The 72,089-nt window shown below is 37.4% G+C and overlaps 4 protein-coding genes across 7 annotated transcripts in view; 2 read left to right on the top strand and 2 right to left on the bottom strand.

The window, feature by feature from the left end:
* The window catches only part of hlcs (holocarboxylase synthetase (biotin-(proprionyl-CoA-carboxylase (ATP-hydrolysing)) ligase)), a 246,349-nt gene extending 220,164 nt beyond the window's left edge, over positions 1-26,185 (bottom strand). The window contains exons 1-4 of one of the 2 annotated variants that reach the window (XM_028800229.2): positions 25,851-26,185; positions 24,283-24,429; positions 11,960-12,122; positions 9,371-10,335 (exon numbers count right to left, since the gene is read on the bottom strand). In XM_028800229.2, the coding sequence (XP_028656062.1) occupies positions 9,371-10,335; positions 11,960-12,122; positions 24,283-24,429; positions 25,851-26,072 (1,497 nt within the window). In that variant the 5' untranslated portion in view covers positions 26,073-26,185. The remainder of the gene's footprint in view (positions 1-9,370; positions 10,336-11,959; positions 12,123-24,282; positions 24,430-25,850) is intronic. The other variant, XM_051926839.1, reaches the window with a different exon arrangement.
* Positions 26,186-30,329: 4,144 nt separating this feature from the next.
* On the top strand, positions 30,330-35,218 carry ripply3 (ripply transcriptional repressor 3). Its single transcript, XM_028801311.2, has 4 exons — positions 30,330-30,453; positions 31,199-31,262; positions 31,951-32,021; positions 34,002-35,218. The coding sequence occupies exons 1-4, from the start codon at positions 30,365-30,367 to the stop codon at positions 34,312-34,314; spliced, it is 537 nt and encodes a 178-aa protein (XP_028657144.1). The 5' UTR covers positions 30,330-30,364; the 3' UTR covers positions 34,315-35,218.
* A 12,187-nt stretch (positions 35,219-47,405) lies between these two features.
* Positions 47,406-58,031, bottom strand: pigp (phosphatidylinositol glycan anchor biosynthesis, class P). 3 transcript variants are annotated; one of them, XM_051926861.1, is made up of 7 exons: positions 57,896-58,031; positions 57,648-57,740; positions 56,638-56,760; positions 50,968-51,053; positions 50,040-50,112; positions 49,512-49,630; positions 47,406-49,059 (listed from the first exon to the last, which is right to left on the bottom strand). In XM_051926861.1, exons 4-7 carry the CDS (start codon positions 51,047-51,049, stop codon positions 48,905-48,907), a joined length of 429 nt encoding a protein of 142 aa, XP_051782821.1. In that variant the 5' UTR covers positions 51,050-51,053; positions 56,638-56,760; positions 57,648-57,740; positions 57,896-58,031; the 3' UTR covers positions 47,406-48,904. The 3 variants fall into 3 exon arrangements, with proteins under 3 accessions (XP_051782821.1, XP_028656058.1, XP_028656060.1); XM_028800225.2 differs by lacking the exon at positions 56,638-56,760; XM_028800227.2 differs by lacking the exons at positions 56,638-56,760; positions 57,648-57,740.
* A 9,752-nt stretch (positions 58,032-67,783) lies between these two features.
* ttc3 (tetratricopeptide repeat domain 3) overlaps positions 67,784-72,089 on the top strand; it is a 199,310-nt gene continuing 195,004 nt past the window's right edge. Inside the window, exons 1-2 of the mRNA XM_028800224.2 lie at positions 67,784-68,110; positions 71,703-71,769. Of these exons, the coding sequence (XP_028656057.1) occupies positions 71,713-71,769 (57 nt within the window). The 5' untranslated portion in view covers positions 67,784-68,110; positions 71,703-71,712. The remainder of the gene's footprint in view (positions 68,111-71,702; positions 71,770-72,089) is intronic.

Genomic DNA, 72,089 nt, shown 5'->3' with positions numbered 1-72,089 from the left:
TATCGCAAATGCTTGATTGCAGTTATTGCTGCTAAGGGTGGCCCAACCAGTTATTAGGTTCAGGGGGCAATTACTTTTTCACACAGGGCCATGTAGGTTTGGATTTTTTTTCTCCCTAAATAATAAAAACCACCATTTACAAACTGCATTTTGTGTTTACTTGTGTTATATTTGACTAATGGTTAAATGTGTTTGATGATCAGAAACATTTTGTGTGACAAACATGCAAAAGAATAAGAAATCAGGAAGGGGGCAAATAGTTTTTCACACCACTGTATATATATATATATATATATATATATATATATATATATATATATATATATATATATATATATATATATATACATATCTACATATATATATACATATATATACATATATAGTTTCTTTTCAATAAAGTCAGGCGTTAGGCAAGTGTCATTGAATAGCGGCGCGTCATTGAATAGCGGCACTGCAAGTTTAGTTTGTTTTCAATAAAGTCAGGTGCGCTTTGCAGCGGCAAAGTTCTGCTTTTAAATTTTTATTAAGAAGAAAAGAAAACCTTTTTAAACTGAGGGAAAATATACCAATAACAATTTGTTAAGGATCTGTTTTTTTGTGAAGCTGTCTTTACACAGCTTCTCCGCTGTTTCTCAATTGTGTAATGAATGTTTTCTTCAGCGCTCTTTGTGGCTGTTCCTTGTTTTTCACGCGATTACGTAGGAGGCGTGATGACGCGATACGCGACTCCGCCTCTGCACTCCATTACAGTATATGGACAAAAAAAGAGGCTCTAGTTATGACCATTACGTGTACAATTTCGAAATGAAACCTGCCTAACTTTTGTAAGTAAGCTATAAGGAATGAGCCTGCCAAATTTCAGCCTTCTACCTACACGGGAAGTTGGAGAATTAGTGATGAGTGAGTCAGTCAGTGAGGGCTTTGCCTTTTATTAGTATAGATTCTGCCTCTTCTTCACAAGAATGTAAGAATATTATACACCTGGATTGTACTTTCTATGCCAGCTACAGTACACCTGAAAGTGAGAGGGTAATACAAATGCACTTGTTTTCAATTGCACCTTTTAAAGAGCTTCATTTTCAATGTAAAGAGGATCTTTTACTTACCTCTCTATTGACATGGAAATGCATCAAGCTGTGGCCTTTATTAATAACTAGCAAAATACCCGCGCTTCGCAGCGGCGAAATACTGCCTGAATATTTTTATTAAGAAAAAGGTAAACATTTTTAAACTGAGGGAAAATATACAAAAAATTATTTGTTAAGGATCTCTTTGTATACAATGTTGTCAGTTCGTCCCTCCGGTTGTAATATGACCAAGCTGTGCGCTGAGCTTACTCTTGAGCATGCAACATACAGTTGGCCATGTGAAAAGCAATCCTGCCTCAAATCAATGCCAACCTTTTGTAGTGTTTGTCCTTGAGACTTATTGTCATTGCGAAGCAGAGCCTTACTGGAAATTGAATGCGTTTGAATTGAAATGGGAGATTAGATGGTATAACGGGGATGCGAGGAATAAAAACTGTTTTAAAAATAGTTGCTTCAATTAGGTTGTTTTGTAGAGATGTGACCTGAAGTCTCGTGCCGTTACAAAGTTTCAGTGGCTGTAAGTTTCTCAGTAACATTATTGGTGCCCCAACCTTCAAAATGAGATTATGCTCAGGAGTGCCTGGAGGATTTAGAGTGTTGAGAAACTCTATCGGATAATGTACCGCGTCTTCTACTTCTACAACTGAATCAACAGATTGATATGTTTTTGGTTCTGAAGGTAGTTCTTGAAGTAAAATGTGGTTTATAGTCGTAGTCATGTCATTTTTTGATGTCAGGATAGCTCTCTCTCTTAACCATGACACGTCATTTTGGTGGAGATTTCGTAGATCGGGGTAAACATTTTGATGAAGGCTTTGTAAGGTATTCACGATGAGACAGAGATTTGTAGGAATATTTATTTTACGATTTTCTTGTATGAAGGTGCCATCACCTATACTCATCAGAAGAGCAGAGAACTCCTCGGCTTTTTTGTCGCCTTTCAAATGAACTCCCATGTTTATTTTTAAAGTAACAACATTGATTTGTGGCCATAGGTATGAAGATTTCAGAGATGCTTTAACTTCATCAGCGCGTGTTCCTCTGGGCACGACTGGTAGGGTTTGGTGGAAGTCTCCAGCCAGTAACACTGTCAAGCCTCCCATAAGTTTGTTGGTGTTTCGGATGTCTTGGAGGGTCCTGTCTAAAGCCTCAATACCTGCTCTGTGTGCCATAGTGCATTCATCCCAGACAATAGGCTGACAATGTCGCAGCACTTTAGCCATGTTGCTTTGCTTTGATATGTTACACATGGGGGATTCAGTATGGTTGAGGTTCAGAGGCAGATTGAAAGCTGCATGAGCAGTTCTGCCACCCTCTAGAAGAGTTGCAGCAATGCCAGAAGAAGCCACAGCTATGGCAATGTTACGTTTTGCTCGGATTTTTGCAAGGAGAAGGTTTATTAGGAATGTCTTACCAGTTCCTCCTGGAGCATCAAGGAAAAACACTGTGCCAGTGGCTGACGTAACACTGCTCACGATTTGCTCATAAACTGACTTTTGGTCACTATTTAGCAACCGCTCGTTATTTGTGACTATATTGGCCAATTGCGAGGTGTTGTAAGATGTCTCTTTCAAGTACTCGGTATTTGACGTAAGTTGTGCCAGTTCTGTTAAAGGTGAAGGCAAACCGTAATGATGAAGAGATTGACCTCCAATACCAATTACGTAGTTTTCAAGCAACTGTAGACAGTTGTTATAGATCAAATTTAACCACTGGTGGACTTCCGCTCGTATATGATCTCTTTCAGTCTGTCTCCTAATATCTTCTGCTATGCTGTGTTTATGTTTTCCATTTGGCAGAACACCAACATGACAGCAAACAGTTCATGGATCTTTTGAGGTGAGCGAGATAGAGCAGCTTCCTGTAGAGTCTCGTACCAGTTCGGCATGTAATCGGCATGTAATAAACCGAGTGCCCTGCAGGCTGACTTATAGGTCGGATGTAGGACACAATCAACTGTTCTGAGAGATTTGAAAGATGTGGGACCTGTGATTTTGTTGAGCAGCAGTCGAAGATGGTAGCATTCAGAGTTATTTGGGTGTACAGTGTAGACCCGTCCCAGTACATTATCCTTTTTCATTCCCGAATGTCCTGGTACAGGGTTGCCCTGTTTCCTTCGACGAAACATGTTGTTTGCCCACACATAATATGATGGAATTTCATTATAATGAAGTTGTTTTGCAAAATCATCGTGTTTGCAAAGGTCAAAGAACGCTAAAAGGGTGGTTTGTGGTGGATTGTGTACTTTATCGGCAACGTTGCCTTCTGTGAAATAAATTCTTTGTCCATTCTCAAGATGTACAGCAAGATGAACGACCGGAGGGAAACGTTCGTGAATGGGAAAACAGAAAATGCCCCAGGCTGCTTCAGAGCTACTAATGTAACGACCAGCTTCGTATCAAGATACAGTAATCCCTCACCTATCGCGGGGGTTACGTTCCAGAGCACCCCGCGATAGGTGAAAATCCGCGAAGTAGTGACCTATATTTATTTTATTATTTATACATATTTTAAGGCTTTATAAACCCTTCCCACACTCTTATAAACCTTTCTCACTCTCTTGTTAACCTTTCCCACGCTCTTATAAACACTTCCTATGCTCTTAAACACTTTCTACATTCTTAAACACCTCAGACCAACACTGCACACTGCACGCAGCGATCAGACGTCAATGTGTCTGCACTTGCTTTGTGAAGGGGGGCAGCTGAACTCGCGCTGAGCAGAAATGGACTTTGTGCTGCTTCTGCCAAAATGCCTGCTTGTTGCTCTACGCATTCGGAAGGAGGAGTGTGTGTGTGTGTGTGTGTCAGAGCTGAACGCACCTTCGCTCAAACCCCCCCTCCCCGGAAGCGCAGTACGCTCCTGCCACTTCGCATTGTCAAGGGGGTGGGGAGCTGAATGAACGCTAAGGAGAAGTGGACTTTGTGCTGGCTTTGTGCTGCTTGTCGCTCTGCGTGTCAATAATTTAAAAGCCTGTACATCACCAATTTTCCTGTCTCACTGTCTTGTCTTGCGTGAAGTTAAAATGTTTTATAATAGTGAGATGTTACTCATATCCTTAGCCCGACATACACATATCATATGTGTTAACTAAGTGTGTTTTATAAGTTTACATGTGTTTAAAGCATGTGGGATGGGTATTTTAAGGCTTAAACTATAAAAATGTTTATTTATATGGTCTTTCTATATCGCGGATTTTCTCCTGTTGCTGATGGGTCTGGAACATAACTTCCACGATAGGTGGGCAATCACTTGTATTTAAAAACCCACGAAGTGGTGAATCCGCGAAAAGTGAACCGCGAAGTAGCGAGGGATTACTGTACTTTGTCATTTTGATTTTGTATTGTAAATACTGCCTGGTCACTTCCCTTGTTAACATACTTGCAAATGTATTTGATTGATTTTACTGAACTGCAAAATTTGACATTGATGTGAGCATTGAAGAAGCGGGACAGCAGAGGACTACAATGGACCACCCATCTGTTGTCGATATCTACTCTTTTGATGTTAATTGTATGACCTCCCTCAGCAGGTGCGCGCCAGCGGTACTGAGGGTAACCATCTTCTCCAGTCTGAGTTTCTGAGATGAACGGACGCGGTTACTTCTTAGTGCATACTCTGTAGATCATGCACGGTGAGTTGATATTATGAGGTCCACATGGGCCGTGAATCATGGTGGATTTTACTATTTTGTGTAGGGCAGGGTCAGTCTGTGGATCAGGAATTTCCGCACGGATGACTTGATCGATGAGAGCTGGTTGAATCCTATCCTTTAGCCACAATAGAATGTGTGCATGTGGAATACCTCGCTTTTGCCACTCTATGGTGTACATGTAGCAATTTGTACAGCCGAAAATGTTACTCTTCGTGAGCAAGTCTATCATTTTGCGAATCTTGAGATGAAATACACGACTGATAAGGTCGTGGTGATCGTGAGGTTTTTGACGTGGAAGGAGAATTTCAGTGATGTCAGGCCATTTAGGATTGCAAGTAAATGTGATGAATAAGTCAGGGCGGCCATAATGACGTACGTATGTCATTGCGTCTTGTGTACGCTCGTGCATATAGCAAGGTCCTCCAGTGAAGGAAGATGGTAATATCACAGCTTGACCAAGTTCTATTAAATCAGTGTCGTTTTTGTCAATAGCATCTTTTAAGTGAACGTAATTTTCAGCTCGTAGTTTTTTCTGATTTAGTCTGATATAATTTAGTCTTTTGGATTCAATTTTTGCGTACATATCAACTAAAAACTGATTTAATAAAGTTCGGAAGAAAAAGGATAGTATTATCATGATGTTGTCTGATCATAAGCCGATATGAATAGAAGTTTGCTGAAGAGACGGTTTTGTTCATAGGTAACTTACTGGTAGCATGAACTTGAGGTATAGACACAGAATAGCCGTCTTCACCATAGCAGAACATGAGAGGATATTGAAGTGCATCATAGGATCTGTGGGTTTCCTTAATGCGTTGTAGTTTATTGTCTCTGGTTTTCAAGACAATATCTCTATTGTTGAACGTTTGCCCAACGATGACAACACCAACTTGATGAACTGTGGGTTTATTAAATCTGCCTTTGTGTGCATGTAATGGTTTTTTGTCTGCATGAATGACAACTTTGAAGTGTTTATCATCATCTGAAATACTGTCCATTGTTGAGTGGAAGTCCTGGATGCAAGTGTTACAGTCATGGAGCATTTTTTGTAATTGCTTGACCAGGGGTATGTTAAGTCCAGAAAAATTAGCGCAGCGGATTTGTGCTTCCTTTTCATCGTCCCCGACGAAATAAATTTGCAAAAATTTGTGTTCCTCACTCGGCATAGGTAAAAGACTGCCAATCAAGTGATACACTTGTCCCTGAACTTTAAATGAAGGCATAAAATTTCTCTCAACGATTTGGTTAGCACCAAATGACGTCATTTGAAATGCGCTGTTGTACTTTCGAATATTGTTCAAGAAATGCTCACTTTGAGGATGTTCGCCATTTAACAGGCCCTCAAGAAGGTCAGGAAGCTTACGTAAAGGAGTGAGAGAGACTTTACCACCGTTACAGCACAAACCAGGAGACTCGCATTTCCACTTCTGAGCTTGACAATAGTCACGGTGAACATCCATGGATCCAATGTGTACTGTTTTGTCAGACTCATAATGTATGTTTGGGTCATACGCAAATCCACAATTGGCTTTTTTGAGCCAAACCTGTCGTTTTCATATGAGCCGCTTTTCATTATTAAGATCGTATCTAGAAACAGAAGCTCTATTAACTTGTGGATTCGCCTCCGTGTATTTAGCGACCGCGTCCCTATGAACTTGTGGATTCGCTTGTGAGTATTTAGCGACAGCGTCCCTATGAACTTGTGCTTTCGCTTGCGAGTATTTAGCGACAGCGTCCCTATGAAGTTGTGGATGTGCTTGCGAGTATTTAGCGACAGCGTCCCTATGAACTTGTGGATGTGCTTGCGAGTATTTAGCGACAGCATCCCTATGAACTTGTGGATGTGCTTGCGAGTATTTAGCCACAGCGTCCCTATTAACTTGTGGATGTGCTTGCGAGTATTTAGCCACAGCATCCCTATTAACTTGTGGATGTGCTTGCGAGTATTTAGCCACAGCGTCCCTATTAACTTGTGGATGTGCTTCTGAGTATTTAGGCACAGCGTGTTTATTAACTTGTGGATTTTTCTGCGAGTATTTGGTGGCAGCTGCACGAAGTTGCTTCCATCTAGCTGCATCAGAAAATCTACCATGACGTCTGATACGCCTCCTTTTTACTGTGTTCACACAGCTTGGATTGCTGCTGTCATAATCGGCTCGTGCTGGATTTGTGTTGAACTGACATTCGGTATGTGTCAATCGATATAAGCATACAACTGGCTTCATCAATAACTTCGCATCCATCTTTTGAGAGTTGAAATATTCATAAACATCAAAGTGTCCACTACTCAAATCGTCACCTGTGAATCTAAGATGTTTAAGAGGCACTGACGGTTCTCCAAAGGTGTAAAATATTTGGCCATTTCGGTACACTTGAAAGCGACAACCAAACAATTCAGCGACAGCCATCAACTCACATGCAGAACCATAGGTGAAGGGCTTAAGCATTTCAGTCTTATAGTGCTCCTGTGTAGTATAATTATCTCCTGTACCATCATCAGTCCACACTTTGAACCTGTCCCTGTCATTTAATACATAAGACACAATGTCCCTGCGGATATCAAAAGTGAGCCTGATATGTCCGTGCAATATGTAACACAGAGAATGGAAAAGGCAGGCGCCATCTCTGGGCATAGACACCACTCGGTAAGTGATAGTTCTTTGATTGATGGTGATCACCTTGATAGACATTTTAATAGGGGTAGAGTTGGAAGAATAAAGGGAATAGGTACTTGATCAACAGCAGAGAAGTCGCGGATTAAATAAAGGAAATGGGTACGTGAACAGTAAAGTAAGTGTAAAATATCTACACAATAACTATAACAATCTTAACAAATGAACAATAAAACAGCGGAGAACCCGTGGATTAAATGTGCCTTATAAACTGCGGAGCGCCTTATATGGGCAGGCAGTCAGGCAAAGAAAGGGATTCAAATATATAAACGAAGAAAACAACAGCAGAGAAGCCGCGGATTAAATAAAGGAAATGGGTACGTGAACAATAAACTAAGAGTAACATATCTACACAATAACTATAACAATCTTAACAAATGAACAATAAAACAGCGGAGAACCCGTGGATGAAATGTGCCTTATATGGCGTTCGTTTATAACACAGCGAAAAAGATGTGTAAAGACCGCTTCACAAAAAAAAACTGCGGAGCGCCTTAGCTTCCTTGGCGAAGCAAGTAAAAAGGACGGCCTTATATCTCGTTCGTTTATAAAACTGTGGATAAGCTTTGAAAAGAATGCCTCGTTTATAAAACTGTGGATAAGCTTTGAAAAGAATGCCTCCTTCGCGAAGCAAGGAAAGGAATTCACACACCGCAGCGAACAACAGCTTTATATGGGCAGGCAGTCAATTACGTGGGAGGCGTGGTGATTTCCGCAGCAGCCACAGGGAGGCGTGATGATGCAAGACGCAAGACGCAACCGCGTCACACGGCGACCGAGCTGCCTGCTATGGCCGTATACAGTATACGAAAGTAGGCTCCAGTTATGACCGTTACGCGTAGAATTTCGAAATGAAACCTGCCTAACTTTTGTAAGTAAGCTGTAAGGAATGAGCCTGCCAAATTTCAGCCTTCCACCTACACGGGAAGTTGGAGAATTAGTGATGAGTGAGTGAGTGAGTGAGTGAGTCAGTCAGTCAGTCAGGGCTTTGCCTTTTATTAGTATAGATGACTATAATCACTTTATTATTTATAATAATAACTTTATTAATGACAATTTAATAGTCACACCTGCATTCTTGCTAAAACTCAAAAGACAATTCTGAACTTGAATTAAGTGACAGCACACACAGTGCTTTTGGGGGAAAAACATGTTATGTACTAAACTACAAAACTAAAAAAATAAAACATTTCTTGAACAACTCAACCTGTACCAGTAATCCATATAAAAAATAAAATTCAAATTCCCCATCTAATGGCCCTGCAATTGCTTAGTTCTTATTAGCTGTTGTCATTTGATATTTATTTAAAACATTTTCTATAATTTGTTATAGAAAAGAACATGTTGTGTAAGAATGATGAATATGAATATGTAACAGCTGTTTCTCCACGTTAACAACAAGAAACAGTTTCAAAACCAGGCATTTGTTCATGGCTGATACACCACTATAAGACTGGCCAGTTGAGTATTTTATATTACTTCTGTCTACATTACTCAATTACATTTATTTCACAGTCTCTTGAAACAGCCTATTATCCTGCAATTTCAAATAGATGAATATGTACAAGAAAACCATAATTATCCTCTTTCTGCTTTTGTGTAGTTCTAAATGATCTCCATGATTCACATGGAAACAAAGCATTTGTTCAGTTAATCGACAAAAATAAAAAAAAACTATGTGGCTGCTATGAAGAGAGGTTTGTACTACAGAACATGATATTTATGAATGTAACAGCCTGACATTGCTTTTAATTTGCAGCATGTTTTAAGGTCTTTGCTATAAATATCTAGTGAATGTTGACATTTCAAGAACATCTAAAACCAACTGCCCACTGTTAATCACAAATTGCATTTAGTATGGAAAACAATTTTTCTTAAAAATCGTATTAAATTGTAGTCAGCTTTTTTAAAAGAGTACTACTAAAGCTAAACAAATTGCAAAGTCACTTTACCTGGCACAAGATAGATTCTCCACCTTCACTCCCATAAGGCATGCGAACAATCATCATGTCTTTATCCTTGTTCAACAAATGTCCCCATAATTCAACATCATATAATTTGTCAGCATCGGTCTCCTTTTCAAAGGTTTTTCCACTCGTCAATACATTTAATTCCACATCTGACTCATCAGCTTTGGTATAACACATCTTAGAAATTTTAGAATTTAGGGAGTCTTTAAGATTAATGTGCACTGCACCAAAGCAGAATAATGATGACAGACCTAGTATCTTTCCTCCCTTGGAGAGGTAGGTCAAGAATTTTTTGTGCAGATCCTCAGGAATTGGTTGCTCAGTGGCGAGAACAACAAGCAAAGCATTTTCAATCCATGGATCTTTCAATATTTGTTCTTCTTGCAATTGATATATTATGTAATTGTCCATGCTGATGCACTCACCAATGACATTCTTCACTTGCAGGTATTTTTTTAATGCCTCATTTTTGTGTGAGCCTGTGAATATCAGAATGTTGGGTGGCTTCCCACTAATATTAACTCGCTTGGACTGGACAGTGTAGCTCACTGCTTCAGTGTCAAAACCTGCATAATCATCTGGTAAATCAGGAATGTTCTCTGCAGAAGCAAACTTTACTGACTCAATGGTGCTGTTTTCAAGTTCAAGGCATTCATGGCAGCTGGACAGATGCAGATGATGCCCTTCTGAATGATGGTCCTCTTTGGATTCAAATTCATTTACTTGCAGTTCATTTTGGTCCTTTTCAAAGTGTTCCACAAGCTGAACATTTCTTTGTGGATAAGTACTTTGCTGCTCAGAGCATTCCTCAAGTAATTCTGATGAAATCTGTTTATGCTCTGATGTTTCAATATCAGTTCCCTCCACAGAATTCACATTATTTTTCTTAGCAATTACATGATCATTTTCTTCAAGTTCTGTCAAAGCAGACTGTTCAAGCTGCACAGCTTAAGAAAAAAGACAATTAAAGAAAAATAATAAAAACATGACAAAAAATAAAGAATTTCAATAATAAAACATGTTTAACATATTATGCTTGCATTGTCTGTGGTTTTTTCCCTTCTGGGCAATCTGGTTTTCACCCTCACCATAAATGTATGCATTTTAGGTTACTTCAATTAAGTTTTTCCCCAGTAAAAGTGAGTGTGGGACTTGTGCATGATTTTGCACTGAAATTGACAGGCATCTCATGCAGACTGTCTGCACTGGCACCAGCTAACTGTGAGCTTGAAATGAACAAACAGATTAGAAGATGGATGCATGGAATGACAGAGGGCTGGAAAAAATGACGTTTCATACTTCCATAACTAAAAAGGTACTGTATGATCACATGACCTATGTATAATTCTGGCTACAATCCCTAAATTTCAATGCAATGTAAAGGCATTTGACCCTTCTTGATATCCTCTATTTTTATAAATTTGTCACAATGAGTGGCTTCATTAGATAAAGGGAACCAGAGTAAACATATCAAGTATAACACAATTTCTTTGTTCAGATAGATTTACAGACAGAACTTTGTTTTTAGTTAATATATTTAAGTTGCATTGCCCATGATGAAAAGATAATTCCCCCTTTAGTTACTCAGTAAAACAGCACCTCACAGTAAGCAGATCATACCTACTGTACAAAAAAAAAAATAAAAAAAAATAAAATAAACCACATGGGTGTGGTACTGCGGTGAGGCAAAGATGTTTTGCTACCACAGGACTGGAAGATTTTGCCGTTATTGAAACTTTATAAATAAGGAAAATGTCCAATCAGCTACCTGAAGTCAGTTACCTGAAGGTGAAGCATAATTGGGTTATGGAGCAGGATAATGACTCAAAACAAAAATCTAGGTCTACAACTGAACGACTCAGAAAAAAAAATTAAAGATTTGCAGCAAACCAGTTAAAGTCCTGACTTAAACCCAATAGAAATGCTGCGTGAAACAAGATTTTCATGCTTACAAACCTACAAGTGTGTCTGCCCCAGCCATCCCCTTACCCTAGCACCAAGGAGGACAGTTTGGATTACTGAGGCATTTAGTTAGAAAGCAAAATGAGTCCAAAGTACACTTCCACTAAGGGCTTAAATGTCAATAAGGAAACAACTTACAGAACAGGAGTAAGGACTGATGATAATCAGAGAAAAAGAGAAGAGAAACTCTCACACTTATCGTAGGTGTTGCTGTGAGGATGCCAGTACCGTAGATACACATAGCATCTCAAAATAATTTCTCAGAATCAATGAGTGAGTACAGAAATAGACAAAAGGTAAAAGTTCAGAAAAATCTCTCCAAATCAATAGGCGATGTTTTGCTGATCATGAAAGAGGAAAGAAAAGTTCCAGGCTACCTGGTCTATCTTTTCCTCTTTCTCATTCTCTCTTTCTGTCTCAGGGAAGGTGATATCACACCTGTAATATTACAGTTAAAGTAGTATAATCTACCTGTAGGCACAATCAAGAAGAAATGAATCAGCACATTTCATTCTTCTCCAAGTGAAAGCTTAGTAAAGACATTTTTTTTTTTTCTAAAGAAGAGTAGATAACTTGTTTTGATTTTTAAAACTATCAGATCATACTTACACACTATTTTATCAGGAACCATTCCATCATCCATTTGTAATCTATCTTCCATAAAGGCAGCTCCAAGCTTACTGAAATTATCCACACTTGCCTGTGCAATTAACTTGAATGGATCTCCAGGACTACAAGCTAAAGGTGAACAGTAGTCTGAGAACTTGAGAATCTTAGAAAGAAGAGAAATAAATAAATTATATATACAAATTCAAGGTACAAGTGATACCTTAATTGTCTAAATATTTACATAATAAAAAATAACTAAAAATTAAATACAAATCAACAATAGTCAAAAGAGTGCAATTGCAGTCTGCAATACACTCAATGGCATAATTATTGACACACATATTCCAAGGCATTTGTTTCATATAGCCATTGTGTGTTTCACTCCAACAACTGGCAAATATAAGTAAAACATTAAACTGTTAAACAAAATTTTAAATAAAAAAAAGGAAACAAAAAGTCTGATATAGAAAGTACTTAACTGGAGGCCACTGACTGTCACACAGAGAGAAACAGGTGACTGTATGACCATGGTTGGTCTCAAACTAGGTGCTAGCAGGCCAGCATGTCCTCTATAGAGCTGTTAATAGAATCTGTTATTTATATTTATGCAATTAGGTTAGGTTGACTGTTATCCCAGAGGTACATTTATTTGCAGCAAAAAAGTACAAAAACATAAAACATAATTACACAAATGTAAGAAAATACACAAACACACAACTGAAAACCAGTACTATTGTACATATCCATCCATTATCCAACCCGCTATATCCTAACTACAGGGTCATGGGGGTCCACAGGAGCCAATCCCAGCCAACACAGGGCACCAGCCCACCACAGGACGTATTGTACATATCCACACTCAATATTAGTACAAGAAGAATAATTACCTTCAACAGTACACAAAGTAATAATTCAGAATTAACCATTTAGTAACATTCCTTCCAAAAACATAATTTAAAATGCTTATACCTCTAGCAATACCAGAGATCTTAAATCTGTTGCTGTTTATCCTTAGAAACCTAAATCTGCACAATAATGGCAACAGAGAAAACAGGATTGCTATTGTCTAGCAATAGAATAGATAGAATTCACTTGGTCTTCTTTCTATCCTGTTTGTATTATAGTTCAGTGACATATGTCTGCTGCTAATCAATAATTTTACTACTAATTATAGCAATGTTGTTAAGATGGCTTATGTTGTTAATGCTGAGGTTGCCAAACCAACATATAGAAGCAAATGTGACAACAGATTCAGTCAGTCATTTTCCAACCCGTTATATCCTAACACAGGGTCACGGGGGTCTGCTGGAGCCAATCCCAACCAGCACAGGGCGCAAGGCAGGAACAACTCCTGGGCAGGGCACCAGCCCACTGCAGGGTGTGTGCACACACACACACACCAAGCACACACTAGGGACAATTTAGGATCACCAATGCACCTAATATGCATGTCTTTGGATTGTGGGAGGAAACCGGAGCACCCAGAGGAAACCCACGCTGACATGCAAACTCCACGCAGGGAGGACCCAGGAAGCGAACCCAGGTCTCCATACTGCGAGGCAGCAGCGCTACCACTGTGCCACCGTGCCACATACAACAGATTCGATTAAGGAATAATAAATAAAGTGTCATTATTTTTTGACCACTTTAAAACTATTGAGTTTCCCCAAGAAAGAAAAATCATGTCTGTCCTGTCCAAAAATTTGTTCTGTTTTAAGTTCAAAGTTTAGTCTGCTATCAATGATTGTTCCTACCATGTTTCCCCGAAAAAAAGCCCTACCCAAAAAATAAGCCCTAGTCTAGATCGTCAGCTGAAAAGCAAGGCGCCTAAGGCTGGGTTGAAACTTCACGCAATGCAACATGTGTGCCTGAAACATCCATTAAATTCCAGACACCTTGCCACAATATCTCTGAAAAGGATGTTTAATGATTACATCCATCAATCCAGGGATGCACCCATTCCAGCAAGCATTGGGAGCGAGGCAGAAACAATCCCTGGACGGGGCATCAGCCCATCACAAGGTGAACACAAGCACTCACATACACTAACGTCATTTTAGCATCACCAAATCCCCAAACCTTCATGTCTTTGGATGGAAAACGGAGCACACTGTGGAAACCCACCAGGGAAACATGCAAACTCCATAAGGATGTGACTCCCTGCGAGACGGCAGCACTACCGCTCTGCCACTGTGTCACCCCCACATGTGTAACTATTAAACAGTATTCATTATTTAAACAAAGTTAACGATTTATCTGTAAAATATAACATATATAAGTTTAATGCATTTCATCATGAAAGTGATATCAAGTATAAATCTAAGGATTCTAAATGTGCAGAGAGCTGGAATATCAGAAATGTAATGTGTTCTATGTGGTGATTGCTGCTGTCAGCTCAGGATAAAGCCCCAGAAGCACAGTGTTTAACAGCTGGGTCGGTTTTAAGATGATGTTTACGACGGTCTGCTTTATTGATAAAATTATTGAAAAACTACGAGGTTAAAGTGGACATTTCAAGGTTACAGCCGAAATTTCCACTTTAATCACAAAACAGACAATTTCACCACATCCTTAATTTTTTTCTCTGTTGCTCAAATATGCTACCGTACAATCTGATGCTATTGTTAAGGTAAAAAAAAAAAAAGACGGCACAGAAGATGGTATGTGAGACTTTTAAAATGTATCGTGCCATTACAATCGGGAATATACAACACTTGAATATAAAAGCACCACTAATGCATTTGTATGTCGGCATTTCGCTTCACCACATCAAACCATTCATCAAACATTAAAGCACACACATCGATCCCGTAGGATCCTAAAACCGGCTGGAGTAGCAAGAAATTCAGGCTAGAATTCAAGGTTTGATTGTGGAGAGTTATGACGATATTAGAGAAGAAGATGACATGACTATATTTGGATAAATGTATATTGTTGTACATGAATAAATATAAGACATCCCCTGAAAATAAGCCCTAGTACATCTTTTGGAGTAAAAATTAATATAAGACCCAGTGTTATTTTTGGGGAAACACGGTAGATATTTGTAGTGCTTCACCACCTCCACGGTCTCCCTTTTAATTAATGTTGAGACAGTGTTAGGAGGGGAGCACCCAAGATTTCCAACCATGTCTTTTTTCTTAAAAATATTTACCTCTGACAAGAACAATCACACCATTCTACAAACTCATTAACAACAGGCCCATGGCTGTCTTTCTTATCTTGGAAAAGACCAACAATAAGTGTGTTTACATGTGCCTTAATACCCCAGTTATTCAGAAAAACCTGGTTTCATGTAAACTTTTACTCCAGTTAGAGAAACCAGGTTATTGTCATGAGAAGCCTGGTTAACAGATGTAGAATAACTTGGCTTTGTGGACATGTAAACACTTAATCATGTTACAGTTATGGATTTTGTAATTTCCACACACACTTTTAGCAGTCATGGGTAGGAGCGTTCAAAAGATCCTGAGGCAAATGCTCAGTTGATCGCATTATTCCTTCTTCTGGATGAAATAATATCTCTAAATATTTCAGAAATCACTAAATTTATGTTGATGAACTGAACATACAGTGCTAAGTTCAGCAGCACAATCTCAGAAGCAGTAATGTGTTAAAAGTAATGTGCTTTACATAGTTCGATTACTTTTCAAATAAAAGAGTAACCCAACACAATGTCCATTTTACTGAAGCAAAAATACCTGTGTAATTATTACAGCAGCAGCACTGGGAGTAAGGCAAGAAGCACATGTATTGGGTCATTTGCAGGCTCAATCGCACAGCAAAACAGAAAACAGTTTGCTGGGTGCAATTTGCAGCAGAAACATTAATAAAGTTTCACTTTAGTTTTCATCCATCTATTTGCTATACAGTAGATATGTTGAAACAATGCGATAGGGCTACACAGCTGCCAGTGTTCATACCCCAAATCATCGGGCACTCAGGCCGGAGGTATAAAAAGGAGATGGATGTTATTTACTTCATAGCACATGAAGGACTACATTTATTTAAAAACACAAGAAAATTATCACAGGCTTCATGCTTGTTTTTGGATTCACAGTGGACGATGATGATGTTTAGCTGTTTATTTCACGATCTAATGACGTCAGAGCTTTTTAATAAAGGAGAATTCCAGAAGATTATGCGCACATGTAAACACGGATTTTAAGAAACCAGGTTCCTGCCTTAAGTGTGTTTCCTGCCTTATCCCAGTCGTGTGTGTGCATGCAAATGCACTGAATAACTGAGTCACCTGCAAATTTCAAAACATGTATGTCCTTGTGTGAGCTCCTGCAGTCATTTGTATATAAGATAAACAAAAGAGATGATAAATAGCAACCTTGTTGTGATCCGAAAAATACCAGAAAAGCAGACATTATTGTCACAATCAGTTTTTTCCTACTCTCATTTTGCTACTTGAGTAAGTGTAGATCACCACAAAGTTAAATTGAATAGGGGCGAACAAACCTTATTTAAGTCCTTCTTTTTTATTTCCAACAATTTTTCTATTTAACAATGTCCTTGTTAAGTTACAGTGCCACTTTGTATAGGGAGGCTCTGATTACTTCTGCAGATTTTACAGTGAGTAAGCAACCAGCCATTTTTAATTACAGCCATTATCAGGTAAAGAAAAAATGAGATTTTTAGGTAATACTGCTATTTAAACTAAGGCAGACAGAAGGTTTGAGGTAAGATACAGTAGATATACTCACTAATCATGGCACCAGAAAATGGCAATATATTGTATGTTGATTAACACATGCAATTAAGAATTTCACTGTACTCTGGTATTATGAAAACAATGACCCTATAAACCTATAAACTTTGAGTATGATACTTTATCAAAATAGGCAACTCAGTGACATCATTTAAAATTTGAGTCACGGTCTAGAAAAACATGTGCAATGTTAATTTAATTAGATCATGAGTAGCACAATGAGGAATGTTCTTTGTCAGTAGCTGACTTCTACTCAGAATGGATGAATAGTAACTTTCTCAAATTAAATAAAGAAAAAACCGAAATCTTAGTGATTGGCAATAATGGATACAATGAGGCTATTAGAAATAAACTGGATGCATTAGGATTAAAAGTCAAATCGGAGGTAAAAAGCTTAGGGGTAACCGTTGATTGTAATCTGAATTTTAAATCGCATATTAATAAAATCACTAGGACAGCATTTTTTCACCTAAGGAACATAGCAAAAGTTAGACCTCTTATATCATCGAAAGATGCAGAGAAATTAGTTCATGCGTTTGTCTTTAGTCGGCTAGATTACTGTAATGCACTCCTCTCAGGACTACCCAAAAAAGACATCAATCGTTTGCAGTTAGTGCAGAATGCAGCTGCTAGAATCCTTACCAGGAAAAGAAAATCCGAACACATTTCTCCAGTTTTGATGTCACTACACTGGTTACCTGTGTCATTCAGAATTGACTTTAAAATTCTGCTTATGGTTTATAAAGCTTTAAATAATCTCGCCCCGTCTTATATATCGGAATGTCTGACACCTTATATTCCAAATCGCAACCTCAGATCCTCAACTGAGTGTCTCCTTAGAATTCCAAGAGCAAAACTTAAAAGAAGTGGTGAGGCGGCCTTCTGCTGTTATGCACCTAAAATCTGGAATAGCCTGCCAGTAGGAATTCGCCAGGCTAATACAGTGGAGCACTTTAAAAAACTACTGAAAACACATTACTTTAACATGGCCTTCTCATAACTTCACTGTAATTTAATCCTGACACTCTGTATATCCAATTCATTATAATAACTATTCATTCAAAATTTGTACTAACCCCTACTCTCTCTTCTGTTTTCTTTTCCGGTGTCCTATTGGTGGTGGCTTGTGCCACCACCATCTACCCAAAGCACCATGATGTTCCAACAATGATGGATGGATTAAAAGCCAGAAGTCTGTATAACCATCAGCATCAAGTGACTCCGTGAGAACCCTAACTACAAAGAGGACTATTTCATTTATGTTAGGTAGAATGCCCAAAGGGGACTGGGCGGTCTCGTGGCCTGGAACCCCTACAGATTTTATTTTTTTCTCCAGCCTTCTGGAGTTTTTTTTTGTTTTTTCTGTCCACCCTGGCCATCGGACCTTACTCCTTTCTATGTTAACTAATGTTGTCTTATTTTAATTTCTTATTTGTCTTTTATTCTTCTTTTCTTCATTATGTAAAGCACTTTGAGCTACTTTTTGTATGAAAATGTGCTATATAAATAAATGTTGTTGTTGTTGTTGTACTCATTATCTGAACTTATAATGTTAAGATCCTGCACCTAATGCCGAGTCAGATTATCTAGGGTATTAAAAAAACTGATAAAGCTTCTAGATCCTATCTACTGTATATCTTCATCACATTTATCTGTTTTTAAGATGGCCCAACATTAAAAATAAAAAACAGACTTACAGTTACTGAGAAGATCAGTCAAGACAAAGAGGTCAGCAGAAGATATACATACTATAGGTAATGATTATCTAACTATTCTGTTCCACTAGATTTTTAAAAATATTGCAACAAAAACATTGGTAGTGCAAGTAGTATTTGTAACTGTAATTCACACCATTATTAAAAGACACAGATAACCAAAGTGCAAGAACTCTTAAACTAGTACAGTGGAACCTCGGTTCACGAACGTCTCGGTACACGTACAACTCGGTTTACAACCAAAAAGTTCGCCAAACTTTTGCCTCGGTTCACGACCACACACTCGGTATACGAACAAGCCAGGTTCCCTTTCGGTTTGTACATGTTCAGTCTCTCCCTGTGCATTTCCTGTGCAGCGAGCAAGAGAGAGAGTGAGAGAATGAGAGAGCGCGACACACACACACACACACACACACACACACACACAGGCAGGCAGCGCGAGACAGAGAGAGCCGCGCGCACACACACAGGAGCGCTCTAGAGAGACACACACACACACAGGCGCTCCAGGCTCGCAAAAGAGAGACACACACAGGCGCGGGAGAGAGAGGCGCACACACACAGGAGCATGCTAGAGAGACACACACACAGGCGTTCCAGGCTCGCAAAAGAGAGACGCACGCACGCACAGGTGTGGAAGAGAGAGGCGCGCACACACACAGGCGCTCCAGGCTCGCAAAAGAGAGACGCACGCACACACAAACAGACGCAAGAGACAGCGAGCAAGGGACAAATAAGGTAGAGAAGGCTTGTTTTTGTTTTCAGTTCTATTTACAGTGATCGGTTCGTAGCCTGCATTGTTGCAATGTTACTTTTCTTGGTAGTTTATTAAATTACGTATTTTTCAAATGTTCATTTTTTCCCCTGTGCTTAAAACTCATTAAAAAAAGTGTTTTTAACGAGCAGTTCCTAGCACTATAGCGCAAACTATTGCAGTGTTAGTTTTCTCTGTTGTTCAAGGTTTTCACAGTGTTATTCAATGTTTTTACATTTAGTTTACCATTACGCTGTGCATTCTATGGTATAATTAACTATATTTGTGCTTAAAAACTAAAATATATATATATATATATATATATATACACACATACAGTTCGTACGGTCTGGAACGGATTAATTGTATTTACATACAATCCTATGGGAGAAATTGCTTCGGTTCACGACCAACTCGGTTTACGACCAGAGTTTTAGAACGAATTATGGTCGTGAACCAAGGTTCCACTGTATACAATAGTAAAAAAAAAAATGTAACTTCTGTGAGAAACAACACTCCCATGTCTAGGATTTACTATGTAGCCTGCTTTAAGAAAACAAGAAATTTTGAAAATGTTCATTTAAATTGCATCATGAGAATGCCAGTATGGTATGAGAAGTCACACAACAAAACCATCAACAAAAACAGCCATGTAGCTGGCAAAAACAAAGCAAACACACAAAGGTAATACTGTGTTAAAACTTGGAAAGGGAAGAGTCATGCATCACAGATACCTCTCAATTCTTCAACTGGAAAGTGGCTGAATTAGTTAATTTAAACATATTTTTTAAGATTAGAAGTTAACCTTAATCATAAAAAATAAGAAGAATGAGAAATCAAAACCCATTAATAAAGTATATCACAAAATAAAACCCCCCCTTCCATACATAGGTATTGTTATTGTTAGGTACCTACTAAGATATGGATAAAATAAGAACCACAAAAATAACAAAATGTGAAAATAGAGCTGGGAAAATTCTCGGGTTGTACATAGGGACATTTTTAAGAATTTCATAAATAAGGACGTTAAAGATTAGATGCTGATTTAAGTAGATATGGATATCCATTATTGGTGAGGAGTGTTAATTTTGTAAAATAAGAACCACTATACACACTACTAGATTTTAAAACACTCAGAAGCATCATTTAGGGTTAGGCTTTTTAAACTTGTTCTAAATATATTATACATAAAATTTGCTACTACCTTTTACTAGGCCTATCAATGAAGCACACAGATCACACTATTAAAACCAAGGTTCTCTGCTGGATTTTAGAGATGTCTATGACTTATTTTCAAACCTACTGTAAATGTACTTCTCTGCTACTTGCCAAATTGTACAACATACAGAACCTTATTTTATAACCATGCTATAACCCTTCAACTTCAATAGTTTCTCCAATTTAATAAAAAAAAAAATTTTTACTAATACAGGTTTTACTAATTAATGTGAAAAAGTATATGAGAATGCTGTGTGAATGTTGTATGCCTTGCGGGTATTAATACAAGTAAGGTTATAGGATTTGAAGACTAACAATGAAGCAAAATGTGTTGCTCAATTGTTAAAAAACTTGACAAATACTCTACTGAATAATTATAAAAGCAGGAGATAGAGAACTTTTTTAAAAACCCTCGGGATTAATAAAGTATCTACCTGTCTATCTATCTATCTAAACACTATGAGGTATTATCTATATCATTCCTCAACCATTGGTATAACATATTTTAGTGACATTTGTTTTATATAGGTAAAGTTATGTGCTGAATACATTGCATTTATTGTAGATAAGATACATATAATTTGTTCTGAAAATGCTCATTCAAAGAGAATGGTGTAGAGGCCTCTTCTTGTAGAGGCAAGGTCTTCAGCCCCTAGCACAATGTTATGATGCACCATCACTTTGTTTGACCAGTTTCGTTGACATTCCTTCATCTCTTGAATTTGCTATACATTTAAGAACAACAGTAGACTCCTGCTGCAAAATCAAAGGATCCCACTGACAGACAGACTACTGTAGGACAAAATATCTTGTTACAGTTATGAGCAACGCAAAGTGCAATGTAAATACAGTATGTTAGAACAGCTACAGAAAATGTGGCACAAAAACTAGCAATCTGTGGGTTCACTATACAAACAAAACATTTCGGAATAATCTGTTCAAAAGTTTTGTCAAAACCAGAAACTTATAGTAGGTTTTATTTATCTTTATTGAACCTGACATACTAGGGTGTTGTACCGTGTTAGCCATTATGAATGTAGAGAAAAGTCAAGCAAAATGACACCTTTTATTGGCTAACTAAAAAGATTACAATATGCAAGCTTTCGAGGCAACTCAGGCCCCTTCTTCAGGCAAGATGTAATGAACCTGACATTAAATATTGCTGAAGATAAAATAATTTTATTTAAACTCAGTTCATCAATACTTCTGTTCCATAGACTAGATATGGCTATGAGGAAATCCAATTTTGTACATTGCAATAATGTTTGAAAATTAGCAGCTTGCAGCTGCTGTTCTTATGTCTGAATTAACTTATTCAAAATTATAAACTTTGCTAGCCACTTTTTGATTTGGACTTCTGTTCCTTTTTTTTTTTTTTTTTGGTCTTTTCTCTTTATAACATTGTGCAATTGGTGGAGCGGTCGCAGTAAGGAGACCTAGATTCATGTCTCAGGATCTCCCCGCATGAAGTTTGTATGTTCTCCCCATGTCCACATGGTATCCACTAGGTGATCCTGTTTCCTCCCACAGTCCAAAGACTTGCAGGTTAGGTGGACTGGAAATACTTAATTGACCCCAGTATGTGGTTGGGGTGTGTATGTGTGTGTTTGTGTGTTCTCCCTGCAATGGACTAGTGTTTGTTCCTGCCTTGCACCTTGTGCTGGCTGGGATAGGCTCCTGCACCCAGTGCAACACTGTTCAAGACTTAGTGGGTTAGAAAATGACTGACTGACTGAGTGCAATTCATCACAACACAACTGAAGAAAGCAGTTAAATTTCAATTTTACAATATCCATCAGTTGAACATACTAATTAAACATCTCTTTACTTTTTAGTTTCATCATAGTTTGTTATAAAATGATGCTTAGTTTCAAACAGAGGCAAAAAGCAACCAGATTATCATACCTAAGTCTATAAACAAAAATTTGTAATGTTACAAATTTAACATTACACAATAATCCAGTTTTCATTTACATATATCAAACTATACTCAATAATAAAACGATAATCTAACCAAAGTGCTGTGTTTTTTCAATTTTAGATTTTACAGATTATATTTGTTTCTTAATATGACATAATAATGACATACATCAGCCTGTATAATAAAAAAACAAAGAATACACCTATAAGAAAAAAATGAAAATTAAGCAAAATTCAGGTGTCAAAAAAGACGATAAACAAGAGAGTTATATATATATTATATATAAAAACTACCAGAGATAACAATACAGATTACAAACACTACGGAAGTCAAGCAAAGTAGCAAAATATCTAGATGTATACCAATTAATGTTTTGTTGTTTAGCTACAGTAAAGTGACCACCCCAAATCAGTACGGCACAAAACACTAAGTCAGTAGCACAAATACTAGCAGACAAATTTTATATAGAGAAAATACTTTGTCAAATATTTACTTGTTCGCAACAACATATCTTCTTTACTTTGTAAAGTAAGTAAAAAGCACACATTTTCAAAAAGCTTTCCTACAATGTCTAAATGATTGTAGTCTCTAATATAATATGTGTCTTGTCACTACATCACATCCTAGGCAGTCTAAAAAGCTTTTTGTTTTCATTTGCTTTGTATGGTCAGTGATAAACTTAACATGAGACTACCAAGCATAAGCAATTTGCTTTTAAACAATCACATAACTGAAAAGCATCCCATTGCAACTCTAAAGAAAACTTAAAACACGATTACCAGGAAAAGGAAGTATGCAGTTACATACTCAAATAATTTATCACGTCTAGTTTCTAACTTAAAATGACAGTTCCGCAAATAGGTGCATCCTCCGTAGCCAAGAATGTAATTGCTATAAAGACAAACAAAGGGTTAGGTAATCCAACCAAAGTTGGGAAAACTTGCTCAACTAACTCTTAAGTAACTGAAGGACAGGTAAACACTACAATGGTTGCTTTTTTTTAGCATAAGGAGAGATTGTTGTAAGGTTTGCAAAGTTGTCCAACAAGATGAATGACAAAGACATGGCTGACAAGAAATTTAAAACAACTTTACATTTATGGGTAAAAGGGAAAGGAGGCTGTACTGTTGGTAGTTATTAAGGGTTTCAGCAACTATTATGCACAGCAACTAAAACATTGTCACCAATTACGCAAATTTTAGATTTCAAATATTTGATATATAAAATTACTTATACTCTATTGCCTATAAGGTCAATTAATTTTTTTTTACTAAACTATACTCAGAGTAGTGTGGAAATAAATCTCTAAAAGCTACCTTACCATTTTACATCATTGTTGGTTTATTATAAAATTGTAAATGTATTACTTCAAAATAAACAAATTATGAGGGAAATGCACTGCTCAGCACTTCTTCATACCTTGACCACACAAAATGCTTTCAGGATTAAAAACTAAAGGCAGTGAGGGTTGGCATATAGTAAAATTGCCACTAAAAGCAATGAGCACAACGGAAGAAAGAAAAACTGTAGCAACGCAGCATTTAGGCTCTACTTGTCACAACAGAAAATGTGCTGCAGTTTTACAATGAAAATATAATACTTCAACTCACCAAGTAGGTCTGTGCAGGTATACAAAATATAGGATAGCATTTACACTGAAGGCCTAGTTAGCTAAAATGCACTAAGTTACATACAGTACAATTTTGATGTTTCGGGTGAATGATTTACTGACAAAAGCACTAGTTTTTATATCCCAATGTAAAGGGCAAACAAAGACAAAATATATTTGAATACTTTATTATAAATTAGTTTCTCAAATCTCTGTATTTTATGATGCAGCTGAAATCTAACAGCAAAACTTTAGGAAATAATGCTACAAAATTCTTTTAATTCCTCAAAGAGTGCTATTTAGCCTAACAGTTCCACACAGCATAAAAAAAAAGCTTTCCAAATGTTCATTGTCTGGTAATTAAAAATTTAAAAAAGTTAAAAACTTACTTTCCTGGATGGTACAGTATGTGCGTTCAATTCATACCCTGATGTGGCTTCAACGACAAATGTTACTTGTTCTGTTCTTGGTCCAGAATTGAAGTATATCAAAGACGACCTAGGTAGCAGAGTCCAGTTTCTCAGATCATAACACAGCTGCAATAATAACACATAACATTTTACTTTCACCAGACATTTAAATTTAATCACTTTAATGTAAAAAAAAGAAAAAAAATACAAAATGTATGATATAGCAAGCAAATTTCTTTTTCACGCTAATCTACGAAGTAATTGAAATAAAGAAAGCCCTCAAGGAAAAATATTCTTTAAGGTGTATACTTTTTATATATATAAAATGTTAAATTTACTTTTTTGGCTCATGCCTTTATCCAAGACGACTTACAACATTTTGGATACAATTGACTTGGTTTAATTCATAACTCTTTAATTCGAACAGTTCTTTTTAACATTTCAGTTACTGGCATAAAAATACAATAAATGCTAAACAACTGTTACTTTCATTCACCATACACACAAAATGCTAAGGCTATTTATGTAACTCTTTAGTAAGACTAACAAAAAGACAAAAAAAAATGGTTCAAAACAGTAGTTAACGAAACGTTTTAGCTTCCTGTTTAACAATCAAATTAAGTAAAGTTACTATTTTAATAACATTACTAATACATTCTAATAATAAATGATTCCAATAACAGTGGCGCAAGCATTAACTTTGTAATTAACTTAATGCCGATCTAGATCTAGAAGAAAATTAAAAATAAGTGTAAATACTACAATTCACCTGTGAGCAAAACAGTTACCAATCTAATAATAACAGCAGCACATTTGTGCACGAATATTCGTTTTAATACACTGCCAAGTATTTACAATGCCTGTGCCAGGCCTAAAAACACAAAACACAATGTTGTACAATAACGTAAGGTGTCACTTAATAAGCTACTGTAACATATACTTGAGGGTGAGGACCTGCACAAATTTAAATATTTTTACTAGTGATGACCTGGATATCACCCACTCCAAAGATTAATGATAATACTTACAAAAGTTAAAAATTATTACATACATTTTACAAACAGGCGAACACAAGAGATTATTTTTTATTATAATAGTTCCCAATTTTGGGTCTGATTTAAAAAGCGTAGACATTTTTAAAGGTTTTTCACTTGACTAAAGAAAACGTTTAATATAAAATTTATATTAAAATCATCATGTTTAAGAAAATGTGCTTGCAAAATTGTGTACTGTACACATTACCGAAAATTAGTGTGAAAGAGATCTCTGTAACATACAGTTCGATCGTAAATTTACACTGAAAATTTAAAGAAAACTGAAAAAGCACACGGAATTCCGAACTTTTAGCCATGATACATCAAGGTATCAGACACACAATTCCATGTCATTCAACATTTCTGTCAAACGAATGCACTTGTGCTTTTTTTGCATTTTGCAAATAATATGAAAGATATCGTTCAGCCCGTAGTAAGGCCCAGTGCATAATTATCTAAAGCAACGACTAACGAAAAGTTAATTAAGACTGAAAAGGTGAAATGAAAAAGCACCTGAGAGCTGGTAACAAAAAACCCCTTGGTACCCAGCTTTAGGCACACGGCGCCTTCATGCGGACTGAAACTTTGCTGTGTCTGCAACGTCTTAGGCTTCACGATGCTGCAGAAAATAAAACTGTTGCTCCTGAAGAACTTGTGAACGGTACTCTTGATCACTAATGTGTAACATCGCTGAAAACGCACCCACAGGTACACGTAGCATAAAGTTATCAGCATTATTTGTCACATTGAAAGGGATGTGTAAACAAGTACGCAACGCCACCTGGCTCAACGCTGCATCTCTCAAAAATTTCAATAATTTTTTTCTTGTCGCTCTTCCTGGTTGGTGCCCTTTTAGTTCCGCCCCTTAACATCAAACGATGTGCTGATTGGTTAAGCGTTAGAAGGCGCGTTGGAGGCGTTCACAGGCAACGCAAGAGAGGGATAGGTTGAAAACTGCGCCGACTTCTTAGTGCTGGAAAAGTGGAAGACAGCACAGTAGCACGTTTAAAATATTTATGTTGGTTGCAGCAAATGGGAAATTTATTAAAAGACTTTCCAGTTCACCAAATTCAAATTATTTGGTTTAGTTCAACGAAAAGGTTAAGATGATTTAGTCAAACATCCAGTAACAACGAAGTAACTCTAACCTAATTTGCGAACTGTGAGTTTTGCTAAAAATCTACTTGCTGGTAAATTGAGTCAGTTCAAATAACGTGGTCTCTGCTACAAGAACATGTCTCATCTCCTGCTCGTGATTCGTTCGGCATAATCCTAAACGCTTCATTATTGCACACTTGAAAATCATCGCACTGAGATTTATTTTTGCAATACATTTTTTTTGGTATTGCTGCCTACCAGTATTGCAAAAGTTTCTGGAGGAGGGGCCAAATCGCACACAGCCCCCTTGAACGACCTCCCTCAAGGGAAGGATGGTCATAACAATAGTCCTTTCGAAACACAAAAAGCACATGTTGACAGGATCTCATTCCCTTTCAGGTACATCTCTGCAAGGTGAAAATGTTAGTTCAGGATGAGATAGGCGGAGGATTAAGGCAGTATAAAGAGATCACGAAGATAGGGTCAAATATTATAAAATTAATTTGTTTATAAATCCATGGAACATTCAGGATATAAAATTTTATAAAATGATTAAATAATTCAAATGAAAGTGTAGCAGCATTTTTGCTCAGTATGAATGAGTTTAAAGGATTGAGCTGCCAGGCAAGAGAAAAAGAGGAAGGCCTAAGAAGAGGCCTATGGATGTGGTGAGAGAGGACATGCAGGTGATGGGTGTAACAGAACAAGATACAGAGGACAGAAGGATATGGAAGAAGATGATCCGCTGTGGCAACAACTAACAGAAACAGACAAAAGGAGAAGAAGAATGAATGAGTTTAAATAATGTATTTACAGACTGAACTGAATCTTTACATCTGTAAATGGATTTACAGTGTTGTGACAAACCAGAAACAAGATGTTTGGGTGGGCTCCCACTTCTCAGACTGTCTCCGTATTAGTAAATATGCCCCTTGGGGCTGTGTACTCCGTCCCCCACCATTTTATTTTCTGTACACCAATGACGGTAGGTCCACTGATCTTTAAGTTCACTGATGACACCACCATTATGGGACTAATTACTAATGGTCACGAAACAGCTTACAGAAAGGAGGTGTCTCTTGTCTTGTGTCTTGGCGTACTTCCCATAATCCAGTCCTCAATACCACCAGGACAGTGGAAATGGTCACTGACTTTCACAAACAGCAGTTATAGCCTCTCCCACTAGAAATTAATGATTCTACAGTCAATTTGGTGGAATCCTTCAAATATTTGGGCACAGCTCTCACAAACAAGCTGGGACATTAACACCACTTCCACTACTAAGAAGGCTCGGCAGCGTTTGTACTTTTTACACCAACTAAAGAAATTAAATATTTCCCAGCCAATCCTAGTACAATTTTACAAAGCCATAATTGAAAGTGCATTCACATTCTCCATTGGTGTCTGGTTTGGTTCAGCAATGACACACTCCAAAAATAAATTACAACGTGTTGTGAGATCTTCTGAGAAAATATTTGGCTGTGCTATTCCATCTGTGGCAGACCTGTATACCCTTGTCACTAACCATGTAAAATGGATCACTGCAGACTCATCTCATCTCATCTCAATTTGTTCCAAAAACTCCCCTATGGAAAATGCTTCAGGTCAATTTAATCAAGAATAACTAGACACTTAAGCAGTTTCTTTTCAGTCTTCTTTGCATACACGTGTTCTGTCATATACTGTAATAAAGTGTGTGTATGCACAGTAAATGTATTTATGTGCATGTGGATACACACTACACACTCACATCTTCACTTGCACATCATCATTTGCACACCTCCTTTTTAATTACACTATTCTGCCACTTTATATTAACTTTTTTCATTTTTAACTTGTGCTATTTGTTAGTTGTATGTGACGTTGTGTTATGTTATAAACAGCTAGAAAATCTACCAAGTCAAATTCCTGTACATAAAGTACTGGTAAATAAAAGTGATTTTGATTCTAAACACAGTAAAATACTGTCATGCATGTTGCAAAACATAGGAGATTCTGAATGAAGCAAAATTACACCTCTGGAAGGGTCATTTGTGAAAATTTGAGGTTTCATAATTTAATTGATCAGTTTATAATGGATTAATTATTTATAAGGTTAAATTTGAAAATAAAAATGTAAACCAAACTGCTTAACTTTGTCACAAATGTTTGCTGTAGGTTACATTTAGGTTTTGTTTATAATGTGACTATTAAACCAATGCAACAAACCAGCACCAAGCACTTTTTTATGATATTCTCTGTTTGACAATTTAAAGTTAATTCATGGAAATGTAATTAGTTTTTTTTTATTGTTACTATTAGAAACTTATAGTGGAAGTCTGTACCTGTTTATACAAGTACTTCTCTGGAAAGCTACAATGGTTTTAAACAAAATACTGTATTGGGGATTTATTCTTGTGAGAGTTTATGTATTTACGTATTTAGTAAATAAACTAATAAACCATTATAGCTTCTGCAGTAGAACAGTGTGAGTTAACTGTAACCCACGTTTGCACTTATCTGCTGGTTTATATAACAAGGTAGCACTCAGCAATGAATGGAAGATGCACATTTGCTTTACCTTTGCTGTACCACTAAGTTTAAATTTAAATTTAAAAAAATATATAAAAATTATATTACCATATGAAGCTTTTAGAAAGGGAGCATTGTGCTGTGTGCTGTTGCTTTGTAGCTCCAGGGACAAGTCATATTCTGCATGAACTTTGCATATTCTTCCTTTGGTTATTGTTAGATCAATTAGCAACTCCAAACTGGGTCCATGTGGACAAGTGAGGCCCATCCAGGGTTGACTTCTGCAAACTTGTACTGAAATAACTGAAAGTGATAAGAAATTTTTCTGGTTCAATTGTCTAATGGCCACATAAGCTGTTTATTAATCCAATCCATTATTGTGGACATTGTGATAGTTGATGTACAGTGTGGAGGCTCTTAACAAAAGGCCTTCTAGCATGAATTTGAACCTTGCTAGCAACACCTGTTAAAATATGAAATAAGGTAATAAAAAGTATCAATAAATTGAATAAATAATAATCAATTGGGCCTTGCCAAGAAAATTGCCAGTTTATTACATTTTTATTAAGATGTGCCCTTTTACAAACACACTAGATATGAAGCTGTAAAAATAAAAATATATATATTCTACAGGTTTCTGACATCTCAAACAATGGTGACCTTGTAATATACAAAGTGATATGCTAATATTCGTCTTGTTAATATCACATTGGAAACTATATAGTACACTCATCAAAAGTGAGGGTTTGACATATAGCAGCAGCTCTGGTGCCTCTCAACAGACCAGTTACTCCATTTTAAAGAAACGTACAGTGAAACTGGACAGTATAATCAATCACAGATGACCGGCAACTGTAGTGCAGTGGCCGTGAAACACTCCACCCAGAATGCCAACCAAACTAATTGCAGTCTGTGTGCCGTGTGCCTGCAATTCACTGAGTGGCTACCAAATTACTACAGTTTTGAAGAAAACGTAACGTTATTAGCACAGATTACAATTGAAAATGTACATGAAACGGGTATATCTGAAGATAATGTAACGTGTTATTCAGCCAACACGCTGGCTGCATTTCAACAAATTTACCGGTATCTCTCTACTTTAAAATAATTATTTTCAAAGAAGGCAATAATCTTAAGAGTTTGACAAAACACTACTTGCATAGGCTGTTTAATTTCTAGTTGATTTAGCTTACCGCCAGATTTTCTTACATATTTAGATGAACGCACGCACTATATGGAAACGTGAGCCGCCAAGAAACCCCCGCCAACATACCTACCCACTCTGTCGCCAACAAAACAAATTTTTCGTCTTACGCCTTGTTTACACTAGAAAATTGATCTGATGGGGAAACCTTGATAAAGCTCCGAAGCCTTAGGAAACCTCTCAGTGTCTGCATTTCTCTTGTCCGTTACAGAAGATGGATTCCACGATCAGCCTCCTGCAGAGCAGAGCACAGCGGAAGAGTACATCGGCTAATTTGGACGAGACGCTGAGGTGCCCCAAAAAGTGCGTGGCTCTTTGTTGTTTACTAATATTGTTTCCTGTATTTAATATTTGGGGGGTCCTGCCCGCGGTTGTTTCCTGCCTTGTATCCATTTTTGCTGGGATATGAGCGACCAGACACCTAGTTTGGAAAATGTTAAACGTTTGTATAATTTAAGTTGGGAGCGCAGAGAAGTGAGTCATGCCTAAAAGTTTTGGGAAATAAACTGAATGTTCCAAATAACAGCATTGCTACAGACGCATTTATTTGATGAGTAAAACCGAACTAATGACATGGAACTCAGCCTAAAAATTCTTAAGAGTTATGCTTGATTGTAGAAGTTTTGTGTTGATGTTTGCTGTTAGTTACTCTATTGCATATACTTTATATTACTTAATAGTTATGTTTTAATTGAAACCCAGTATAAGCCAGTTGTTATTTCTCACATTTATTCAATGTTGTACGATTACACCGGACAAGCGCTTACATTTTAGAGGAGGGAGAAAATATTTTAATAAGAATTCATATTAGGGCAAATAATTTTAGACTAAGAGATAGTTTTGTTGTTTGGGGCCAAATTACTAAAAATGTGTTTATTAGCATATTGTGAAGCCACTTCGTGATGGATTGAACATTTGTACAATAACATATACAAAATAAATAATAATGTAAGACGGCCAAGGAGTGTAAAGCTGCCCGTGATAACGGAATCACGCACACGTCATCTATTTATTTTTTATATTAATCATAGTTTGCTTTTATTTCCAGTGATTCGTCTTGGTGGAGACCATGGATCATGAATATGAGAAACAAAGGATTGTATCAAGACGAAGTGAGATAATCATTTTAAATATTCATTTTTTTAGTTATATAAACGCGGCAACTAACGCAAGGGAATGGGAAATTAATGATAATTCCTTTCAATTTTGAAACTGACATGGTTAAGCCTTTCAAAATATAACATAATTTTATTATACTAATACTATTGGAATATAAAGTCGGATCTGAAGTAGCGCCTCCGACTAGGTATGACTGTGATCTTGAACGGCATTACATTTTTAATTCACCTGTCCCACGGCAAAAAAAAAAAGATCAGAATGAACAAAGTTGAAGTAATGGTGGGCATGCCGAAGGACCCGCTATCCGTTGAGCAATTGAGGGCTGCCTAACGCTTAAATCCGATTGCCCCTGCGACTCTAGGGTGGCTTGAGTGGATTTGAGAATTTGATGATGTTTGACGGTATATACACATCTTGTATACAGACATACAGACACAGGTTTCGTGTGCTGATGTTGTGTTTTGATTGATGTGTGCGTTTGACAATGTGCAATATCAGTTAGGCTATGAGATAAATTCTTTAAAAAATGCAAAAAATTAGAAGCTATGACATAACGTTTCAAATCAATACAAAGTACAAGCTACAACTCAATCTTCACAGAGCAAAAGGTAATATATAGTCTAGTTAAAGTTGTTAATTACAGTCTTTCTGTATTATAATGTGGATCGTATTTCTTTGCAGGATAATAATGGTGGATTTGATTGTCACAATGCACATTCAAAACTAGCACTGGGCTTCCAGCATCCAGTGAGGTAACTATATTCTAATAACAATCAAGTCATTCTTTACTAATTGCTTTTCATTTTAGATATTATTTTCCATGTTTTTACATGTACAATTTGTAAATTAAATGTATAGCTGTACAGTATACATGGTTCAGACTTGGTAAAAGCTAATAACACAATGAGAAATAAAATGAAATTTAGAGATACAACATTCCATCTATTGAGTCTTCATTTAATGTAACTTCAAATTCTTAAGTTCATGTTGTTTGTGGTTGTTTTTTTAGAACTGAACAAAATAGTCCCTCTGTTTAGTAATTCAGCTGCAATATTTTCCTGGATAATGTAATTGATTTACTAAACGTACTTTAAAGCAAATCTGTTTTTTCTCGCATTATTATACAATTCAGTGAAATGTGAACTGCTATAGTCTGTGGGTCAGCACAATGGTGCGGTAACCTGTGCCTTGCAACAACAGAAGCCTCAGTTCAAATCCTCGCCAAGGACTGTGTTACATTCTGCACTTGTTTGCATTAGTATAGCTATTACTGGTTCCTCCCATCTCTCAAAGAAATGCAGGTTATACTGACTAATGACTCTATATTGACTTTGTGTGTCAATGAGTGTGCCCTGAAATAAACTGGTGCCCAGTTTAAGGCTGCATCCTCAGGTTACACCTGATGTTGTCAAGATAGGCACTGGTTCCCTATAAATTTCACAAAAATCCACGAAGTGCATAATTTTAGCAGAGCTGTGATACATTTGTTTTATGTAACACAATTATGTACTTTTGCGAGAATCTTTGAATGATTTAATCAATGGTTATGGTTAACCATGTCCACTGTTATACTAAGGTGTAGAAGTTACTGTTATGGGTGCAGTTACAGAATGTAATAAATACATTTGTAAGTATTACTAAACAATGCAGGCACTTACCTTCTTATTATTAAACACAACATTACATTCTCGAATCTATATAGTCCAATTGGAGGTTATTGGTACTGGACCCTGCCATGGTAACAATGCGTGCCAAAGAAGGAACCAGTTCTAGAAAGGTTGCAAGTCCACTGCAGGGCCAACTCACACACAAATCCACACTCACACAGGTCAAGTTAGAATCAGCTATCGACCTATTTGCTTAAACCATTGAGAATATGGGAGTCAAACCAAACTACCTGTACAAAACCCCCTTAGACAGAGGATTAAGGTACAGACTACACAAGGACAGAAACCAAGTGTGGAAGTCTAACCCAGAGTGTTATTTCATTGTGCCAACCTTCCCTATTTTTGTACTCTTTAACGTTTCAGATCAACGTGTTTCTTTTTGGGTTCAGTTTATTTAATGGATAAACAATGAATACAATGTTGATCATCTGTTCACCTAATAAACAAAAAATGTTCTCAAATAACATTTTTAATTAATCAAAGTAAAATGAAACATCTTTATAAATTTTTTTTGTGCATTTTCCACACAATATTAAAAAAGTAGTCATTTGTGTTTTTCATTATTTTTTAATAAGAGTGACAATCCCTTCTTTAAATGACTCTTAGCCAATTGAGATGAATAAAAAGTAAAAGTAAAAAAACAGACACCTTTTATCACCTGTATTTTAACAACATTCAGTAGGGCACTAAGATTTTAACTTTAAAATTTCTATAACATCTTTAAAATTAGACTTGATGTAATAATTTCAAGTACAGTATTAATATTAAATCAATCATTTTAAACCCGGGATTTCATGGCTATGCTTGCTAATCACTTCCTCCAGAGCTTCTGTCATCATTGAACAAGCAAAGCTACTGATGCGAATCGTTGTGCAAACAGCTATCAATGAGTGCCCAATTAGCAAGAGTCAAAACAAGTGTATCTCAGCATTTGCTCCAAAATCAAATGTAATTATCTTAAGAATGAACTGTCTAAAATAAAGACATATACGTTTTATGTGTTTAACATTTTTAGTATGAAAAACAACATACAATTTCTATGTGTACCATTTCTCTTTGCTTCAGACTCTGTGTGCCCAAGTCAAAATCTCATCAGTACCTCAGTGCCATGGGTGAGAAGGTTCTTGCAAGTTTTCCCATACAGGCAACAATTCACTTCTACAATGATGACTCAGATTCAGAAGAAGAAGAAACTGAAAACATGGAAGAGGAGCAGGCTCTAGGATCTGCTCATACGGTGATGGCTTTGGACAAGAGGACAGAATTGCAAATGGAAAATTTCAAGGAAGGAGATACCTTGTTTTGGAAACAGAACTCAAAAAACAAAGAGGACGGGTCAGTGGCTCACAGGAAGCATAGTGTCCGCCCTAGCAATTGACACAAAGGATTGCAGTTAACTAGACCAATGAACATCAGGAAATGATATTCTGTCTTGGGGAAACATCTTCGTTGGTCCATGAAAGTAAAGTTTGCACTGGTAGTATAGCAATAATTGCTACTTATGCCTACTTTTATGGCATTAATTGTAACACAGTTAAACAGAGGCATGTGGAAAGTAAACTAATTCATTCATTCCTTTTAGACATTAAACATGATGAAAACAATGAATGAAAATACAAAACACCCATAATGTAAAGATATTTTATTTTTTGAAATACTATTGACGTACTGTAATCCTCAGCGATTTAACAAATGTATAAATTGTTTTTTTGTATTATGAGACAAAAAACAAAGCAAAAATTGTAACTTGTATATTTTTTAATTTGTGTGGTTATTATCATTTTATTAATACATTTTTATGGGTTCCCATTCATTGTAAAAAAAAAATAACATTAGATAAAATAAGCTAGCTCCTAAAGGCAATGTCATCAAAAAGACTGGAGAAATGTACATGTCATTGATTTTTAATTGACAAAAGCCCTTGGAAGAGCAGCTACTTGTGGCATTGCTGATTAACCACTTTGCACGTCTGACTGGTGGACCTGACTTTGGTGATTCTGTTAATGGTCAGCCTTTCTGACGCCCAAGTATCTTTTAACTCTTACTTCTTCTTATAGTAAGCTTGCAAAAGGTTTATAAAATTAACTCTGTGAAAAGGAGTGATGGAATAAAGTCTTGTATTTCCCACTTTGACTAACGTGAGAGCACGTCTTCCTTTGACGTTACTAATACTGCTTTGTTTCATTTGTTCTTCTTACCTATCTTTATGATGATCATTTTAACTTCACCCTTCAGCAACATCTTCAGTTACATTCATAACAATACATACTTAACAAAGCATTTTATTATTAACATTACATAATATTATGTATTATATGCCATTTAATAAAATAAACATTTTACAATACATAATAAATACATCACCTGTTTCTTTTGGTTTTATTTTTGTTTTTTTTATTGTGTGGTATAATGTAATGTTTTAATGATAGGTTTAGCGCCTAGGATAAATGTAGCAAATGACACCTGTCATATATATACTGGTTAGCCATGCTACCTCAAAGTTTAAGGGTATCGGGCTCAAATCTCAGTCTGTGTTACACTCTATATAGACTTTGCATGTTCTCCTCGTGTCTTCCTGTGTTAAGTAGTTAAGTTTTCATGCAAATCCCAATGAGTGCCTACATATGAGTGTGCCCTGAAATTGAATGCTTCTCTGCCCAGAAGAAGTGCCCATTGGTGCATGGATAGGTTCCGCATAGCTCTGTATTGGAATGAGTGAGTTTCGAAAATTAATAAATGAATGCTGGAACAGAGGTTATAACTAAGGCATCTGATGCCTTGGAGCCAGGTTTGTTTCTCAGCTGGGGTGTTGTGCAGAGTTTCCACATATTCGCTTCAGTTTTTTTCTTTTTGTTCAAGATTTGTTTTTGGGTTTTTTTTTTAGCATTTTTCTGGTTGTAATTTCACTGTGTGAGCATGTTATGTGTGCTCTCTAATAAGCTGGCATCTCATTTATACACAGTATAATGGGGTAGAGCCTGGAACTGCTTGGGAGATGTCAATGACCTGAAAGGTGAATCTGGTAAGTGGTTGAAAATCAAACTGGCAGGGTGTCCCAGCTGTTTGACAACGGACTTCTATTAGGGAACACCCTCAGATATAGCTGTATAATTTTTCTCTTTTTAAATATTTTCTTATATGATGTAAATAAAATTCCTTTAAATTGTCCTGTTGTCTGATGCTGCCTGCTTTTGCTTTAGGTCAGTAGATTAAAATTGAATGCTTTGTTATGTATCATGAAAGGTTGCCCAACTTGTTTAACTACCCTCATTAGGACAAGCCTGTGTTTTTCACCCTATGCAAAATAACACCACAAGTAAAATGCTAATGTAAAATTGTAAAATAAATGTTGCAGAAAGTTTTCACACTAACTCAATTATTAAAGTCTGTCTCTATCTCCTAAACTGTTTGAAAGTTTTAGAATTCATACAATGCTTGAATAATAAGAAACTGCATACTGCCATTTTAAACAGACTGACAGTAATGATATCATGTGTCATGTGACCTCCACACCCCCATGGCTGGCAAGGGACATTAGCAATTATAAATAATATGGCCAGTGGGCATGCAACAATAGTCACAAATTCTCACTGACTATGCAAAAGGCTAAACATAAAAATGTGTCTCCAGAATAATAGCAAAATTAATACAAAAGTTGAAATAAATATAAAATAAAAATAATTGTATCCAGTATGTCAAAAACCACAGATTTATAACATTCTGGTTGTAACACTTCTGATTTTTATGTTGTATTAGTATCACAACATGACCTTTTGCTAAGCACTGGTCCTCTGTCACTATAGCTCATATAAAAATCGATGCTTGAGAAGGAGATGGCACTTCAACCTGAGCTCTGTTACATATCTTGTGCTGTGCTTACTGGTATCTGATCCAGAACAGTCACTTTTTGCTGAAGATGTTCATTCTTCTTTTGCTCTCGACTTACTTCTATGTATACTAAGCAAGCTAGAATGCTATCATTTTTTCCTTTTTCTTGAACTCTCAGTAAGGTCAGGTCAGGTTGGGGAGCATGCACTGGTACAGTGTGTTGCCGCACCCACCAAACGACGAAACAGTTCGGGATCCTGGTTGGCAACCCCCCAGGCAGACACGCGGTTCAATCCCACCCTCCAGAAATGACCCTCTATCTGCTGCAGCCAGGTGTTACGTGGGCGACCCCTCGGCCTGGTCCAGCCACTCAGGTCCTCAGCAATGGGAATCCTGTGAGCCGGATCAACCTTGGGGAATTGTTTCACATGGCTGTAGTGACATAACTGACGCTCCCTCAGAATGCAGGTAATGTGCCTCATTCGGGACTCTGTGAGCAACCTCTCATTCGACACAAAGTCAAACCAGCAGTACCCAAGGATTCTTCAAAGAGACAAACTACCAAAGGAGTCCAGTCTTTGTCTCAGGTCATTGGATAGTGTCCATGTCTCACAATCATATAGCAAGACAGGAAGCTCAGTAAACTTTTTTTAAATCTTCCCAAGTGCTTCTGTACATAAACACGGTGTGATTAGGAATAAGCAGTAGAAGAAGTAAATAAATCAACAAAAGTTAAAGATTATTCTTCTTGGTGAAGCTCATGAGTGTTTGGAGAAGCCAGATTTCAGATTATGTCAAGAGAATGCCCTTGCACCAGCACACCTGCATTACCTTTATAAAGACAAATATGGTCCACATGGGAGTCCTAGTAATGGACACTACGGCAAGTGCTTTCAGCCATCATACTCCACCATTGTATTATGTTCCTAGGCTAGAAAAGATGATTCGCAGTAGTGGGTGTCACTTATAGTGAAGACATGACTTTTGGAAGTGCATGCACAGTAAGACTGATATAGCTTTTAATGGCACCACAGGATCACAAAGTATAACTATTTTACAGAGCACACAAAAAACAATGTAATGCAATAAAGTATAAAGAAATCTGTAGTGGACACATCCTTCAGTGGCTTTAGATTTCATCAATCAATCAGTGGTAAACCTGGTATTGCCAAAGTAGACTTAAGTTCCCTTTATCCTTCTACTAGATATAACAGTTCAGAAGTAGATGTTTCCCCCATGAACACATATGCAGTACTAGAGCTGAGCACAAGATATATCTAGAGGAAGGTAGCTCTACAGTACTTCCACACATCCAGCTGTACATTGTGGCAGACGACTGGGGGCTTATGCCCAGCCAGGATGCATGGAAGGACCTGAAGAGGGATTATACCTCCCCTGGACCATGAGAGGGCAGCCGCCCTGATCTGTATGGGGGCCACGGGCATGGAAGCTCAACCCTATTGGGGTCCGTGGTCACCACCGGGGGACACCCAAAGTGCTTCCAGTTACTCATGCGGCACTTCCACCACACCAGGAAGTGCCACCGGAAGTTTGTCAGAGAGCACCTGGAGCACATCCAGGTGATTATAAAGGAGGCTACCTCCCTTGAGCAGGAGAGCCAGAGTCGGGAGGAAGAAGGCATTGCTTGGGAGGACTGGAGGAAAGGCGGCCGGAGAAGTCCAGAAGGGAGAGAAATGGACTCGGAAGGTGTTTGGTGCATGGACACTGTAATGTGTACTGGACTTTAAATAAAACGTGTGTGGTTTGGGCATCTGGCGGTCTCAGTGTCTGTCTGTTTCCGGGGCATCTTTCACAACATACAAAGGCTACTGCTGATTAGTGTCACATGCAATATATCTATTGCATAACAAGAATTACATGGGCCCTAGTGCACAACAAATATTTAGGCCCCACGTCTGCAAAATTAAATTCAGTACAAATTAAAAATGACCACCTTCAATGAGACAAGTCAAACATATAAGCCACCTAAAAGGCCTATAGTCATAATTAACTGTTATGGAGTTGTTTGAATGATAACACCACCTTTTATTCAGATTTTTAAGTAGACAAGCATGTTAATAATAAAACCTTGCAAAACAACAATTGCATAGTCACTGCTCCTTAGTCACATGGGTCCATCTGCACTACCTTTAGTTATGCCACTGTCTTTGTATTTAAGTGTATATTGCATTGTCACAAGTGGCTGATTTGCCATTTTATGTGGCAAATACATCACATGAAAATAATGTCTTTTAAGCAGGAAACCACTTTGTTAGAGCACTCAACACAAGCCATACTGGAGACATACAACTCCCCAGCAGTGCAACTGCACTTCATTACAAAGGGCTGTAAACTGTCACAAGCATATATGTCACAACCACCTGATCTGTGAAAGTCCATGAAAAATTATCAGCCACAGGACAAAGGTTAGACCAGTCTTTAAACTTTGGGTCCTGAGGTCAATGGTCCATTTGCTATTTGTACTCACAGTTCTGAAAATGGCATCCCAGAGGGAAGAACAATATGTAAGGTAAAAAGTGTGCTTAAAAAAGATATCAACAAAGCCAGCATCCGTCTCTTGCTACATTCTCTTTTAAGGTGCTACATCTATACTGAGTAATGAGGTGCTTTCGTAGTCTCTTAAGGTATACCTTTTGACCTCTATTTCACTTGATGAATAGCATTTCAATAAATCATCTAGACAAGGGGAAAGGCAGATACAGTGATCTGCAATGAGGAAGCTACTGGGCCATGACCCCCTGGCTATTTCCCACGGTCATCATGGATAGACTATCAGGCCCTGAGATCATTCTTTATTAAATCAAATAAAAATAATTCAAAGATAAACATACAAAGGCCACTAATTACAATTCAGGGTAATGTAGGTACGGTATATCCTAGGAAAATTCAAGGCATAAGCCAGCGGTTCTCAAACTGTGAAGTAACAAAAAAGGGGGCGCAAAGATGTGAAAAAAAGAAAACAAGAATCGAAAATATGAAAAATACATCTATTGAAACCAAAACAACTTAAACTACATTCTGATACTAGAAAAATAAATATAGATTTAGATAAATGTCGATAAAAGTTAAGTAGGTATAATAAAATATGCATCTATGATATTTCATTAATTAAAAAAGAACAAATTGGTATTAGTGGGCTCCTTTAAAAAAAAAATGTTAGGGGGGCGCGATTAAAACTGTTATGAAAACTCAGGTACTTAAAGGTTGAGAAAAAACCAAGATCCAGGACTTTAATGACCTCATGGCCACAGTCATCAGCAGTGTGTCGGTTTACGGAGAGAATTTAAACTTGTTGAGAGGTTTACTTACCTCAGCAGTGACATTCATTTAGATGTCAGTCAGTCAGTAGATGGATTGGGAAAGCATGGGGGCTCATGAGGTCACTGGAAAGGGGTGTGTGGCACTCCCAATATCTATGCAAAATGATGAAGGTCCAAGTCTTCAGAGTCCTGGTACCTCCTGTTTTACTATGTGGTTGTGAGCCATGGATGCTGTCCAGTGACCTTAGATGAAGACTGGACTCAACATCTCAAAATCTCAACATTGAATATTTGGACGATTACAATACTGTCCCTATACTTTATATACAAGAAAGTAAAAAGAGTAGCAAGAAAAGTGGAGAAGGTGCCCTCAAAAATAAATATTTGGATTAAATGAATTTTATTCGGTCAAGTTTTTCCACCTAACTGAATTAAATACATCCAACTTAAAAATAACATGTGTTTACTAAATATACAGTACTTATTTACATTAACTTGATGAAATGACTGCAAGTAACTGCATAAAGGAGACAAACAAAGTTTACTCAGGCTATTTAAAGCTAGCCAAGTACACTGAGTGTAATTAACATTCAAGTTGCCATTACTCCAATCCACATTTATAATACTGTACATCAAGACAAGTAATAAAAATATATAACATAATTTGATATAGGACTGTAAAGCAGTCAAATAATACACTTTAAGGTATACTTTTTAATTTAATAAATACATTTTATTTACACAGTATCAGATAAAAATTTAAAAAAAAATTCATGATTTGTTTTAAAATAATTGCACACACAGCATAATATTAGAACTAACTGTTTGATTGTTATGGAAAAAAGATATACATATTTTTGTGATACAGTGTGGGCAACATGTTTGGCAGTGCATAAAAAAAAATATTAATAAACCAGCTTCATCAACAACATACACAAAAATACATTTACTACAGAATAGATATCACCCAAGGCAAACCTGTCCTAGGAAAATAAGAGAAGCTTAAGACCTGACAAGGCCTCAAAAAATGGAGATAAGTTTTAAAGTACAAAAAAAAAAAAAAAAGCAAATTCTTTCAAAAGCTCAAAATGTGTCACCAGGGGGAGAAGCATGTAACCCTGGCTGGAGCAGAGACAAATCCAGATCAGATCAGGTCAGGTTGGGGAGCATATAATGGTACAAGACATTTCCACACCCACCACAACTCGGAATCCTGGTTGTCAATCCCCAGGGAGACACGTGGTCCAGTCCCACCTCCCGGAAATGACCATCTATCTGCTGCAGCCAGGTGTTAATGTGGGCGTTCCCTTCGCCTGATCCAGCTGCTCGGTTCCTCAACAATAAGAATCCTGTAAGCCAGATCACCCTTGGGGAATCACACTACATGGCCGTAGTGCTGTAACTGATGCTCCCTCACAGTGCCAATAATGTGCCTCATTTGGGACTCTGTGAGCAAGGATTCCCCGAAGAGACTCAGTACCGAAGGAGTCCAGTCTTCATCTAAGGTCACTGGACAGCATCCATGGCTCACAACCACATAGTAAAACAGGAGGTACCAGGACTCTAAAGACTTGGACCTTCATCATTTTGCATAGATATTGGGAGTGCCCTGCGGTGGGTTGGCACCCTGCCCAGGATTGGTTCCTGCCTTGTGCCCTGTGTTGGCTGGGATTGGCTCCAGCAGACCCCCGTGACCCTGTGTTCGGATTCAGCGGGTTGGAAAATGGATGGATGGATTGGGAGTGCCACACACCCCTTTCCAGTGACCTCATGAGCCCCCATGCTTTCCCAATCCATCTACTGACTGACTGACATCTAAATGAATGTCACTGCTGAGGTAAGTAAACCTCTCAACAAGTTTAAATTCTCTCCGTAAACCGACACACTGCTGATGACTGTGGCCATGAGGTCATTAAAGTCCTGGATCTTGGTTTTTATCCAGGACACTCACAAGCCCAGGCTCTCAGACTCCTCGATCAGTCTCTCGAGCACCCCATTCAGAGCCTCCATTGATTCCTCAAAGATCACAGCATCATCGTCAAAGTCAAGACCAGTGAATCTTTCTTCACCAATAGCTGCCCCACAGCTGCTGGACCCCACAACCCTGCCCAACACCCAGTCCATACAAGCATTGAACAGAGTAGGCGTAAGAACACACCCCTGATGAACCCCAGAATCAACTGGGAAAAACACAGAGGTTCTGCCTACACTCTGCACAGCAGTCACAGTACCAGTGTACCGGTTGGCCATTATATCTAGCAGCTTTGGAAGGATCCTGCAAAGTCTTAGGATATTCCACAGGGCAGCATGATCAACTGAGTTAAACACTTTACGAAAATCAACAAATGCTGCAAGAAACTCTGCCTATCTTCACATTTACGCTCCATGAGAACCCTTAGTTTCCTGGATGCTGTGAGGGCAGATAAGGAGGCATTTGTTAGAGGAATCTGTGAGCAAGTGACACACCATCGATGGTCTAGTGACCCACATCCTGCTTACAGAGGAATCAAAGCATTATGCACATCCGAATCTGTTCCTCTGAGAATCGTAGTGAGGGTGGCTGATGGAACGGTCCTTACGGGTAACACTGAAGTTGTGACCCACTGGGCTGGCTATTTTGAGAAGCTGTTTAAAGATGATCCTTCAGCTATAACATTGTACAACTCTGAGCCCACAGTTCTTGATGCTGATCCTCCAATTAGCTATGAACCACCCAGTCTCCCTGAGATTGCAGAGGTGAGCCAACAGAGGGTAGGGAAGGCTGCAGGGATCTGTAGTATCCAGGGTGAACTTCTCCAGGCTGGAGGTAAGGCTGTCCTTCTTGCATTGCAATCTTTGTTTCCATTTACTGACTGGAAAACAGTACTTGACATCTCTATCTGGAAAGGGAAGGTTGATCACCTGGATTGCAGCAACCACCTTAACAGTGGGATAACACTGCTCTCGTGCTGGGTAAATTCCTAGCTAGGGTCCTCCTCAATAGGATCTGTGATCACTTCCTCACCTACCAGCAATCGGAACAGTCTCGTTTCACGCCAAAGAAGTCTGCTATCAACCACATCCTGACACTGACAAATCCCACAAGGAATTTTTACAAAATTAACATTTTACTAACAATAAACGAAATACAGTTGCCCCTCCAGATTCACGAGGTTTGACAGGGAGGTGGTAGTAAGAAAGCCATTCCTTAAAGGACAAATAAGGGCATTGAAATACTGGCCGTGCACTACTCCAAATTCTCCTCTTCACAGTAGAAACTGAGACTTGCTTTTTTCAACCACTTTTAAGCTGTGCTTGAAGATATGGTACTGTGAAGTGCCTATCACGCAAGCTGGTGCCCCTAAAAAACTTGTCTTCTGATTGGTTGTGAGTTTGGGTCTGCCAGAACTCTTCCACTTTCCAATTGCCTTTGGATTGTATAAGACACTGTACTGACACTTTGATTTTTTGTTTTGCAATTTCTCTAAATGAAAGGCCGACACTTCTAAGGGTAATAATGTTCTGTCTCATTTCATTTGTTAATTGCTGTTCTCTTATCACTGGAATATTGCCCAAGTAGTACTTCAGAGGGTGTAGTAACACAATCTGTTCCAACTCTGCTTTAAGAAAGACAGAGGGTTTTAAAGTAATCAATAAAAGTTGGGACAACTGTGCAAATTGTTTGCTTCAACTTGCAAGGCTTAATTTACTTTAATTGCTGCAGAACATCTGTAGGTTGTAACCTATTAGTTGTTCCTCGAAGAAGGCCCATTTACTTTTTTTCAGGTTTTGCTAACCTAATCCATTGCAGGGACCACTCATACTCACACGTACATTTGGGAGAATTTAAAGTTGTCATTTAATCCAAGCTGCACATCTTTGGTGATGTACAAGGAATACTGAAGTACCCAAAGAGCATGTGCAAATTCATATAGACAAGTCTAGATATGGAAGTCTGATGTAAACCACTGTGCTACCCTGCAGCCCATAATCAATGGGCACAATGTATATTTTTTGAGAAAATGTAATTTATATATAAAAGGAAAACTTGACTGACTGTCTCATTCACTTATCAATAAAACATTATTTCCCGTTTAGCTAAAAAGCTAAAATTTGGTAGGATTGTACATCTAGGCCAACAGTTATCAGCTAAGGAGGGACATTTCTCTATATAAGTTTTTGGGGATAAGCCTCTCCCCCACAACAAAATAACAAAATATTCCAAAATCTCAAAAATGCCTTGATTGATCTTAATGAAATTTAATGAGATAATAGGAAAAAGAATCTTAGCTGTATTGTATACAGAAAAGTATTCAGTTACAAATCACTTCTTATAAATTAAAAGGACTAATACAATAGATCCTTAAGCCCAATGAAAGCTGGAGATATGCCAATTTCTGTCAGCCTGATTCAATTCCTACTACATGGCATACTGTAACTGAGACCCATTGTCTTAAGAAATCTCCTGGGCAAAGCTGAGTAACACTGCAAGTAGTGCCCTTATAAATTCACTTTCTATCAGCAGCACCCCCTACTAAAAAACATCCCTGACCTTTCATGAGATTTACTGTCAGACCTGATGTATTTATCACACTTAAGAGTCTTGTTCACAAACAACACAAAACATGAGACTATAGGTGGGACTAAGGACATCAACTGACTCTCAGACATTCACAACAATGTCCACCACATTACTACCCCTACACTCACTCTACAGCCCATGTTACTGCTTGCGGACAAGACTCTGAGCTAGGTAAACATCTCCATTTATCAAAAAGAATAAGACAACAAAGTTAAGTGATAATGTTCTTACTAAGTAGGATTGGTACAGGGTGAGAAATTTGACCATTTGGGAGGATTCTTGAATAGGTTTAGCACTCCTACTGATGGAGTCATGCCAGTTGTAATATGCTGGGTGAGGATAGCCTCTGTGGGCCTCTCCTCAGTCATGGCTTACAGGAAGGAGAACAAGGAGCAAATGGAGGACATGATAAACGGATTATATCTCAGTTGTCCTAGAAAGCAGCTGACAGTTGTTGCAAAGGTTTTGGGAAGAGAGTGGATCGCTCAGCTCAGTCTTTCACCACCATGACCCTGAACAGGATTAAAAATGAAGATGATTATTATCTATCCATCCATTTTCTTAATGAATAGATTGGGTTGCAGCAAGCCTGAGGCTATCCTATCAGCACGGCCTGTCCATCAAAGGGCACATGTAGATAAATCCCCACAGTCACACATTAGGCCACTTTTGCGTAGGAAATTCAGTTTCTATGAAGAATTCTAGGAATAAGATTTAAAAATTAAACAAAACTAAACAAATATTGCTACCCAGAAAATAAATTTGAGAAAAATAAAAAATAAATGAGTAAAAGGTAGCACAATTTGGAGATCCTGCTTTTGTTGCTCTTACTAATTATATAAGAAAACAAAAAAAAAAGGCAGAAAATCATTCTTGGTATGGCATTTTATCCAAAACAATACAGGGTGTCCACAGGAGATAAAAAAGAGCTGTATCAGAAAAAGGAAACAATAAGTGGCTATTAATTGCATGGTGAAGTTAGAAAATCCTTGTAATTTTAAAACATGGAGTTAACTATAACTGTTTGAGTGTATCAGCCGCTTGATTGACTAATAAAGAGGTGACTTGAAAAATGTTTACAATACACATTTACAAATTAACAATTATTATATAGTGCCTATAAAAAGTATTCACCACTTGGAAGTTTTCACATTTTATAATTGTATAACATTGAATTACAGGAGAGTTAAATTGTCTTTTTTGACACTTATTAACAGAAAAAGGCTCTTTAATGAAAAAGTAAAAGCATATCTGCAAATTAATGCAAATTAATTACAAATATGAAACACAAACTAATTGATCACATAAGTGTTGAACCCCCTCTAATAAGATGTAACCAAATCTTCACAAACTAAGAGATTCTTGAGAATATAAAAATCTTAATTAGTGAAAAGTATGCTGAATAGTCTGTCAAGAGCTACTGCATACTGTATGCCCCATACACTCTAGTTTAAAAGCAATTTCCTGTAGCTCATGAGATTTTGTTTTTTCATGACATTATGGAGATTAGGTTTCAAATTACAGCTTTGCAATTGTTTCCAGCTACAGTACTTAGGCAGTTGACTTCCAAGGTAAAAAAAAATCTCTCTAAATAAAAGAATGACAGCGTGTCTTTTCTGTTTATATTGGTTCTTTTCTAATCTGTCCAAACTCATGAGCCATGTGAGATGTAGCACATGCAGGGTGATGCATTCCAGTGGGACTGCACTGAAAATTCCAGCAGGGCACTCAGGGGCTAGTGATTGCTCGTGATTGGTAGATTTTAGCAGGTCCTAATTCGAGGGTGACTGAGGGGTCTGTGTTGACAGTGGCTAATGATACAGCACATAACTAATTGTTTTGGGGTTCATGTCTCACTATTTTGACCTAAAAGTTAAGACAGGACTTATCAGCCTTTATCCTATTGCTACCAGTTCATGTAAACCAATTCTTTTCTATAATGAATACATACAGTAATTTCAACTCTAGAAATTTAATTCTGTAAGAAATGCAGGGAAACGTGTATAACACTGTAGACAAGATAACTGAAGGTTCACACCGTTGTCTAAGCCAACTTATCCTTAAAATGTGCAGTATACATGCATACATTACTTTTGAAAAACTATGCACGATTATTTAGGAGATTGGTTATGGGCTAGTGGGTTTCAGGTTCCTATTCTTTGTAGTGGTAGTGGGTTGTGGTGTTTCACGAAGTGGGTCATGCACTGGGTCACGATGGGTTGCCTAAGCAATCATTAATTCCCCTCCCAGCTCCAATGCTCTCAATTCACTCGCTTTTTGAAGACACTTACATGTGAAAAAATGGGTTGTGACTTCAAAAAGTCAGAGAAACACAAACTGACACTATATCAGATCGACATACAATAGTTTGATAAATGTACTTAAAATTCCACTGGCAAAAATGGGAATTACAACAATAGGAAGAAGTTGCCTAACCTCTCATAGATTTGGCACAATTGATGAAGATGGCAAATTACATACTGTGGAAGGAAACACAGCTAGGACATTAGTTAATGTACTGTGGATGCTATTAAGATGTGAAAGCAAAATCAACACAAAAAGAAAACTCACCCAGAAAAGAGATATCACACAGTGGACAGCCAATGACCATTCTGGGTATGAAATAGGAGCTCAAGAACTAAAGCAGCAAGGCTAATTACTGTTAAAAACTTAAAAAACAATTAAACAAAAGCAAAGTAACAGCTGCAGTTAGCCAAAAAATGAAAGTAATAAAAAGACAGAGTAACATTATTTCAAATGAAAATAGAAATGCCTTTAAACACAAAGGAAATTTCTGTAATAATATTTATTTATTTACATATTAATTTCACACAAAATATTATTTCTTGTTTGTCTAGCAACACAAATATATTCCAACAGTCAAAGAATGAAATTTGTCTGCTGCTTCTTGTTATTTGTTTGAATAAACGTCTTATATAATAGCAAAGTCGAATTACTCCATTAAAAACAAGTAAATAAATGAACAAACAAAGCTGAAATAAGAATAATATTATTTTGAGATGACACAGTAGAAATTACAATTAAATAAATAATACAGATAATATATTACTATTTTTTACAAGAAATCATACATTTATTATTGAATAACAATAATTACTGAATTTCCAAAAGAGATTATAAGGCTGAAAATGCTTTTCTTTTTTGTTTTTAAAACTCATTACTAACAATGTCTTCATGCTTAAAACATGATTAAAAGGTGAAAGCAGGGGCACATATAGGGTTCAGTGAAGCCTGACTCAGTTTTACAGGTAATGACATTTGACCTGTATAGTTTACTCTAAAGAGAAGGTAAATCATTACACTTGGGGTTAAGCAGAGCCATGCTATTTGATCAGAGAACTGTTTGTTTTTGCTGCTTTATCTAAATTCTTGATGACAGTGCCATAGCACCCTGGCTATGTCTGGTTTAAGTGTTCATGAAGTCTGAGCCAAGGTGAAACCAGGAGTGTGTGGCAGCTTTGCAGTAGACTGAAAAGTCCCACTGGAAAGTTACGCCACAAGTGCTGAGTTACAGTATATGAGTATTTTACTTATCCTTTCTAAGCCTGTATGCGACTGATAGAAAGAATCAGTTGATAAATAATAAAATAAAACATCCATTTAAAAAGTATTTGTATAACCATATCCATCATTAAAAAATATAAAATTGAAGTTCTGTTTGTAAAGGTATTAGTTTTTCCAGTGTAACCGAGAATTTAAAATTTTTAAGATCACTGTGTAGATTTGATACTAGGAATGTTGTTCAAGTCTTGTTTGCATGTGGCATTCTTATTTAGTTTCAAGCTGTAGAATGAGTTATGGATGGAGTTCATCTAGAAGTCATGCTGGGTCTTGTTGCTGCTGTGTGATGAAAAGGTTGATACTCAGGTCAACACTATTTTCCTGTAGTGAAGAGAGATCTTTCTCTAGGGTTTTTCTGTTCATCTGTCTTTCTTTTTTATAAGTAAAGTTTCCTTGTTACTACAACATACTACTACATGACCCAACCATTTCAGTGTATGATGTAGAAAAGATACTTGACTCATTCATTTTGTAAGGTAACTTTTCAGCCAAGGCCCCAAGACAAATAATTAAAATATATAGTGTGAATTGAATTATTATGGAAAACTACATAAAATGTAAGCACGCTTTCACAAATGAAGTAGGCTCTAATTGCTTTTTCATATACTAGAGAAGGTGTACTTCAGGCTATAGCCTCTCAATTAAAATCATTCAATGTTACATTTAAAAACAATATTAAAAAAGACAGAGTTACATGACTACTAAAATATCTGTTTTCATGTGCATGGCACCCTCATTGTTTTCAGTTTACAGTCAGATTCCTGAGAAGAAAGAAAGAAAATGTGATTGATCTCACTGATGCTTATATCCTTTAACACTGGGATTGCTCCTTTTTGAAACTCCTTGTTATTCTGGCTTTTTGCATAGCTGTCTGTAACAGTAAAAATAAACAAATAAGAACATTACAATTTGCAGACAGCAGTGCATTTCATAAATGTACTTAAAGACAAAATTATGCAATGTCTTCTAAACACAATGTCCAGGTATCACAAACAGAGTGACAGGGAACTCTAAGCTAAAACCAGATTTGCTTATGTAAGCAAATGGGATAAATATATATGATAAAAATTCATCCTGGCCCTGAATCAGTGGGTACTGGAAAAGGCTGGTCAAATAACTTCATTTATTAAAGTATCATAGAATAATATATCTAGGCCTATAAAAAAAGCCTTGAAACCAGATATGACAAAGTTAGATGGCCTGAAATAATAAAGAGTTAGGAAAAGCTCACATTATTCATATAAACCATAATATTCAATAAATGGTACTCTTTTGTTGACAAAAACATTGCAGGCATACATGAATGAGCTAGTAGGTACCCACCTGTAACTGCATCTACAGAGTTCAATGGTGCTGTACTCATCATATTAATACCTAACAAAAGAATGTAGATAATTCCTACAGCTACTAGCAGATACACTGGCAGAGCAACTGCCCAGTACCTATAAGAGGAAAAAGAAAAAGAAAATAACAAATCTTACTATTCAAATATTGAAAATGTCAAAATGTAAATGGAACTCAAATTAACTCTTTAATAAAGATTAGCAATACATCAGTTAAGTTGATTTGTTTTCTACTAAATGAAGTGGAGTTATGTATCTTAATATATTCTTGTTTATCGCCACGCAAGAGTATGGTGACATGCTGCTTGCTGGCTGGACATGCAAGTAAGAATTTCACAGTCCTTAGTACACATGATAATACTACAGCTTTTACTACTACTTACTGCCATGTGTCACAGTGACATTGACCTCTCATGCACAATGGCAGCCTATAAGGATATCTGCCCTGCAACACTAACGATGTACAAGTCTACAGTTATAAAAGAAAGTTACCAAAGTAGACACCTACTTTTGTGGCCAGTATGTGAGTCCCAATGAGTGCAGCCATGATTCAGGAACATATGCCCACACAAGATATAAAACTGTAAAGCAAGAAATTTTGAGAAGTTACCATATTGTTTTTGTCTTTAAATGTCCACCACACAATGAAACAGCATCTTAATATTGGATACATTAAACATAAATTAATTTAATTAATTAATTAAACTAATTCTAAGAAAATAAATTGTTACTGTACATTCTACCATCATATAATGTGTACAACATTACAAATTAAATCAGATTATCTCTTTATCAACATAATACTTAATTGGAAAATTGGGATAAATAGTAGCTATACTATTTGTATAAATAGTATTCTTAATGCCTAGAGAATTGCAGTGAACTGGAGGTGAGAAATGAAATGTTATCCTTAAAGTTTAATATCATTTTCCATATCCAAGCAGTGTCGCTCTCCCTTATATTCAATACTGCCCTGTGATATTGAATAATTAGGTCCACAAGTTAAGTGGATGAATTATAATTATTGTTTCATGATATTTCTTGCCTAACATCATCCTGCTAAACATTTTTCATACCAGAGTTTCCAAAAAAAATTACAGTATCCAAATTTAGCACTAACAGGTAAAAGGCTTATTGTGCAGTAGTGTATTCAGCTTCTACTGTCTACTTGTCTTATTAATGTTTTTACCTGTAATTCTGTTTTTCTAGGCAGTAAATGTCAGGCATGCATGCATGCATGGATGGATGGATGGATGGATGGATGGATGGATGGATGGATGGATGGATAGATAGATAGATAGATAGATAGATGTTTCAAAAAATAAACAATAATTGCATAATTAATAATTTCCCAATTAAGTTTAACAGGAAAAGCTGTAAAACATAATGCTTTATATATGAGCAAATATTTTAAGAAAAAATAAAGAAATGCTTACTAAATCCAAACTGGGATCCCAGGAAGAGAGCAAAGCCATAAATGGCTCTTTCTGGTAAAGGTGATGGGGAATTTTCTACCATTTTTCTGAAAAGCAACAGTTAAATATAAATTGAAGTCCAAAAATTTTAAAAGCATTCCTTTTTTCTTACTATATAAGGATCATGGTAATGGAAATGTCCACCATCACTCATTCGAGTTTTCACTTCTTTCACTTCCTCTACTCTGATTACTGTAAACCAGAAGTAATTATACAAACAAATGTAAGAAAAACACCATTTTGGAAGGCCATATGTAGTAAAATGCTTTTAAATAAATAAAAATTCTTAAAATTAAATAATGACTTAAAATCTACACAATGCTCTCGGTTAGACTAATAAAATACCTAGTAAGATTTATAAATTTATCTTGAACAATTACAGGTATTCTAATCTAGCAAAAACATCCATTAAAATATACTGTAAATATCCAGCTCAGGTTTCCACATGTAGCTAAGAATAAAAATAACTCAAAGTGCAATGTGTTGCTGGGGTACACATTGATTCCTTCTACTGTGTCACAGCCCCCAAGTCCTGGGTTTGAACTCTGGCCTGGTCACTCTCTGTATATACTGTACATACTGTTTGCTTGAGTTTGTGTTTCACTGAATACTCCAATTTCCCTGGTACATCCCAAAGACAAGTATGCCTGGATAATAACTAGTTTCTGCTTTGTTCCTGGAGCTGCCAAGATAGGCTCCAGCTCTCAATCACCCTGAACTGAGTAAGTGGGTCAGAAAATGTATGGAAAGAAAATGCAATTTACCTTAGGTAAACACAAAGACTTTCTCCACAGACCAAAAGGTGCTAATAATAACATTCCATTCCAAAGATTCTATAAATCAATGAAGTTTATGTCATGCAAAATCAAAGCTTTGAAGCAGCTAGTTACTATGTCTTTCCCATGTTTACAATATTATTAGTATCCTTAAATTAATGTATGCAATACAATTTATTTTTTATAGCACATTTATCTGAAAATTGTTGATGTAAGGTAGTTATTTCAGGTAAGGACGCCAAGTTTTAAAGTAAGGTAGTTACATTCACTAATAATGGCGCTGGAAAGAGGTAATGTGTTGCATACTGATTAGCATATGAAAGGAAGAATTTCACCAGACTCCGCACACATGACAGTAATGACTATATAAACCTACAGTATGTCATAAATATATAAAAAAAGTTTTTAAAATTGAAATATTACCAAGAAAACATTTGCAGACCACAACTTATTGTACTTCTAGCTAAATTTGTGTTATGGTTCCATTTTTAAAAAAAAAACCTTTACATAGATCTGTATGTGGCTATAAGCAGCAAACAGAATAATATCTAAATGGGTCTGAGTCAAACATTGTCCATGTTCGGTTTGCATGTTCTCACATTTTTTCCATGGGTTTTCTTCATACATTCCAAACAAGTAAATGTTAGACTGATTTGCAATTCTAAATTGACAATACATGGATGTGTGATTATACATCATGTGGCTCACTCATTATATAATATAGATTATATGTGAGTGAGCCACATGATGGACTGGTGCCAAATCCAGGGTTGATTCCCTAATGCTAGCAGAATTGGCACCAATTCTGAGACCCTGAACTCGGCAGTTAGAAATGGATGCATGGACTTGTGAGAAATATTTTAAGAACTTCTGAACTTTTAATCTCAGAATTTAAGAGATAAAAGGCATCACATATACAGTAAATGAAAATATATTTTCAGAAATATCACCAACTGGCTTAATCTTCCTTGTAATCCTCTATCCAAACTGAATGGCAAAGAATGAATGGGTGAGACATATAATACAGAATAGGGCACAGTTTAATCCACTGGTCATTGCCTCTTATTCACAGCAAAAGCCAAACTAAACATTCTCAACTCTAGCTAATTCAATTTAGGGTTATAGGTGGGAACAACCTATCCTGACAGCAACACATTCAGTACTAACATTGATGGGATATGCATGCACACGCAAGAACACTAGCCATCCATGCCAAAAACTGTTTGAACTGCTACCATCTGGCAGACAGCACAGTGATATCAGGTACTGTACTTGTATTCTCTGAGGCAGTTTCTTCCATTAAGCCATAAAACTGAACACTGGACTAGCAAAGGTGTTTCAGTTATTGTTCTTTATGTACAGTACTCTGATTATATTGGTTCCATATTTTACTATAAAATGCTTATTTTTATTATTGCTACTTTTTGTATTTATGTCTAACTGGCATTATGTTGCTACTGCAGGGGTACTCAGCTCCAGTCCTGGAAGTCTGCAGTGGCTGTAGGTTTTCATTCCAACCAGTTTCATAATTATAAGCCAGGTCTAGCAGATAATGAAACTTATTTTTTCACTAGACATTAAGCCCATTACAATGACGGGCGCTAGAACAGTAGTGCATAAACATTAGTAGGAACAGTCTATATTAAATGGCAAGGGACCTTGACCTCATTCTGTTTCTTGTCTTAATTTTGTTTTTTTTTGTCAAAAATATTTTTGCCAGAAGCCTAAAGTAAAATAATAATAAAAATAAAATAGAAACATATATGACAATACAGTAAGTATAATTAATATCACATTTATCCTCCCCTCTGTGGCTGTTCATTGATGTGTTGTGTCTGTCTGAAGATCTCCTATCCTGCTTCTCTTTATTTTAGCTTGCTGTGGCGTCTCTCCAGCAAGTACTGTGCAGTTCCCCAGCAAGTATTTTAATCTGTGCTGGTGTGCAGCTGATTATTGTATGTGTCACGTCTCTCCCCAGCAACGGATTTTATGTGCGCAAAAATAAATCTACTTTTAAAAGTCATGCTATTGTAATATCATGAAAATTCTTATATTTAGGAAAACCCCTTCAACGACTGACACTTTACCGGGTCAAGCTTCTTAATCGCAAATCTGACATCCTCAGAGTGAACACTTGCACACCAACAAACACTAATCCCACCTCTTTGGGGAAGCTGGTCTCTGTGTCTCAGTAACCGATTGGATTTTTTGTGCCTTATGTTTTAGGTGTTGGCTTATTTACTGAAATCAAATTGGATCGGCCACGTGATATTTTATAGGTTCAGCCCTCTCTGTCTTCTGTGACGCGTCAGGTGGCTTTTGAAGCATCTGCTAGAGGCCGGTGACTCTGCCACTCATTCCGCCCTTCCCTGTACTTGCGCCTTGTCTGTAATATGCGTTTAATTTTCTGTCACAACAGTGGGCAATCAGCAGAGTCTCCCCAGGAACTGATGTAATGTGTGGCGTGCAGCTGATAATCTTGGCTGTGGCGTCTCCCCAGCAAGTACTGTGCAGTTCCCCAGCAAGTATTTTAATCTGTGCTGGCGTGCAGCTGATTATTGTATGTGTAGCGTCTCCCCAGCAACGGATTTTATGCGCATGGCTGCGAGTACCCAATCAGCACTCTCCCCAGCAATGATGTTCTTTATTAAAGAGTGCCCCGTACATGCGCACTTCACCAGAAGACACACACACGGACACATGGACGCACAAAGGGATTTTATTAAAGAGGATTATATTTTAACTACTAATTCTGGCTTTAGTCTTACTTTTCATGAATCCTAATAACCCTGTACCATTCACTGATCTCTAACTGCTATTTAACAGCATTATAAGGAATTGCAGTTTTGATACACACTTCAGATAAGTAATGATAGCTCAGCAACGACTCAAACCAAAGACCACATTTTCTGGAGATGTTCATGACATTATAAGCTAGCTTTAGTAAAAAATTGACCAATTTTAAAATATAGGTTTTTTCGCTATTCAGTTTTTAACATTATAATCACTCATAACATGGTAATTTTTCATTTTGGGGATAGCATAGTATTTATATAAAATATAACGACAAATTTCGCCCCCGTCCTCATTCTCAATACGTTCAAACTTTGTTTGCTTAAATCTCCTTTAATATTGATCCAAGACACATGCAATTTCTGTTCCATGGGTTACTCATAAGACCAAATCAGCATGCCACGTTTTGTTAAAATCTGTGACAATGAGGTCTAAAAGTGTGATGATTTGACATGGAATTACCCTTATACAGCTTGTTAGCACTTTCATTCATCCAAGACAAATCTTTATCATATTCATTTTTTCATTTTCTGAGGACATTATTCATGTTTTGTGGTCCAACACAAATTTATATGCCTTGGTCTTTCCCTTCTCTCTCATTTATTTCAAAACATTTTATTAATACAGATGATTTATGATGTACATATAAAGGTTTAAATGGAAGCAAGTTTTCTGAAGTGCTGGTAGTTCCTTTATCAGTTGCACCTCATTATTAACTGATAGCTGGTTAAGAAAATGGGCAACAAATAATACCTAAATACAGCTGTTTAAACTTAAAATAAACACATAAGAGTTTTGAATCATAAAAAAAACAAATGGAACTAAAACTAAGCCCAAAAACATATTCCTTGAATTAGTAAATGAAAGGGTTCTATTTAAAAATGTGGTTAAAACAAAAACCTGCATTCACTGTGGACCTTCAGGACCAGATTTGAGTTAACTATGGTGTATTGCACATGTTATTTTGTTTTGTGGTTTTTTTGTTGTTAGTATAGCACTATTTCTTGAAACTTTGCACATAAGAAATGTTACTACTGTAATTGTATATGCTTCTGCAAATTGTAAGTGACAAACAAATAAATAAAGAAATAACAACACACATGGCCAATTTAGACTCTATATGGCAAGAAAACTAACACCTGCTGAAAAATTCACACAAGCATGGTTAGATTGTGCAGGCTCTAAATAGACAAAAATCTGGCACAGGATGCAGACGCAGGCAGCAGTGCTAAACCCTGCAACTCACAACCTTCATAATGAAGAAAACACACAATACAAAATCTGAAAAGCTAAAATTAATATTTAACGAAAATTAAATGCAAGAGTTGAAAAAAATGTTTTGAGCTTAAACCTGAAACAGGTAATATGTGATACTGATTTTGCAAATGGCCAAAGATTAGTTCCAGTGCATTAAAACATGTGAATAATAAGCATTATCAAGCATTTTGGTTTATATTGTATATTTCATGTTTCAAAACCAAGCCAACATGCATGCCAAATACCACAAAATCAAATAATTTGACATCACTGAATGTCTAATGTTTGGCAAATTTCCCTATCGAGTTTCATTCTCAAACTGTCAGCATGTATCAGGACCAGAACTATTTATATGCCACAGCAAAGAGATGGGTTATTCTGTTATGGCAGGATGTCTCTCAAAGATGACCCAAGACCTAACCAGCCTTACACATTGTCACCTATGTGTGTACACCTGATGCCTTCAGGGCTCCCAGAAGGTAAACAATACCAATCCAAGCAAGGAGAGTGTGTTGTCACTAACTATCTCTCCTCTTCGCCCGGAAAATTTCAGACTAACAGGTGGGAGGATCTGTAACCCAGGTCTGTGTCTGCTCGGAATCCCCACCACTTCTAGGATGGTAGTATACAAACCATTATCCCACAGGAATTCTGTGTTCAATCTGGGACCACCCATTGCATGGTACAAAGTGCCCTCTCCAGAGTCATTATTCTGTTTTTGGCTTGATGCCACTTTTTGCACCTTCAAGTGCCATTTATGTTTATATTTTCTTAAAGCCAATGAAACAGGGTTACCGGCAGGTACTTCAGCTGTTTCGTTAAAGTCTTCCAGTTTTGCACATCACAGCATCAACAGATGAAAATGTTGTCAACATGGAGCAAATCATAGTGGAGAATCGAAGAGTGATGATGCATGAAATCACTGACACTACAGTATAGTGAACGGATTAGTATTTGGTCAGCTGGACCCATTCTTCATGAACAATTAAACATGAAATGAAATGAAGCTTCACGGCATTAAATATTCCAAAAAGAATTTCATGTTAATGAATTTGGACTGAGGGCAAATTAAGAAAACATTTCAATTTAATTAATTTGCACTGAGGGAAAGTTAAGAAGCATTTCATAACTGGAAATGTAACATGGTAACATTACTACGACCCGCACTCCAAACAACAATCAAAAGCACTTAAGCATAACGATTCTCCAGCATCAAAAAAGTTCAAGGTCAGGGTTATATATACTGTACGTTTCTTATGACGTTAAGAATATTGGAACGGGCACCAGTACTTCAAGCCTTACTCACAAACACGTGACCGATTTAGAATTGTCCTTTGAGAATGTCTGAGAAAACCCCATACAGCTGAGACAGTACTTGTGAACTTCACAGGAGCAATAACCATGCAGGCAAAGAATCCAGATCAAGGATGCTGGATCCGGGAGGATGCAGCGCTACCCACTCCACAACCACAAAAAAGAAGCTTTCAGCACTGAGATATCAGCAGTCAAAATGAGAAATACCATTACCACAATCATGAGTTTTTAATACGCTGTATAAACACTAAAGCGGCACTTATCTTTATTCTTAGATGAAGCTTCAAAGTAAAAGGCTTAATTAAATTGTCGACACAAGCTTTACATTATTTTACATTTTTTACAAAATTATAAGATAATATTCCTGTTTTTAAAATCACTTAACATTCTCTTTCATCCAACTATTCTATACTTTTATATGTATCCAGTCAGCACCGGACACAAGAATGAAGCCAGCGCAGCTCGGGTCGTCAGCGGAGGAAACGATAAAATAATGGTTACCGTAAAAGCTCCAGCCTTCACATGGTGCTCTCATGACTCCATGATATCCGGGATTTTAATATACCCGAGAACCTGCACCTCAGCATCCTGCAACTGACATAAGAAATGCAGTACAGTAATATTTACAACTAAAACTGTGAGACAGTTGGAAACGTTTGAAATGCACCTGTCATTTCAGTTAGATCGTTAGGAAACAACAATGTTAACGCAAATATCGGAGATTCACCATTAATACCGAAGTTACTTACACTGTCGGAAAGTCGACTTTATGAATTCATATTTGTAAAGAATCTTTCAAGAGTGTGTTTAATAACTTATTCACTTATTTCATGAAGTCCTGACCATTTCCGCATGAGAACGTAAATACTACGGTATACTAGAAGGGCCAAGCCGCACGAGAAAACGCAAAGATGTTCGGGGACTACGACTGTTCTCACAAGAGAAAAAAAATCAGAATTCACAGAAACAGCGACTATTGCTACCCAAAAGGTAGGAACGTGTCCGCTTCTTACCGAGTCAGGAAACCTGTCTACACTACTTTTAGATTTAGTCCCAGACCGATGTAAGATACAAACAACATTATTTAAAAAAATTCAAAATAAAATCTTTTTGCCTTGGCCCTACTATAAACTGACAATGGCGGTTTTCTGCCTTGCTTTCAGCGATGCCGCGATGGGCTCCAACATCCCCCCGTGCCACCGAAGTGAATTAAGTTTGATAATATTAAATTATGATATTTTCAACTTTACAGCAGTGGTCCAAAATACATTTTGTGAGGAACTTTTTAACGTAAAATAAGCAATTTAAATCTTCTTTAAATTGGTACTTAAAGAGACTCTGGAAAAATTAAAAGGCTAGAGACAATTTTGACGCCGTACCTAGACAAAATACTGTAAGTGCTATACACATGAACTTTAAGGTCTCGGAGTCACACAGAGTAAAGTAAACGACTACTACAGAGTGTTCGCCTTAATCATCTTCTTCCTCTTTTCCCACTTTTATGTAAGATCGATCTTTAATAGGTTTCAACGCGATTTTTACCACAGGATGCCTTTCCTCACATCAGTCCTCCCCGTTTGTCAGCAAAAATCTAAAGTACAGAATATGGGCTTACTCTCAGAATTTATGACAAGGTATGTTGTATCAAAGCTTATATATTTAATTGGCCTTTGTTGCACACATGTCAAACAACCAAGTAATCATCACAACATCCCAGACCCAGACAGTGACCTGCTCGATAAAGGCAGTGTTCCAAAGAAGTTGCATAAGCTAACCAGGCAATTGTTACACCTGTTTTCTGCGGTTGCACCCTGAATGCTTGTTTAAGTTCTAATTTTTGGACTCTTGCATTAAATTGGGTAAATTCTTAGAATGGACACAAAGTTAAGTTTAGATCACAGTGTAGTGGTTCTGCCAGGAGCCACATCTTGTTAGTACCTCTCTACCCTCACTAGTACTTTGAGTGACTCCCTTCTTACTCCGGCAGGTGTCTTTTTCAAACCATACTGCATGACACCATGACTTATCCATTGCTGTTCTGTCTCTGGTAACCTTTCCCAGCTTTGTCTCTTGTTACAATGTATTTATAAAGTATATTGTTAAGTTGTTGTGCTACTTTGGATTTGATGAGATAAAATAAACTTTATAAATCCCAAGGGGAAATTTAAATGCATACAGCAGCAGAAACATAACAAACGAAGATAGACTCAGAACAAATAATATAATCAATCAATCAATAAATAAATAACTGTATATTGGGCAGAAATTGAAAAATGAACTTAGAGTATAAATATTTAGTCTGGGATGTCAGAAGGAAGCCATGAATTGCCTGAAAGCAGTGGGCAATCCTGTTATCAATAGGATTAGCATTTACAAGGACCCTAAAATGGACTGGTGGATTGCAAGTTTCATTTCAGTATAGCACTCTTGGATGCAGAAATTAGTTCTATATCCTTGAAGCCCTGATAATGTGGGGAGGATAAAAGGAAGGATTAATTGAAATTAAAATATTCCTAAAATATCTAAACCAGCAGAAAGCTCAATAGCAATTTGTTATATTTAACAATTACCCTTAAGCATTATAGCATTAATGAAACAACATAGGGTTATATCTTATGTATACTTTTATATAGTGAGGAATTTGTTTCTGAAAAAGAAATTAAACCAATAATTTAAACATGATAGTTTAAATCTTTATTGGATTGCAGTGGTACCAATTAATTTTTAATCATTTAGGAGACTGGACAAAAAGCTGCAACCTACTTCTAAAATGTATACTATAATCTGAAAAGTTCAGAGCCAGTCATCCATTACTAAGCACACAAGCTAAGAGAATGTCTCGCTTTACATCTGATTTTTGAGACAGAAAATAACAAATGACACATTTAACTCAGACAGCTGAGACGACAAATGTCTGTGACCTGAGAGGTCAGGGAGTCAACAGAGGTTCATTGCTCCTTCTTCATAATTTTGGGAAGTCTATAGGATAGGAATACGGCAAAGTTAAATGTCATCAGTACAGTATATTAGGAGTTCACACCCTAAAATAATACACATATGGTAAAGGTATCAACAGGATTGACTTAATTAAAAAATAAAAGGTTTTGTAAGAAAATTGCAGTTTGGATTTTAGGTAGTTTATCCTTAAGACATGTTAAGACTATCAGGTGAGCAAAGAAAAAACTGCCAGGAAAGGACTATGGAGAAAAGTGTCATGGATGTGCAATGCCTTCTGGAATGTAGAGAAATTTGACTGGAATCAATCGTGCAAGAGAAAGAGGCACTCTAGTGAAACCCTCGGCAATTAATTATGAATTCTTCTCGTCAATTGCTATCATAATGACCTATTTTATGATCAGAAAGATCAGCATCAGTGCGGTAAATAATTATTGAAATGTTATAGAATAGTTTGGGTAACTTGGCGCCTAGGGCAGAAAGCCTACTGATGCTCACATGCAAATTTTTATTTTAGAAAATGCATAACATTATAATGACCTGCACCTGCCTATTAAAATAAATTACTATACTGTATACTAAACTGAAAGCTAGAGCCCCATACCAAATTATTTGATTACACTCACTTTATGTCTTCTATCAAATTATTTTCAAAACATTCCTCTATATCTACGATTTGCTGAAATGAAATGCCCCAGACTGCTTGTCTACACTGCTTATCTCATATAAACATGAGTGGAAACTGAGCTTTGGCCGTCTAATCTTAGCAAACAATCACTTACCTCTGATGCATCAAATTTTGTGTCTGTCTATGAAATTCTTTCTAATTCAACATTTAAATCAGACCGAAGAACCAATTTTCGCCCTCTTTCCTTCTAAAATGAATGAGTATGCCTAGCGATACACTCGCATTTCGTCTGGAATAATGCTGCCAAGATAGGCTCTGATCTGCACAACCCTCAAATGGGCTGAGTAGGTCTGATATTGGATGGATGAATGGGTGAAACTGTATGTCCAATCTAATTTGTGAATGACACTTGTTCAATATGATTCACTAGTAATTCTCCCCATCTAATTTGCCTTGGTCCTCAGCTGTAAAGCCCTATTCACAGATTATACCCTCTAATTTAGTCTTTAGATTGGTTTATAGAAAAGTGTATTGTAATTTGTAAAGCTCTTAGTGAGTGTACTAATGTTGAAAGACTGAAGTCTAATTTGGATCAGTTGCTACAATGAAGATCATCTAAATAAAATTCATACATCTGCTAACTTTCTTGGATTTATTTTATCTCATTTCTATAAAGCAGAAATTAACTCTGTGATTAATTTTTAATACAAAACAGTTTTAATACTCACTTGCCTATGTACAGTATATTAAATGATTCCAGTTAGTTTATTGAACAGTATTGTGTAACAGAAACAAAGCTCAATAACCACCAACACAACTCAGGGGTTGCTATAATATTTGGGAAAACAAATACAAATGGTTTGAACAGCTATGTTACAAAAAAACATACCAAAAGCACTAAATAATTGCCTAAAAAATTGGATATTAAAAAACAAAAGCACTTATTATTTAGTGGCATTTATTTTTACAGTAAAATTAAGGCATTGCAAAGCCTCCATTTCTCACAAACTAAAGAGTTTATAAGCATAACTTTTTCTACATTAGTTATTGGGTACAGAGACATCATTTTCAGCAATTATGAAGCAAAGGGTGGCAAGTCAGGAAAAATCTGTTGATTTGACTTACATTGACTCAAATAAATGTAAAGAGCTGTGCTCCTCATTTAAGATGGGTTGAAATCTAAGTAATCATCATAGACCTCAGTGTATTTGCAGTGGACCACGCAATTAATATGCCTATGTCCTACTGTATGATTTGGTATGGAATTGATAGAAGTACTTTTAATGCTTATGTTACGCCATCTATTGGAATGACAAATCCAATGCATTTTATTACTAAAAGTGTTTATGATGCACCATCTTCGGAAAGTCAGAGTCATAAGAACAGGGCGGACAAAACTGCTGACACACAGACACTTATCCTTTTATTAAGGTGGATGATTTAAAATTGTTCTTGTTAAAAAGTTTTCTTTTTCCCTCAGTTATATTAGTACATTGTATGCTTAAATATAAGTATGATAATTTGAATTATGTTTGTAGACCTGAGGAATACTCTGTTATGCAGCCCTTTGTTTGCAAAATTATTTTGGACACATTTACAAAGGTTTGTGTTTAGGTATTTAATGGCATGTACTTTAGATGAACTGGCCACGCTAAACTGACCATGGTGTGTGTGTTCACCTGGTGATGGGCTGGAACCCTGACCTTATGTTGTATGCTTACCTACTCAAGATTAAGCAGGCTTAGAAAATGGTATGGTATAGTATTTAAAGATGTACTTTCTGATATTTTGTCTTTTATGTGTGAGGCAAAATGTGGAAAAATATCATTTTTTTAAATAAATGTATTAATTATTCTGAGTATGTTTCTATTGCATTATTTAGAATTGTCCAAGATAGTTTTACTTCTTTAAAACTAACTTTAAAACACTAACGCAAAAAATCATTTTGAATTATGCCAAATATATAACTGCTTTAAATAACTGATTAATTTGTTATCTCTGTATGTTAATTCAGCTTTTGTGAAATTTCTGGAATGGTTTTCCTAGGCTTATATATATATAAGCCCAACCACAAGCGTTACCTGGTAGGTAACCACCTACACGATTCAGGTCGGGACTCAGACTACGAATGCAATGAATGTAACATATATATATATATTGTCACACACGTGCGCATGGGAGGCAGCTAAAGGGCTTGAGTAAGGACAGTTCCAAGGCATGCCGGGATGTGGCAGAGTGCACTGACTCTTTTTCTCCCTTTCCTGTAGACCATTCACGGGAGATCCCACCTGGCTTTCTTGACGTCACTTCCGGGACCGAGCCTATGGAAGAAGACCTTGCCGGCTCCAGCCCCTGTGATGTCAGTCCAGGCTCGAACCAATGGCTGAAGACCATGAGCCCGATCCCTATGATCTCATTTCCTGTCTTCCCCTTTAAAAACCTGCACCTTTGCCCTATTCCCTCAGTTCTGTCTTGGACTCAGTTGTGTGCACATCAGTGCAGTATTCATTTAAAAAATGACTTTTGCAGCCAGGAAAGCAATTACACGGGTGGTTGCCCCAAACCTTTCTATGACTCTGTGTCGAGTTTGTGACAAAATATATATAGATAGATAGATAGATAGATAGATAGATAGATAGATAGATAGATAGATAGATAGATAGATAGATAGATAGATAGATACTTTATTAATCCCAAGGGGAAATTCACAAAAAAAAAAAAAAAATATATATATATATATATATACTGTACATACACAAGCATGGTTCCAAGCCTGGCTGCAAAAGGAGGAGGGTGGTCATTCTGCCAAAATGACCAGAACCAGGAAAATGGGGAAACCAGGCAAGAAACTGTATGGAAATTAAAACTGGATGTCATTCAAGTGCTCATGCTACTGCATCCAGGACAGCTGATGCGCCAGCACTGGAGACGCAAGGTGCTGGTGAGAAATACATACTGGCAGAAATAAAAAAATTAATTAACCCAAAAATTAAAATTTGAGTAGTCACATGGAATGTATGAACTGGACATCACATTGGCTAAAAGGAAATTATTGCGCAAGAACTATCGAAATGCAACGATGACCCTCTTCTACTCTGAGGGGGAGAAATGAGAAGCAGGCATAGGATGCATGATGGATAGTCAAGCCATCAAAAGCGTGGTCACTTTTAAAGCAATATCCTGCTGGCTGGCAGCACTCACTGTTGATGACACCATCAAGACCCACACTCTTCAAAATATGCTGAGCTCGATTCCTACAACCGAGATGACCATCCTGGCTGGTGATTTCAAAACCCACATCAGTACCGATATGTCCAGATGTTAGGCAGCAATGGGTAAATTTGGACATGGAGAAATCAATGATAATGGTATGCACCTGTTGTCCTTTCCCACATCAAATAACTTGGTTGTAGGAAATAGCATCTTTCGGCACCAATACAAACACCAGCTCACATGACACAACCCATCTGGGAAGGATTTAGCAGTATTAGACTACATTTTGGTCAGTTCACGAATCCAATCATTACTGCAGGATGTACGTGCCATGAGGGGACCAGACTATGGATCTGACTGTTACTTTGTCTGGTCCACAGTGCGGCTACGCCTGGTCACTTGTCACACCTGTTGGACCCTGACTGCAAGCAAGAATTCCAGCTGGCCCACTCCAACCAATTTGCAGAATTGGATCTACTGGATGATGTGAACGCAGAAGAAAAGTAAATATCTGAAACCATCCTGGAATGCACCAAACCATTGTGCCCCATTGCCTGCCATTGAACGTGACCCTGGATCTCGGACAAGTACCTAGACCTGGTAGCAAAATGAAAACAGGCAAAGCTGACAAATCACGGACTCTATCGGCAGCAAAACCGAGAGGTTCATTTGAAGATGAAAGTAGAACGGGACACATAGTGGAACAATGTGGCAGCCAACTTGGAGGAAGCAGCATCCAAAAATGAGTACCACATCCTTTACCACACTCTCAGAAAGTTAACCAGCAAGACCAAGTCAACCTTTGATAACATCAGGAAGATGGACGGATCCTTTGTGAGATTACCAAGTGAAAGATTGCAACAGTGGAGGAAATTCTTTCAAGAACTCTAAAACCATGACCCAGCACAGGAACCTCCAATGGCTTCCCCAGCTATTAATCCACCCGAGACTCTGTTCAATATTAGTGAACCAGGAATTGAGAAACTGAAAGCAGCCATAAAATCGTTGAAAAATGGCAAGGCACCTGGAGTGGACCAGGTCACCACAGAGGTAATTAAAGCTTGAGGAGATGTTCTACTGCATTGACATAATGCAATGATCCAATCGATCTGTTGTATGGAACAAGTGCCATCTATGTGGAAAAAAGCAATCGTGCCAATCCACAAAAAAGGAGAAAACCGCGAGTGCAAGAACTATTGTGGAATTAGCCTCCTATCTATTATCAGCAAGGTGTTCATGAAGGTCATCCAAACGAACCTGCAGAAACAAATCTGGAACAAACCAGCTGGGTAGAGCAGTCAGGGTTTTGACCACACAGGGGTTGTTGTGATCAAATCCTCATCTTTCGCCAACTGATGGAAGGGAGAATAAGATGCGGAAAGCAGACTGTAATTGTCTTTATCAACATCAAGTCGTCATTTGACAGTATCTTCTGGCCTGCACTATGGAGACAGAACACATGCCACCTAAAGCCATCAGGATCCTCCAGGCATCATACCATGGTTTGACCAGCCACGTACAGATCCGAAACAAACTATCTGATGACTTTCCATCTAGACCAGAGTTTGCCAGGGAGATGTGGTGTGCCCCATCCTATGTAACATAATGGTCGATACAATCATGAGGCACTCGAGGGTAGGCATGGAGTACAATAGGATTACTTACTTATTATTACTTTCTAACAGACCTGATGTTCACTGACTACTGCTCCATATTTGTAGATGATGGTGCAGAGGCAACTGACATTCTCTACACTATCACCTGCACCGACCAGTCATATGGCCCAAAGATCAACATCAACAAGACTAAGGTTCAGTCCATTGTCCACCCTGAGGGACTACAGATCGAACAATTCCAGGCATTCAAGCACCTGGGGTCACTGGTCCAATAGAAGAAAGTATCATCAAGCTTGGAGAGCTGCAGTAGGATTGGACAGGCCACTGCAGCATTTACCTCACTCAAGTGGAAGAAGACAAACATCACCCTAAACACCAAAAATAATCTCTTCTACATGCTCATCCTGCCGATTCCACTCTATGGATCAAAAATGTGGACACTACTTCAATCGGACCTGAACTAACTTGAGTTATTTCAAATGCGATGTCTGCGACAGAATCTCCACATCTCAATTTGCGATCCTATCCCAGACGAAGTCATCTGGACATTAAGTGCGCATCTCTAGACAAGCAAACCCAGCAGTGGTGGCTCAAATGGTTTGGAAATCTCTGCTGATTGGGCCCAAACCACATACCACATCATCTCCTGTTGAGGAGGCCCCCCACCCAATGGAGAATACAACGAACTGCACACAAGAAAACTTGAATCAAGCATGTACTGTTAGAGCCAACACCTTGATCAGGCAAAGACAGTTGCCATGGACCGTAAAGCATGGAACGTCATCTTAAGCAACATCCAAAAACCTATGGCACCTACAGCACCATATTGATGCTAAGCTAAGAATTACATATACTGTATGTATATATATATATATATATATATATATATATATATATATATATATATATATATATATACTGTATATAAACTTCCAATGAATGACCTAAAATGGTGAAGAAGTAAGCAGTAAACTGTCAGGGATTTAAATTTTAAGTTTAGGTCCATGCATCCACACAGATGGTCCAGTGGTAGTGCTGCTGCTTTGTAATAAGGAGATTATGGGTTTGCTTCCCAGGTACTCCCTGTGTGGACAGTGCTTTGAGCAAATAAAAAAGTGCTATATAAATGTAAAGAATTATTATTATTATAGGTTAGTGGAAACTAAAAAAAAGAAATTTTCTTCTGGGGGCAACTAATAGGTAACAAGCTACAGATGTTCTGCAGCAATTAAAGTAAATTAAGCCTTGCAAGCTGAAGCAGTTTGCACTGGTGTCACAACTTTTGTTGATTACTTAAAACCCCTTTGTCTTAAAGCAGAGATGGAAAAGACTGTGTTACTGCATACTCTGAAGTACTACTTGGACGACATTACACTGTAGAAAGTTATAAATTCTAAAGATAATGCCAAGATAACAGCAATTAACAAATGAAATGAGGCAGAGCATTATTACCCTTAGAAGTGCCGGCATTTCATTTACAAACGAAAAAACAGAAAAAGTGAGGTGTTCTAAAACTTTTGACTGGAATATATATATATATATATATATATATATATATATATATATATCCAACGAGGCTGAATGAGAATATTAGCCACGAAAATTAGAACGTTCATGTGAACATTGATTCACAACGGATCTACTTTAACCAGACCACTGCCAACCTTGAGTTTGTATATGCAGCTGGACTCGTCTTCTTGTTATTTCATTCATAAAAAGGTTGCGATAAATAAAAGTTCCGGGTCATATGTGAGGGTTTTTTTTGGCATTGTCACACTAAAAGCCCCATCGTCGAGGCGCCCCGTCCACTTACTTTTGTACCATGGAGTCCCTAAGTGTACTGAACGTCTTCCAGGTTCCCACACTCACTGACTTACTTCTTAACACACGAGTCGATAGGAGATTGACATAATTTTCTATAGCTGTGGCATGACTACAGTAAACATGATGTAGATCTCTCTATCCTGCTCCTATTACTGAATCACGGTCCTCGCACTTACCATTCCGCGCCTCAGCGATCGGTATAGTCAGTACAACTTATTCTATATAATTTGCAATTTTTGACTAAAGGGAAATTAGATATTGAATCTTTGTGAATTCCATTTTTTGTTACGTCGATCAAAAACCTTGAGTTTTACAGTTATGTTAACGTCATTGTAAGTGCGCGTAGAAGGCTTTTATTTTGAAAGGAATCAAATTTCCCTACTCACTACATTCCTACATTTTTCCCCAAGCATAACGACCGTCGAATATGAGTATCGTTACAGTTGATTGTGTGGCTTAACAATCGTGTTGTCCTTCATGCCTTACTTTATGTATTTAGAGTAACAAATAGAATCGTTGATGCTGGCATCCTGTGAATTACTACAGTAGCTGTTTTGGCGTGGTGAAAACACTCCAAAGGAAATCGCCCGAACATTAAGGACTCTCGCAAATCCGATCACGGCTGGAACAGATTGGAGCCACTTTGGGAAGCTTCCATGTGATGCGCTTGGGGGTTTTCATCTCAACTGGAAGTCAGAAAAACCTAAACGCCAAATTACCTGTCGCAGGTTTGTCAAAGTACTGGAAGCGAAATACTGTATTCATGGTTATACAAAAGAAGTGTGTCTAGGAAGTTGTCGGGAGTCGAGGTTTAGGCGATAGGCATGTTTGAGTATTGCAGAAGGGCGTTAACTGCGGAGAGTAAAGTGAGGACTGGAGTCGCACGATGGGTGGCTCGTATCTGTTCTTTGAAATTGTTTGTATAGCCATGGATACAAAACAAAACGTTTTGTTAACATGCTTCGAGTACACAATGACACGGGGCATTTGCTCACATCCGTCAAATGCACATAACTTTGTCAAAGTCGTATAATCCAGTTCAGGGTTGCCTGATGTCTGGAGCCTATAAGGGCAGTAATGGGTTCAAGGTAAGAATCGGCTATGGAGTGTATAACATTCCGTCGGAGGACACCCACACACCCCATTTTGCCCAATTTGGCATCATGGTTTTACCGGCCTGAGCGTTGGGAGCAAGGTATGGGACAATTATCGTGAAAACGCCACACAAAAAATGACTAGGTGCGGAATTTGAACCCAGGATCCTGGATCCGTTAGGTGGTGATGCTATTCATTACACCTCCGTGCTGACCACTAGAGCAACAAGAAACTGATTATTGATTAACCAAATGGCGTTGGGATGGGCTATACTGGCCTAATCCCCTGATCGTTTGGTCCTTTAATTACTAAGTTCTCATTGAAAGCCCAAGGGATGCCCAATACCCCCCAAAATTATTGATATTAAATTAAAATATTAACCTCCTCGAATGCCCATGGGGCAACCATCCCTCGGCTACTCAGTGTTATATATGAATATCAGTGTCCTCAAAACTCCAAGGAGGTTTACATGTAGACTCCATTAAAGGGGTCTTAAGATAATACAGTCAAAAGTTATAAATGCTCCTGGACCAACCAAAATTTTTGAATCAGTCCAGAATCACATAAGCTGATGGAAAGGCAAGGACTAAGCCATATTTAAAGCTTATTAACACTTTGAATGCATGTTTGCACAATCTATATGTAATAAAATTGTCAAGTTTCAATAAATCGTGCCAATGAGGAAACAAGGGTAGTGCTTTCAAATTCACTAGTAAATTTTCAATAATTAATTGAAAATAATGTGTACAGCATTTTAGTTCCAAACCGGCATATGGTTTTTGAGCAAGTAGTGTGGTATAGGATCGCACAACATATTTTTCATAGTACAATGTTATTCCACCTGGTATTATTTTAAATATTGCTCTTAAAGTACTACTATTGAATTTAGATCCAAGGCTATCTAACAATGAGAAAAAAAATTGACCAAAATGGTTTAAGTGTAAAACATTTTCCAAAGCACTACAGGCACTTCATGGCATCACTCAGAAATTGGATCTTCTCCTTGGTTTATTTTAGATAAGTGTGAATAATGAGTAATTTATCTTTAAATGATGGCTTGCTTGGTGCAAATTGAACTAGAATATCCATCCATTTTCCAACCCGCTGAATCCGAACACAGGGTCACGGGGGTCTGCTGGAGCCAATCCCAGCCAACACAGGGCACAAGGCAGGAACCAATCCCAGGCAGAGTGCCAACCCACCACAGGACACACACAAACACACACCAAGCACACACTAGGGCCAATTTAGAATCGCCAATCCACCTAACCTGCATGTCTTTGGACTGTGGGAGGAAACCAGAGTGCCCGGAGGAAACCCACGCAGACACGGGGAGAACATGCAAACTCCACGCAGGGAGGACCCGGGAAGCGAACCCAGGTCCCCAGGTCTCCCAACTGCGAGGCAGCAGCGCTACCCACTGCGCCACCGTGCCGCCGAACTAGAATATATTTAATAAATATCTAATCACTATTCCTTTTCTCATAGTTTAATTGAAAGATTACTTTCACATTGCCCCAAAGTTCTTCAAGTGGTAAATTCCTTGGAAATGTTTACAGTCTGTAGATGCAGTCCACATATTCATCCAGTCTAGCCTCAATGACAGGTACAGGCATAAGTTAAGGGAAGTTGGGTAGGTTGCTTTTGATATCATTTCTAAGTTGCATATACAGTAGAATAAATGATGGTTTTCCTGCCGTTGCCATGGTTTGGTTTGTCAGTTACAGGGAACACATGATATGTAGTTTTACTGAAGAGGAAGTACAGCAACTGTAAATTAATGTATCTAATTGAATGGAATTATGTTTGCTGCACTGGTTATACAATTCTCAGTCTTAGTTGACAATCTGTACATTTCACTCCTCATAGTAGTAATTGGTTGTACATTGAGTTGGATGATGATGTACACTTTTGTCTTTATTAGTGAGTTCTTTGGTGGCTGAATAGTCCTATCCTGGACCCACAAGTCCTATTGCAGGTTTGACAAATACATGTGGTAACAGCAATAGTGGGTGTGCTCCTCCTGAGTCTCCTTTGCTGTCTCCTGGCTACCCTTTCTTTTTCCAGCATACGTATCCCATCTGAACACATCTGTCTCCATGAGTTGCGGTCAGTAGCAATATTTCCCAGGTTCTTGGGCCTGATTTTGTGCTTTCTTAATATGATCTTCAACTGATCCTTACAGCGCTCCCTCTTCCCCCGGCAGAGTGTCGTCCACGATGTAGCTGTCCCAATAGTAGTCTGCAAGGCAGCTGATTACATCCTTACCATGTGTTCCAACCATTGTAGCTGGGGATGAGTGATCATGGCCTCAATACTTCTGCAGTTGGTTTTTCTGAATTTTTCACAGTAAAGCACACAGTCACGCCAGGTAATTCCTAAGATGCATGGCAGGCAGCATATGTGGAAGTGTTCCAGAAGCTTAATGTGGTGGCTGTAAATTACTTAAGCTTCACAGCTGTAGAGGAGGGTGGTAATGCAGATGGCTCAGTAGACACAGACCTTTGTGTGGAGATGCAAATATTTGTTTTGAAAGACCTGGTGCCAAAGTCTCCCAAAGGCAACTGTTGCTTGCTGGATTTGGTTCTGGACCTCATTGTCAGTGCTGCTGTCTTCAGAGAGAATGCTTCCCAGATATCTGAAAGATGAAACTACTAACAGATGTTCATCAGCAATAGTGAAAACTGGTGGTATTGTGGGATGTTGGCACTCCATTGACAGATTATTTCTGTTTTGTTGGTTAATGGGCAGTCCTATCCTGCTGTATACTCTCACTGCTGCATTGGAGGTCTTGTGGGGTGTGAGAAACAAGAGCGCAGTCATCCGCATACTGCAGCTCAAGAACCCTCACTTTATGCAGTTTAGGTAGTTGCTTGGAACTTCCTAATACTGAAGAGGTTATTGACAATCTGTACATTTCACTCCTCATATCTGTTCCATCATAATCATGTGGGTGGAACATTTATGTTTTGACTGGAAAGTATTATACTCATCAATTTAAAAAGGAAAAAAAGAAAATGCCAAATGTAGTGCAAGTCTGATCATTAAAATGCCACCAATGATTAATTTACAAAGTAGTCTAAACCACAGTGACACTTTACACTAACTGTAAAATCATTGTAATACTCGTAAGACTAAGCAAAAATTATTAAGACAACACTTTTTGACATACACTACTTAAGTCATTCAGGATGAAGTTAATAATTGCTTTATTATTTTTAACAGTCTTTTTACTATGTGTGATTCTGAATCGGACTCTGACCTGGATGAAATTCCCCACGATCATAAAGAGGTGAGCATATTTGGGTGATGGTGTTTTGTGTATATTATTGTGTGTTGTTTTTTGAATATGCTAATACAAGATACAGTTAAATGTTAAAAATATATACCAGTGAGATATTATTAAATGTTTGACACCCAATATTTTTAATGTGGACTGTTTCGTTGTGGTTCCCTTTTATACTTTTAAATGTTTTGCTCTTAACCCGCCCTCTTACTACATGGTCAGGTAGTGCAGTTCAGCACTTCCTTTCCTCATTCCTTTTACATCTATAACCTCAGGCAATTAGATAGAGTAAAAGTACATGCAGGAGCCAAGTTACACTTTTTATT

Source organism: Erpetoichthys calabaricus, chromosome 4 (assembly GCF_900747795.2).
Source record: "Erpetoichthys calabaricus chromosome 4, fErpCal1.3, whole genome shotgun sequence".
NCBI classification, from domain to species: Eukaryota; Metazoa; Chordata; class Cladistia; order Polypteriformes; family Polypteridae; genus Erpetoichthys; species Erpetoichthys calabaricus.
This window is presented reverse-complemented; position numbering and strand designations above follow the sequence as displayed.

Bases quoted from the DNA above. Each gene is read 5' to 3' on its own strand.
- ripply3 (XM_028801311.2), top strand. From the start codon at position 30,365: ATGGATTCCACGATCAGCCTCCTGCAGAGCAGAGCACAGCGGAAGAGT. The intron at 30,454-31,198 runs GTGCGTGGCTCT...TTTTATTTCCAG, and splicing joins ACGCTGAGGTGCCCCAAAAA to TGATTCGTCTTGGTGGAGAC. The intron at 32,022-34,001 runs GTAACTATATTC...TCTTTGCTTCAG, and splicing joins GGCTTCCAGCATCCAGTGAG to ACTCTGTGTGCCCAAGTCAA.
- pigp (XM_051926861.1), bottom strand. From the start codon at position 51,049: ATGGTAGAAAATTCCCCATCACCTTTACCAGAAAGAGCCATTTATGGC. The intron at 49,631-50,039 runs GTAGGTGTCTAC...TTCCTCTTATAG, and splicing joins CTCACATACTGGCCACAAAA to GTACTGGGCAGTTGCTCTGC. The intron at 49,060-49,511 runs GTGGGTACCTAC...TTACTGTTACAG, and splicing joins CTCTGTAGATGCAGTTACAG to ACAGCTATGCAAAAAGCCAG.